A 67,309-nucleotide genomic window follows, 5' to 3' on the forward strand; every position below is an offset into this window, starting at 1 on the left:
GGGATTAGACATTGTTGTATACAAGTTGCGAGTTTACCAAATTTCCTCGCAACCCTCTGAAGTCATTCTTGGACTTGACCTGTGTTGCTGAAATTGTAGTAATAAAAGTGTCCAGTTTTTCAGTGATGTTACATGGAGGGAATGTCCATGGACGTCTCTGGACAACTGGACTTTAAAGAAGAGCAGCAATCACATTTGTAGCGTCCTATTAATGATTTCCAAATATAGCCAATGACGATTTGAACACAACCAATCGGTGCTTTCAAAAATATTTACAAAGCACCCTCAGGAGAGTGGTACTGTGTTATTTTAATGGTGAATCCACTGCAAGTTGTTTAATAGCAACAGCAAGTATTATGATTATGGGAGGATATATTACAGTAACTCTTGAGCAAGATTTTCATTTGTATTCTATTTCAGCTAAAAGACTGTAAATACATATTCAAATATTGTCTGTTAACTTACACTAGCATAAAATGCAATTAGTGTACATTTGTAACAAAAAATACAAAAAAAGACGCATAGAAATAATTAATTAAAAAAAGAATTTGACCATTTTAAATGAATATGCCAATGCATGCCTATGAAAAGAATTACCGTATTTTCCGCACCATAAGGCGCAACTAAAAGACTATGTTCCCAAAAGCCGGCAGTGCGCCTTTATGGATCATTATTGGTTAATCATTGAATGAGTTTCCCTTGAGCACACGTCCATCTAGTTGTTGTAGAATGCAACTATAGATTGGTACTAACACTACTATTGGCATTACCACTACTACTTCTACCACTATTATTGGTACTACCACTACTACTACTACTATTACGACTACTACTATTGCTACTACAGCTCTATCTAGTAGACAAAAATTCAACCCCCTACTACTACTATTACTATTGCTACTACCACTACTACTTCTACCACTTCTATTGGTACTACTACTACTATTGCTACGACCACTACTACTTCTACGACTACTATTGGTACTACTACTACTAGTAGTAGTATTGCTACTACCACTACTACTACAACTATTGCTACTACCACTACTACTACAACTATTGCTACTACCACTACTACTACAACTATTGCTACTACCACTACTACTACTATTGGTACTACCACTACTACCACTATTATTGGTACTACTACTATTGCTACTACCACTACTACTTCTACCACTATTATTGGTACTACTACTACTACTATTGCTACTACCACTACTACTTCTACCACTATTATTGGTACTACTACTATTGCTACTACCACTACTACTTCTACCACTACTGTTGGTACTACTACTAGCTACTACCACTACTACTTCTACCACTACTATTGGTACTACTACTACTATTGCTACTACCACTACTACTTCTACCACTACCATTGCTACTACCACTACTACTTCTACCACTACTATTGCTACTACCACTACTACTTCTACCACTACTATTGCTACTACTACTACCACTACTACTACCAAACCCACCACTACCGCCTCCACCCTCACCACCACCACTACTATTGCATCTTATAATTCGTTGCGCCTTATATATATGAAACAAATATGATTGAATGTGCGCCTTTAAGTGCAGAAAGTCCGGTACTTTAAAAGGTTCCGTAACGATCTTAGAATGACATAGAATAGTGTATTAACAAGACAAGTACACAATATAAAATCATTCATCTCCATACAGTCGACAGAGGTGGGAGGCAATCGTTGTTTTGCCGTCTCGACCCCGCCCACACACTATTTAAAGCCATCATGTCCGCAAAAAAAGCTCTAGAGAACTTGATCTTGGGTGGAAAGAACAAGGGCAGCCGCATCGCACCTGAGTCACCCTCGAACAAGGTAAGCTTTTCAATGGGATACTAAAGCATAACTTCCACTTTGAAGCAAGATCTGCACTTGTAAGCACTTTCCCCACCTTTATGACTAATTATTTTTCTCCCCCCCTCGCAGTGGTGCACTACCCCTACCAGCTTGGATAGTTCAACCAGTCATCAAGATTTTTTTTTGCACCCTCTGCCCCTCTTTTTCTCCCCTTTGGTCTGGGAATAAAACATCCGTGCACCGGCGCGGTGTTCCCCAGCACCTCCGGCCACCTCCAGCCACCTCCAGCGGCCGCAGAGGCAACCTTCGCCCGGAGATGCGCGCCCTTCATCTGCTGTCGGTCTATTGCGTCAGCCTGCTGTGCTTCCAGTTGATGTTGGCGCAGGAGCTCCTCAGGTGAGGACCGCCCGGATTCTCATTGGTGGAGAAATGCCACTTAAGGCTTCCACGTTCTAAGTCTTCAAACCGCATTGCATTTTGTCTATCGTGTGCTGATTCGCTTGTCAATTTGACATTCTGAATAAGAACCCTGCCAAATGCTATATATCCCTCGAATATCGCGGTTAATGTAGACCAGACATTGCCGCGAAGTAGGGTCACCCCTATAAAAAATACAAATATTTTTTTTTCAAGAGTGGCTGATTGTGAAATATTTTAGAATTTACCTTTTGGACGTGACTTTTTATATTTTTATATTACTTATTTATGTTTTTACTAGGAAAAGGCAGTGGAGTAGCAACACCAAATTCGTTATATGCAGCTGTGTATAATGACAATAAAGGCTTTTGGTTCATTTTGATTTGATTTCCGCTTATGATTTTTAGCGTGGATTTTCACATTTTTATGAACTTGATTTTTTTTTAAAATAAAATAAAATTTAAAATTCATAAAAATGTGAAAATCCATGCTATAACTCATAAGCGGAAGCCACTCTTGCTCATAGGACGCAAGTTAAAAAAAAAAATAATAATAGGAGAAAATATCGCAACATAGTGAATTCGCGATAAGAAGATTCCTTCTTAACATTAACCCCCACATTTTTCTCTCTCTCTCTCTCTCATCTATTCTATTTTCTTTTCTTTCTTTTTTGCATTTTAACTATCATGACCCAAGCGAGAGAAATTGAACCTGGTTTTTATCTAGTTATTGAGCAGATACTGTACTTTTCCAGTAGATAGAAAGGACGAGAAGGTCAAATGAAAAGACATTATGTTTGTTGAAATCTGTGCTAAAAAAATGTCACTGGTTGAGCTTTTTTCCAGAGGAAAATAAGAAAAAATATAAAAATAGAGCTACTGTATTTGAATTATGATACAGTACATCAAACCATCACTTCAACTAATGTGCATGTGTCTTCATGGGTTAATGCCAGCAAGTGCTTTTTGTGCTATTGTAAAAAATACACAAACGCCAAATAAATGTGTAGTCTGAAAACACCAGTGATGATAAAGAACGCTGAAAATTCAGAGTGTGATCCCCCTCTACTGGAACATTAGAGAATCCTTTCTTCTTCTGATGTTTCTTAATGAATTCATTAATTGCCATTGTCAGTGGTAGACGTCCAATCCTGAGCGTTCGTTCATTCGCATTGGACGTTTACTAAAAATGTATTTACATTTACCAGGATAAAATAAAATGATGGGCTCTTTAAATGTTATTTTGTCATCCTGAAAAGTGATGATTTTGCTTGAAAGTATCCCAAAATATATTTTTAAATTATTTTAAAAGCCATTATTTTGTCCGTTTGATGTCAAAATGCACCTGTTGGTCTTTGGAGAATCATAAAAAGTGTAATATTGCACGAAAATAGAAGCAAAAATCCAGCGGAAAAGAAAACTTGTCCAATGACAAGCTGTCCTGTCAGTCATCTCTAACAACTGTGAACATAATAGAGTCATTTATGTGACAAAAGTAGGAGTCCATTTATCATTCTCCATCCATTTCCCCCAAAAACCTGACACTGCAAATAGTAATAGTTCCCTCACCTCTTGAAAATGTCAATCTGGCTTTCATTAGGTTGACATATTGTCCAACTGAGGACGTTCTGTTCTATTCAAACTGACTGATAGTTAGGGATGGCTTCATCTTTTCTTTCTTTCTGCTTACTTTTTTCTTCTTTTTTTAACACAGCTGCTGAGCGCAGACATCTAGGCTTGTTACTAGGATGGGCACGACGTATAAATGTAAGCTTTAACGGTTCATTAAGAGAATTACCGTATTTACTTGTATATAAGCCGCTTTTTTCGGACAAAAAACGATGACTGAATCGAGGGTACGGCTTATATGCGCATAAAAACATGACTAGCAAAAAAACACGACTTGCAAAAAAACTGCTATTTGATGGCCATGACACAATGACGCGACACGATGACGCAACACGATGAGTGACACGATGATGCGATACAATGACATCACTTCCAAATGGCGCCCATGCATGCGCCGTGACGTCACGACGCAAGCGAATGCCGATACGCTCATTTATTTCAAAATAGAGAAAAGATAAACAGATAAAACGCTAAACAAAATTTACTTTGACCTCTATGAATTAAATTAAAGAATTTTTTTTTGCATAAAATGTGAAAAAACTCACTTGTGCCTGTCACTGCTCGCTCAGGGCGTCACCATCTCACCTAGGGCCGCCATCTTACCTAGGGCGCTGCGTCTTACCTAGTTAAACGTGCTCTGACTGGCCAGACGCGAGTGGCCATGATTTTGAAATAAAACAAAATTCCACTTAGATTTTTGTTGTTGTATTTCTTTTTCGAAAGTGACAACTATTGGAGTAATATGAACCATTGAAAGAATTTAGATATTTTGACATTAGAAGCAATATGGCTGCCACAACACCTTAAACTTCTGGGAAGAAAATTGTCATTTCTGTTATTAGAAAGCATCAGGTTCTCATCAAGATAGACTTATTTCTTTTTTCAAATTGAATAATTTGATATTTTGCATGTACAAAGACAGGCATATTAACTTCCTTATGATATTGACCCTAATAATGTGCTTTTGATTCATACAGTATCTCAGAAATACCACTTGTGATGATTTTTCTTAAGATTTTCCCTTCAAAGTAACACATTTGTACTCCCTATTAAAACCATGAACTTGGAGGTGCAAATTGAGAATCAGGTGGCGGCTTATACGTGAGAAATTGTAAAATTCAAAAATTTCATGGCAGCTTTCAGGGTGCGGCTTATATGCGCAGGCGGGTTATATGTGGGTAAATACGGTAGCAATGTCGCTTTACATAACATCAAGAAAAAGCTGCAAAAGTTAAATACAGCTTTAGTCAAGATCAGCTGTTGGAATTAAAATTCCTCAAGTTGGACACAAACGTGGAAATCGGGCATAGACAGAATGAAGTTTATTTCATCATTTGGACTAGTGGAAAGTTTGCCTGAGCTTGCGGGATACTCCTGACTAAATATTTACTCTAAGAACCGAACAAATGAATGACACGGTCTGGCCACTTGGAATTGTGTCGCAACCGACCCGGCACGTGCCTTTTCGTCCCTTTCGGTTTTATTTGCGTTGACGTTTCATGGAGCAAAAAAAAAAAGGCAAGAACACGACCGTTATGACCGGCGCCGTCGGGCCCGTCCAATTCTACAAGGTGGGAGAATTCCACTGCGGATTAACGGCTGAGACTTAAATCCAAAGATCCTTAAAGAGCAGATTTCCGCTCGACACAAAAAGGCAAGTCCAGATACAGTCTGATGCATGATGTAGACAAACAAACATAACTTTTGTTTTCACCCAAACATGACCTTGGGGGAGGTCTCGTTGCCCCAATTCCCGAAAGTCGAGGCTACGGTCCAAAAGACAGCTGGAAGTAGCTTGCCACCAAAAAAACATCTTGATTAAATAAGCATCATTCCTGAAATAATTTTTGGTTGACTTGATGAACAATTCTGGTTAATTTGAGAGAATGGAGCTACCGTATTTTCTCGCATATACGCCGCACCCTTAAAATTGCGTTAAAATTGTTGAATTTTACAATTTCTCGCATATAAGCCGCCCCCCCCCCCCCAGATTCTCAATTTTCCCCTTCATGTTCACAGTTTTAATAGGGAGTACAAATGTGTTACTTTAAAGGGCAAATCTAAAGAAAAATCATTGCACGTGGTTTTTCTGAGATACTGTATGAATAAAAACCCATTAGGGTCAATATCATAAGGAATTAATTTGTCCGGTAATGTTTGTTTTCCTACTACAAAACAGAAAATAACCAACAAATAGCAAATGTTAATTTGCTGACATCTACTGGTGAAAAAGCTTATAGCAACGCCATAACTCTTGTGAGCACATAAGCCGCATCCTTGATCCAGTCATCATTTTTTTGAGTTACAAATACCGTATTTACTCGCATAAAAGCCGCCTGCACGTATAAGTCGCACCCTTAAAATTCCCTTAAAATTGTTGAATTTTACAATTTCTCACGTCTTGTGCGCATATAAGCCGTACCCCTGATTCAGTCATCTTTTTTTGTTACAACTACGGCTTATATGCCAGAAAATACGGTAGGTCAGTCATTAACGGAAGTTGGCTCATTCCACTGCTCTTTCAAAATAAAGAGTAACCTTCGCCTTATTTCAGGCACTACCAACAAATTAACTACTGTGCCCGCCCCCCATACCCCCCTTGGTTGCTCGGGGATTACAAATTGATACATTTTTCAGCCATTAACGGTGACCTTTGTTAATATTCAGACGCTTGGGATCAAGTAGAACATCTTGTGCGCTAGCAAATGATGATGGAAGATTAGATCATCATATTGAGGAGGGGACATTTTTAATGACAACAGGATTTAACGCATATTCAAAATGATTGAATGAGTGCGTTCTCATTATTATTTGGAACGTGTATGAATTCAATTGCATTCTCATTTTATAGATTGTGACTAAAAAAGTACCTCTTCATGTCAGGCAAAGTATTGAATGAGTCCATTTATTTCAAAATACAAGCTGGTCAGATTGTTACAATGAGGCAATTTGATTTGACCTGCAATATAACAAAAAGAGGGACAATTTGACCTAGAATACAATGACAAAAGAGTTGAGATGTAGAAATGGGTCAATTCGACCCCAATATAATTAAAGGATTTGAAATTTAATTTGACCCTTAACACTATATACAACTGTAAGGTTAAACGTGACCAGTGGGTCAATGTGACCGTAACATTAAAAAAACTGTTGAAATTTACAGTCAATGTAGCTTGCTGTGATGTGTCCTGGAAAAATTGTGCTCCGAGGGCCACAATTATTTATTCAGGCTGTGCCATCGTTCCTAAAAGTGGCTTAAAAAAAAACCAGCACAGCTTCACGTTTCAGTGCAAAATCCGCAAACCACAGGCAGGAGAGTCGTGAGGACGTGATGCGTCTCACGTATTCCTCACTGGAATTTTGTCTTCTTCCCGCTACGATCAAGTGTGGAAATTTCCAGAATACGGGATGAATAAAGTTATCCAATCCAATCCAATCCCCTGCGTCATTTTCGGGTCATTTTCTATTTCTATACAGTCATACCTCTACTTACGAATGCCTCTAGGTACGAAAGTTTCAGGTTACTATTTTTTTTAATATGCAAATGACTGACTTGAGATACGAAAAAGATCCAAGTTACAAAATCCCTCAAAAAGTAAATGCATTTCCTTATCCATTATTTTATTTTGAATTCCCCTTAAGCGATTAAAACTGTACAAATGCAATGTGGCACATATTTTCACGCGCACACACATAGGGCACACATAAAAGTCTAAAATGTACTACAAAGTGGATGGCTTTCGCCCTGGTAGAACGGGCTGGGCTCTTGCCTGACGGACAATCACGGGCATTACATCAATAACAGCCGCGGAGGGAGATATTTCAGCAGCGAAGGGCACATTTTCATATGCTTTATTTATTTTAAGACATTAATAAATCATTTCCTTATCATTTTCTTTCATTTTTGTGTGTTTCCTCACATCTTTCATACAAAATTGGGACACTTTGACCCATTTTAAAGGGTCTAATTGGTAGTTTTGTGAGGGCCGTGGAACGAATGAGAGAATTTACATATAATGTACACCTCTACTTACGAAATTTTCAAGTTATGAAAAAAGTATTGGAACCAATTAATTTTCTAAGTAGAAGTACGACTGTATTTTTCCCCGACATCACCCACCGGTCGCTAGGCAACGTTGCATCGCTGCATTATCAGCTGCCACTGTACTGCACAAACAGAACAGTAAAAAAAAGGAGGAAGATGAGGAAAAAGCATTAAGTGTGTTTGTCAAACACTGAGCATATGGCCGGACCTTTTTTGTTGAACTTGTACGCCGCCATGTAGAACATTGGCTGATTAACCAGAAGAGCTCGGGTATTTTATTTCCCAGAAAATAATTTGTACAAGGTCTGCTGAATCTCTCATAATTGCAGGAAATTGACATCATTTTTTTTTGCACACACACAAAACAAAACAAAACACACATCCAATGAAAGCTTGGATAGTTATGGATTTTTCCTCACCTAACCTGATCCTATTTTTTGTTCTCCCCGCAGCTCGGAGCATCTCGACAAGCGCGCCGAGTCCAAAGCGGATCCTCGTTCGGTTCCGGGTGCCCGAAGCGACTCCGCCGTTTTGACAAAATGGCCGCTCAAACACCTCTTTCGCACTAAGAGGAGAGGAAGCAACCCCGCTATTGCCTGGGCGACACCCGTCGAGAACCCGTCGAGGCCCTCGAGAACCCGTCGCTACGCCCACCCCGGTCCTCGGGGGGGCCACCACTATCCCCACCATGCCCAGTTAATGCGAGTGGGTTGCGTGCTGGGAACCTGCCAAGTACAGAACCTCAGCCACAGGCTTTATCAGCTTATTGGCCAGAGCGGCAGACAAGACTCGTCCCCGATTAATCCCAGAAGCCCCCACAGTTACGGATGAGCCCTGCACCCCAAAACAAAATCGCTCTATTTTGCTATTGACCTTTGAAATCTACAGTAATCCCTCAAATATCGCGGTTAATGTAGACCAAACATGGCCGTGATCATTGAAAAAGAAGACAGGTTCCGCTTGCAACTTTCAGCGTATATTTTCACATTTTTATGAACTTTAACCTCCTAAGACCCACTCTTTGATATTTAGGCTAATTGGGACCTGATGAGTGTAAAAACAAAGAATGATCTTTTTACTTTATGTAGTTTCTGAGTGAAATGTAGTATGATGTAGTAGTCCAAAATTTAACATTGTAGTCTTGTGACAACCAAAAAATGTGAGGTCCTAGGAGGTAAATTTTTATTTATTTTTTAATAATTAATAGCAGAAAAAATCCAGAAGAAGTGAATTTGCGATAATCGAGGGAAGACTGTATTAATCTGGTATTACAATAGATCTTATCTGGAATACTGTTGTGCCTGTTAACCTTTTCAGTTCTATATTTGTTCAGTTTGAGCGAGAATGTTTTTCACAGCCGGAGAACCTAAGCAACCTCAGTCGGACTTTTTAATCCTGTTAGCGTAAGGACGATAGCTTGTCTCCAACTCTCTCCCGCGCTTGGCTGATCAAACGCTGCCGGGTTCGCGATGCGGTCTTTGCGTCGCGCTGGTGCCAGGTTCGCGTCAAATCACATTTGGACGAATTCGAAGACATAACCAAGTGCGCCGGGGAAGTATGGAAATTGATCCAGGAAACACTGGGCCGACAATGCAGATTTCTAATGAGGTTCAAGCTGGGAAAACATGGCTGTCGTATGGAAAAGCCTTTCAGCTTCTAAGTATTTGATTTATTTGCCATTCAGCTCAAGGTCAATGTCCTCAAATGTTCTACCTTGGGGATACTGGATGGAGATCTATTTATTGCTAACGAGCATTTTGGTGCTACTAGATTTTTTTCCTCACGGAAGAAAAATCAAGTAAAACTGAATGGATTTAATGGCAGTCAAGTCCCCGACGGTGGTAGTAGTGAGCACCAGTTGAAGACGGGTCGATAAATGTAAAAAAAAAATGGCATGAAAAAAATTCAAATACATCTAAAAAAGAATTAATTGCAAACATGGATTTGAACAAATCCGCACTAATACCACTTTTCTTTAAATAACTGGAACGAGAATCCGGTTACGTTTACAGTCGTAACCCGATTAGGTCCAATCTTAACTACTCTTAATCAATCAAAACAAAAGCTGTTTGTGAAGGAATGTAAAACCCAGGAAGCAAGAGTAAAAAAAAATGGAAAAAAGTACCATATTTACCCGCATGTAAGCCGCCCCGTGTATAAACCGCACCCTAAAAATGGCCTTAAAATCGTTGAATTTTACAATTACTCGCGTATAAGCCGCCCCCTGATTCACAATTTTCACCTCCATACTCATGGTTTTAATAGGAAGTACAAATGTGTTACTTTGAAGGGAAACTCTAAAGAAAAATCATTACAGGTGGTATTTCTGAGATACTGTATGAATCAAAAGCACATTATTAGGGTCAATATCATAAGGAATTAATTCACCCAGTAATGGTTGTTTTCTTACTACAAAACAGAAAATAACCACAAATAGTAAATGCTACTTAAAAAGAATATAGCAAGTCTTGAGCGCATATAAGTCGTACCCTTGATTCAGTCATCATTTTTTTTGTAACAATTATGGCTTATATGTGAGAAAATACGGTAAAATTCCATGCAAAATGTCAATATTCAGTGGATTTATGGACCCACGTTTCTGCGCTTGTGCTGAAATAGGATGTGGAAATAGCAAGGCCTTTCACGTGAGTCATAAGTTCTCGCCGCCAGTCGAGACTTTGGGCTTGACTCGGGTTTATTAAAGCTGACCTAATCTTTGTAGTCATATGCAAGTGCAGCAGGGGATTGGAGAGGTGCCTTCCACAGTCTCCCCTTTCAAAATAAAAAGCAGCAAAGCACATGTTGCCACACACTTTCACATCAGGTTTAAATTTGAATGTATTCTTTCACAAAAGATCTAGCGGAATTTCTACATCTCATCATTTGACTAGTCTTAAATCTAATCTGTTCAAAGGCTGGCTAAAGTCAAACGCGCCATTGAACCTATCCGTGATTGTCGTGAACTCATTAGCCGCCGTCGACGATGCAGGACGTGTCGCCATCAAAGGCACCGAAACGTGATAATTTGTTTTATGTTTGACTAGCATTGCGCTAGATTGTTTTGTTGTCGTTTTTGTGATTGCGTGCTTGTCCTTAGCATGAAAAGTGTTTTTTTTTCCCAAAATGTCACAGTTTTGAAACATGTCAGTGCACTCCATGCGCCGTCGTCTGTGAATGACGTGTAAATAGATGCCTCAAGTCGAGTTATTTAAATAAGAATGTATTTAAGTAATATTTATGTGTTGATATGCGTATATCGCCAAAGACTTTATTTTGCTCCTTATATCCTTTAAAAGCATAAAACTATAATATATGTATATAACTCAAATATATGTCAAATAAAGAGATGTCTCCTCCTGCAATTAGTTATTTTTCTTGTGTGACCATTGGAACCGTTTTATTATAATAACTATTATTTTTGTAATTTAGCTTGACTACTACATGGGTCATTACCAGGCATTAAGTGACCCAACTGGTGTCGTAACGGGCTGAACGTCAGCGAAAGGTTATGATAAGTAAAGGTTACATCACTTAGAGGAGTTAATGAGTTACAGTTGGTCAATAGTAGCACTACAGTTATATACCGCGATATATTTTATGTTGGGTTCTAGCATGTTATAGTCGAGGGGAATCTTGTTTTTACTTGGCTGTGGTGTCCTCTACTATGTTAAATAATCCAATCTATGTTCAGTGTCCATTCAACTAATGTATGTTAGATTAGATTAGATTACTTTATTCATCCCGCATTCGGGAAATTTCATGATGTAATCATAATTAACTCATCAGGGGCCATTGATGGTGACGGACATCCAAACCATTTGAAATGAAAGCGTGCGACAGCAATGGTCGCTAAAAGCCTTCCAATAAAGCCTTTATTGAGTCAAATTGAATTCAATGCTTTTATTGTCATTATACAAGTATGATGAGAATTAAAGCTTCACCATCAAGTACACAAATAATCATCTCATCTCTCATCTGATTTTCTGAACCGCTTTATCCTCATTAGGGTCGCGGGGGATGCTGGAGCCTACCCCAGCTGACTCCGGGCCAGAGTCAGGGGACACCCTAAATTGGTGGCCAGCCAATCGCAGGGTACGAGGAGCAATTTAGAGTGTCCAGTCGGGCCTGCCATGCATGTTTTTGGAATGTGGGAGGAAACCGGAGTACCCGGAGGAAACCCACGCAGGCCCGAGGAGAACAGGCAAACTCCACATAGATGGACATGACCTGGATTTGAACCCAGGTCCCCAGAGCTGTGAGGGCGACGCGCTAACCACTCATTTCACCGGGCCGCGACACACATTATCATATACATTTAATGATAATTATAATAATAACAACAGCAATAATGACAATAATAATAATAATAATAATAATAACAATGATAATAATAATAATAATGATAATAATAATAATAATGATAATAATAATAACAACAACAATAATAATAATAGTAATAATAATTAAAATAATAATGATAATAGTAATAATAATAATAATAATGATAAAAATAACAACGACAATAATACAATAAAAAATATAATTACAATAATAAAAATAATAGTAATAACAATAATAATAAAAACATTGATGATAATAATAATAATGATGACAATGACGACAATAATAATAATAATAATAATAATAATAATAATAATAATAAAAATAATAATAATGATAATAATAATAATAATCATAATAGGGCAGGAGTGGTTAGCGTGTCGGCCTCACAGCTCTGGGGTCCTGGTTTGAAATCCAGGTCATGTCCCACCTGTGTGGCGTTTGCATGTTCTCGTGGGTTTCCTCCAGGTACTACGGTTTCCTCCCACATTCCAATGATAGGCTGATTGAACACTCTAAATTGCTCCTAGGTATGGGTGTGTGTGCATGGTTTTCCGTCTCCTCGTGCCCTGCGATAGGCTGGCCACCGATTCAGGGTGTCCCCTGCCTCTGGCACGGAGTCAGCTGAGATAGGCTCCAGCACCCCCCGCGACCCTAATGAGGATAAAGCGGTTCAGAAAATTGAATTGAATGCTTTTATTGTTATTATACAAGTATAATGAGATGAGATAATAATAATAATAAATAAGTAGTAAATTGTAAACTGCTTTCAGACAGTAAAAAACTAGGTTTCTAATAGATTGGACGTTAGTTTGCATCCAGATTTCAAAAAGTACCTTTGATGTAAACTGCTTTGAGACATTAAAAAACGAGGTTTCCGCTAGATTAGACGTAGTTCTCATCCAAAGATTTCAAAAAGTACCTTTGATCTAAACTGCTTTCAGACAGTAAAACACGAGGTTTCCGCTAGATTAGACGTTAGTTCTCATCCAAAGATTTCAAAAAGTACTTTTGATTGAAAGATCACGGGAACGTCATAAAGACAACGTCAAAGCGCTTGTATCGCACATGACGTGCAGCATCATTACACAGTCGCCACTTAATCAAAGATAGTCGCATTTCATTGTTCACAAAGCGAAGGACGACTGCAACCACTGTTAGGTAAGTTTGCAGGACATGTAAATGTCAAAAAGTGGTGTATTGACGAAGCTTTAGCCAAACAAGCTAACGTTCCGTCGAGGTGTGGCGTTCACGTGAACGGCAGACATGACACTTTAAAGGCCGTTTTCAACCTTAAATGCTGTTTTCGACACACACTCAAGTAAGTATGAAAAATAAATCCGCATTCACGTCCAAATTTTTATTCCAATATGGCTAAATAATAAACCGTACATACAATCGTGAATAGTAATTACGGAGTGATGCTAGCACCTGTCTTCCTTCAACACACCATATACCCATGCTTTTTTTTATTACTTCACCGATTTGAACAGTAAATTCTATTTTTAGTCATAAAACGAAAAACAAAAAATAGATTGTTGTGGGAATCGGGATGTGACAAGACCAGACAGGACAAGAAAGGAATGTTTGTTTCTCTGTAAAGTGAAGCAGTGGACTCGTTGTTGGCACGTTCATCTTCCAGTCTGGTTTAAAGTATTACTTTTGCTAAATTTATGCATCTATTAAGTGAAACGGGAGACGTTTCTAATGGAATAACAAAAAAAATCGGTGTGTATCAACGTTTAGTCGAATGAAATGTCTCTCTCGCTTGTGTATATTAATGACTGTCTTCTTGCTCCAGAATGTTCCAGAAGGTAAAAAATGTGGGCACTTGCAGCATCCAAATGAAATCAACAAAACGCGAACCCCAAGAAGTTGCCCCCCGGGCAAATTTGTTCTCCCTCACCAATTTAAAGAAGGTGGACAACGCCGACAAGCCGCTTCTCGGCAAGCTCCCGCACCAGGATGCTGTCAACCTGGAATTTAAAGACCTCTCCTACACTGTCCAGCAAGGGGTGTGTTGTAAGGAAAAAGGTAGAGCAGCTTGTTTTATTAGAAGAGTAAAAAAAAAGTGATGATGATAGGTTTATAAGGTTTTTCTTCCCTTTTCCTCTTAAGGTTTCAAAACACTCCTCAACAATCTGTATGGACAATTCAACTGCAAAGAGCTCACTGCTATTATGGGACCTTCTGGCGCTGGCAAGTCCACCATGATGAACGTCCTGGCGGGATATAGGTAACAACTCAAACGGTTCTGCTAACGATCCTCGAATTGGCATTACAGTAATACCTTGAGATAGGAGCTTAATACGAGCTCGTATGTCGATTTACCCGTATCTCAAATTAACTTTTCCCATAGAAATGAACTAAATATAAATTAATTCGTTCCCATCCTCTGAAAAAAACAGGATATTGGAATGGAAACATTTTTTTATTATTTCTAATTCACCATCTACTAACAGAGTAACTAATAAATATCTAGTGGTTATGATGTTGAATACTAAGAAGAGACATTATTCAATGCGGAGTGCGGGAGGGGAGATAGACTTTTTGAAGGGCAATGCGTTCGTAACATAACATAAATAAATTTAAATGAACTTGGATTACGATACAGACACATTCAAAAATAAATTTAATCTAACCTTACACTAAACTTAATTCTAATTTTGTTTAAAATCAATTTTTATCTTTCTCTTTTTGCCCCGCCTCCACCCTGACTTTCAGCTGGAGTTTTTAAAAGGAACCTAGCGGGGGTTGTTTGCTTTTGTCTTCCCTTCAAAGTATTCCGAAAATGACGCACACAAATGTCCTCACAATCGGCTAACGCACGACCACTTGCCAACTTGTCCGGGTGCTCCTCTCATATTGGCGAGCCAGCTCCGTCACGCTTACACCACTCTCATCTTTTTCGATTATTTCGTGCTAAATATCGACTGTCATCATACGCCTTTTCTTCGCACTACCCTTCATTGCACCTGCTTGCTTTGGACCCATTGTTTTTCCCTTAATTCTGCAATGACAGAATTAACAACACACTACCCAGTGCTCGTACATATCTTTAGACGAGGTAGATGCGTCGAGAAAGACTGTGCGCTGTTATCGTAAGCAGCCTCTCGCGTCTCGGTCACCCGGCTGTCTCGTATGCGCGTATCTCAAAAATTGTCTCGTATCTCAAGGCAAATATTTGCTTGGAATTTTATTCGTATCTCAAATTCCTGGTATGTCGGGGCACTCGTGTGTCAATGTATTACTGTACAGGGAAACGGGCATGACGGGCCAAATCCTGGTAAACGGCAACCCGAGGGACTTGGTGAAATTCCAGAAGATGTCATGCTATATCATGCAAAGTGACGTCTTGATGCCTCACCTCTCAACAAAGGAGGCCATGATGGTGAGCTGATTTGATATGAAAGACAACAACACGTAAACTTTTTTCCCCACTATGACCTGATCTGTTTTGTGGATTTCAGGTGGCAGCCAATTTGAAACTAAATGAAACTTTGGAGGTCAAAAAGAAGATAGTAAGTTCTGCCCGCACGTTTTTCATTCTGATGTCAGCTCGCAAGGGACGGTAATGTGTTGGCAGGTGAACGAGGTATTGTCAGCTTTAGGCCTGACGAGCTGCGGCAAAACACGCACAAACAACCTTTCAGGTGGCCAGTCGAAAAGACTGGCCATTGGTCTCGAGCTGGTCAACAACCCACCTGTCATGTTCTTTGATGAGCCCATCAGGTATGACCTCACACTTGGCGTAATGGCGACCCATGCTCTTAAACCTGTTATTTGTACATTTGCCTCAAGTGACCCCAACTGGAAAATCATGGCCGACTTTTTTTTAGATAGTGTGTTCAATCAAAGTGAGAATCTTGAAACTATAAAACTGTTCATGAGCAAAAAGATTTATTCTTACCATAAAAACCTTATGAATCAGAACGTCTGCCTCCAAATTACCTACGATGTCTGAAAAGCCTCCTGCGAGACCCTTTTGTAAATTGTTCCAGTAAAAGGGAGCGGCAAATCTAAACCTTTATTCCAAGTTCAATTCTCACCCCTGGGACAGACTATAAAATATGTCCTGAAAGCAAATATAACGCAGCCTAAGGAGCGAAAGTCAAAAGGTAGAAAAGCAGTAGACCGAGAACTGCCTGGATGGATAAACTTGTTTAGTCTAACATCTAACACACTCACAAGATTGAGAGATTTCAACGTTAATGAAACATTATCTTGGACATGGCATGCACGTAAAAAGGTCACGATACGACGGATGAGTGGCACCGGTCCTTTTTTGGTTTATTTATTCTACACGAGAATGGATTGGATCCAGCAAAGAAAGTGAAGAGAATTTGAATCAATGATGATGACAAAATGTGATCATTTGGAGAAGGTTCTGCGTCTTAGCAAGCTTGTGGACAACTTTATATTTGTTTTCTCAGCGGTTTGGACAGCGCCACATCCATTCAAGTCATCTCGCTACTGAAGTCTCTGGCAAACGGAGGCCGGACGGTCATCTGCACGATTCATCAGCCCAGTGGCAACCTATTTCAGATGTTTGATAAGGTAAACTTGAACATTGCTGAGATTAGTCTGGACTAGAGTGTAAGATATTGAGCCCGAACCAGGCCCAACCCAACCTGAAATTTGGGTCAGGTCGGGCCTAAAATGTCAGTCATTACTTCGAGTTCGGGTCAGCCTGAGCTTCTCTCTCGCTGAAAAAAATATAGACAGTAGTACCTCGACATACGAGTGCCCCGACATACGAGCAATTTGAGATACGAGTAAAATTTTGAGCAAATATTTATCTTGAGATACGAGACAAATTTATTAATGTGTGGCCTCTCTCTCGCTTTATTTAAAAAATAAATAAATATTTATAAAAAATGTATCCTAAAACTGTGTGTGGATACTAAGCTAAGGAATACTTGTTATAAAATCATACCTGTCAACCTCTGCCGATAACTGCCCTTATAAATGATTATGATTCCCCTTACAAACCCCCCAAAAACGTTACAAACACCGTACGACTCGTACGGTGTTTGTAAGGTTTTTTGGGGGTTTGTAAGGGGAATCATAATCATTTATAAGGGCAGTTATCGGCAGAGATTGACAGGTATGTAAAATAAATCACTTGGAATTTTGGATAAAACAGAGCAGATGCTCTGCGCACGTCACGTGAAGGCCGCAAGAAGTTAAGGATAAACTAAAGACAGGAAAAAACTCAAACGAAAAACCCTGACCTCCTGACCTAGGATTCCCGGGTCCTCACAAAAAAAATGAAATTTCGGGTTTGCTTCGGGCTCGGGCCTGCAAATCAAGTTAATTCCTCGGGTTCGGTCCGGGTTGGGTCAGATTTTTTCGGCCCGATCTTACCTCTAGTCTGGACTCTTAGACTTGTGTTCTTTCTTTTCTTCCCGTCTAGCTCTTCATTCTCAGTCAAGGCCAATGTATCTACAGAGGTACCGTCCCGCACTTGATCCCTCACCTGACCACCCTCAACCTTCATTGCCCAAAGTATCACAATCCAGCGGATTTCAGTAAGCACTTTGATTCTGTCGTGACCAAAACGCTCGTCTCGTTACTGCCCCGATGTGTACCCGCAGTCATCGAATTGGCGACGGGAACGCACGGAGACATGCAGGCCGTCCTGTTTCAGGCCGCTCAAAGCAGCCCGTGCTGCGAGGAGAACAAGCGATGGGCCGAGGACGACCAGGGTTCTTCCAAGGATTTGGAATCTGTACGCCGTGCTTTGCGTCGTGCTGAATAAATGCGGCTCTGGAACCTAATGAGGCCATTGTGTCGTCTTTCTACAGGAGATTAAACCCCTCGAATCACGATACTTTGCCACGAGCATGTTCAAACAATTCTACATCCTCTTTAAAAGGAACCTGACATCGATATGCAGAGACACGGTGAATACAAAAAAAAACACACTCCCGACTGGGATTTGACAATTGACTTTGTTTCCCGTGTGTTGTCAAGATGCTGACCCACCTGAGGGTGATCTCCCACATTGTGATTGGGGTCCTGATCGGCCTGCTTTACCTCAACATCGGAAACGACGCCACCTTTGCCTTCAACAACACCGGCTACCTTTTCTTTTCCATGTTGTTCCTCATGTTCGCCGCCCTGATGCCCACCGTCCTCACATGTGGGAGAAATTCCAAATGCAACCGTTAGGTGTGAAGTGACTAACGACCAACATTTTGCTTTGCTTCCACAGTTCCTCTGGAAATGTCCGTCTTTATCAGAGAACACTTAAACTCCTGGTACAGCCTGCATGCCTACTATTTGGCCAAAACATGTGCGGACATACCATTTCAGGTAAGTTGACAGCATAGGTGTCCAACTCTGTTTGGTTCGTTCATTTGCCCGTCCCGGTCAAAATGTCTCGCCCCAGAAATGACACTTAAAGCCAGTTGAAGTGAATTGAACATCGAACAGATTTTTGGGCCGGGCCGGATCGAACCTCCCAGCGGGGGCCGCATTTTTGACATTTCCCTGATTCCCAATGTCATTTCCAGATGACCTGTCCAATTATGTACTGCAGCATTGCGTACTGGATGACAGGGCAGCCCCCGGACGCAGTTCGTTTCTTGCTCTTTGTCTCCTTCTCTACATCAGTGGCCCTAGTTGCTCAGTCACTGGGGCTCCTCATAGGGGCAGCCTCTCCATCACCGCAGGTAGCCCCGACCCCCCGTCATACCCTAGTCTTTCCTGTCCTCGCTCTCGGATGCGCCAATGACAAATGAGTTGACCTTTACCCTGCAGGTCGCCACCTTTGTCGGGCCGATTACGGCCATTCCCATCGTCCTGTTCTCTGGATTTTTCGTCAGTTTCCAGAACATTCCTTACTATCTTCAGTGGACCTCCTACGTCTCCTACGTCAGGTATGTGCAAGTTAGATACATTCGTACCTCTACTTGCAAAATTGATTGGTTCCAGAACTTTTTTTCGTACCTCTACTTACAAAATTGATTGGTTCCAGAACATTTGTCGTACCTCTTCTTACAAAATTAATCGGTTCCATTTCGTAAGTAGCAGTACTTTACATGTAAATTCTCACATTCGTTCCACGGTCCTCACACAACTGCCAACTAAACCAATCAAAATATGAAAGATGTGAGGAACACACAAAAATGAGAGAAGATTATAAGAAAATTATTTATTAATGTCTTAAAATGGCCAAAACTCCAGGTGAAAATGTGCCCTGCGCCACTGAAATAGTTCCGTCCGCATGAAACGTAATACCTGTGTTTGTCCGCCTGGCGGAAAGAGCCAGTTCTACCAAGGCCGAAAGCCGTCCACTTTGTAGTACATTTTAGATGTTTACCTGTGCCCCGTGTGTGTGTGTGAAAATATGTGCTGTGTTGCATTTGTACAGTTTTTAATCGCTTAATAAGGGTAATCGTGATCATTAATAAGGGGAGCATTTAGCCGAGATGGACAGGTATGTAAGAGAATCTTGAAACATGGATAGCGGTTGTTGTGAGACAGCCAATGAGAGCGCAGTAGAGGGTAGCGAGGGAGAATCAATGCATCCGTGACAATATTTTCAAAATAAAATAATGAATAAGGAAATGCATTTACTTTTGGGGGATTTCATAACTTGGATCTTTTTTGTATCTTGAGTCACTCAATTGCATATAAAATTTCGTAACCTGAAAATTTTGTACCTAGAGGCATTCGTAAGTAGAGGTACTTGGTTTTGCATACGTCTGCCTGTTTGCGAAATTAAAAAATCTTGTTCTTAGGTACGGCTTTGAAGGAGTGCTCCTCTCCATCTATGGGTTAGATCGTGAAAATCTGGAATGTAATGAGGAGCCGTGCACTTTTCAAGATCCCAAAAATATCCTGCAAATGTTGGACGTGGCCGATGCCAAGATCTACGTGGATTTCCTTGTCCTGGGAGTTTTTTTCATTGTCATCAGAGTGGCAACTTACCTAGTTCTGCGCTATAAAGTGACAGCAAACCGTTAATTAGGACTTAATGTGCGTCGATGGAGGTGTTACGGCAACCTTTGCAGATGGAATTTATTTTATCTGGAAATCTTAGCACATTTGTTCTGATATTAAGTGCATTTTTTTTGTGTGGTAATAAGTAACTCGCTTTTTTTTTAAATTTCATTAATGGCTTAGAGTTGTTATTTACTATTACAAGTGAGACATGAAACAGCCATTCAGTTGTATATTTGTTACTATTTTTTTGTGACGTGTGTTAAAAAACGTCAAACATTCAAGGACAGGTCTGTAGTGACAATGTTTGCAGGTTATTAAAAAAAGTTTCTTACTCAACATGTTTTGAAAATGTGCACATACTGTACTATGGAAGAGATAAATATTATGTGTATTTGTATCAGCAGATATACGGGTTGCCTTGTAAGTGATTACATTCTAGTGTTCCAAAAGAAACACGATCCATGACAACCCATGAAAATCAAACCTGAGAACAAGCATACGTGACACTAGACTGGCAGAATTGGGCATTTTGGTGTATGACAAAACGGCCGTCAATACAGAAATGCTTTTATTTCCAGTTGATTTGTGAGTTTTTAAAGTGACATCAAAAATATGAGCTCATCCTCCTACAGTAGCCCCTTTGTGATTGCGCACAGGTTGATTGGGTAACACTCTGCGCCCAGGGGTTTACTGAGTGCACGAGTCGAAATCTGCTCCCAACACACAAAGCCAATGTGACCTCTCCCACTTTTTGCCAGGTTGGATACACACGTAGGCTTCCTGCATGAATTCCTCCAGCCAGTTCTTACACTGGATTGGGCGCCCAAGTACAATGACGGCAAAATTCCTCCCTTAAGGGCTTTTGAAATGACAAACACCACCCAAATATTTCTACAACAATTACCTTTCATACCTTCAATTTTACATGCAGACTAGTGTGGATGTTGAAATGACACCAATACATCTAATGATAAAACAATGCTCAAATTTGATTATTTCTGAATGTTTACCGTGGTTGGTCAACCTAAAGTTGATGTTCTGTTGACATCCATTGAAAGTTCTTTCAACCTTGCGTGACATCACAGTGACGTCCGTCCGACGGTTTGAACGCAACATTGAATAAACAAATGTCAGATTCCAAGAGGTTTGGGAAACAGGATTCCAAAGTGGATGATAAAACCAAATGAAGCTCTCACAGGTTTGAAAGGACTTCCCCTAGTATTAACCAATACTAGTTCAGGCCATCTACAATGGAAAGTGATCATAGGGTGCGTTTCTTGTAGCGCCATTACACCCTCTCCTGGAGTCCTGGGTTAGTTCATCACCATCAATTGATAATTGTCTACAGCAGGGGTCGGGAACCTTTTTGAAAGAGAGAGCCATAAACAATTCTTATTTTCTAATGTTATTGCTAAAGAGCCATTTCCAGAATTTAAAAGTAAAAATGTATGAAAATGCGATTTTTTTTCTGTCATTTCACCACTTTTTAATCACAAAAAGTCTCTGATTTCTTTTGAGAACATTATGATGTTGCTAATCAATCAGTATTAATGAAATGAGTAATGAAAAACTACATTATGATTAAAGTGGTGTTAGAGCTAGTCTTAACGCCACAGTGTCGAAGTGACGCTCCTATTGGTGCGTTCAGGACTCGGCTCTCTCACTAGTGATTTTCATATTTTACCTCACAGGTTAGTGGAGAGCCATATGCACCCATGGAAAGAGCCACATATGGCTCCCGAGACGTAGGTTCCCTACCCCTGGTCTACAGGTTAAAGTGGCTGTGAATTTCAAGGTTCAAGGTAGATGTGTGGGTTTTTTCATGGTTTAATTTGTTGCTGCGGAATGATTAGCGTTTCGGCCTCACAGTGGGACACCTGGGTTCAAATCCTGGTCGGTCCACCTGTGTGGAGTTTGCATGTGGGTTTTCTCCGGGTACTCTGGTTTTCTACCACATTTCAAAAACATGCATGGTAGGCTGATTGGACACTCTAAATTGCCCCTAGGTATGAGTGTGAGTGTTGAAGACTATGACATATTTTAATCATATAATCTAATGAAGACTATGACACTATGACATATTTTAATCATATATTTTATTATCATTGTTAGACAAGATAAGACAGTTTTAGCCGTTGGAGTCAGATGCTAAAACTCACCGTCTAACAGTGTGAATGGTTGTTGGTCTCCCTGTGCCCTGCGATTGCCTGGCCAGTGTCCCCCGTCTCTGGCCCCAAGTCAGCTGGGATAGGCTCCAGCATCCCCCACGACCAATGTTCCCTCTAATTTTTTGTTTGTCTGGGCAGAAAGACAACTTCCCTGAGCACACTGAGTACCAGTGTGAGCAACATCATCATTGCTCGCTCTGGGCACACACCAGTATCACACCTGCCATAAGCAGGTGCATGTCTACTACACATAAATAAATATTTAAATGCTGATGTATTTGGTAAAAGAAATCGCCATGCGTACATGGGGTGAAGTTAAATTTAACAATTTTAGTCAAAGATTCCTGAATGCAACAGTGCTTCGGGGCTATACATACGTACAAAAGGTTAATGGTAAATCGTGCTGCTATCATGGAATGAATACATGCTCTAATTTTATAGGTCAATTAAAGGGAAGGTGAACTTTTCGGTTCTTGCTCGGTTCCCAGAATGACGTTGTTATTGAGTTGAAAACAGTTTCCACCCATAAAGAACTCAATTACCATTTTTATTTCCTGATATCAAATAGAATACTTTTGCTAGCTATCACACACAAGGTACTATCTATTGTATCAATGGAACTGAATCATTTTACTTCATTGTATGTCTATTTTTTACTCTTTGGCCTCATTAATGAGAACTTCCTGGAAGGATCTGGAATGAACCATTTCTCCCAGCGGTCTGTGTGAACAGCAGGGTACCCCCATGGTTTGAACGGTCCGTTCCAGTGCAGTAGCTGCGCCTTTTGCAGAAGGTTCTCCGGGTAGCCCGAATTGGGACTCCAACCTAAACAAATACCAAGTACTGTATTTACTTGCATATAAGCCGCCTGCACGTTTAAACCGCACCATTAAAATTGCCTTAAAATTGATTAATGTTACAATTTCTCGCGTATAAGCCGCCCCCTGATTCAAAATTTTCACCTCCATATTCATGGTTTTAATAGGGAGTACAAATGTGTTACTTTGAAGGATAAATCTTAAGAAAAAAAGTGGTATTTCTGAGATACTGTATGAATCAAAAGCACATTATTAGGGTCAATATAATTAGGAAGTTAATATGTTTGTCTTTGTAAATGTAAAATAACAAATTATTCAATTTGAAAAAAGAAATAAGTCTATGTTGATGAGAACCTGATACTTTCTAATGACAGAAATTACAATTTTCTTACCAGAAGTTTAAGAAGGCCAAATTGCTTCTAATGTTGAAATATCATATAAAAATATTATTTATTTTTTCGATGGTTCATATTACTGCAATAGTTGTCACTTTTGAACAAGAAATAAAAATAAATCAAAGCTGAATTTCGTTTTATTTCATAGTCACAAATGTACAAACATTTCCTTTCAAAAAGGAAGTGATGTAGGAACTGCGTTCGTAGCTGTATAGTGTTCACCAAGTCTCTGGGTGCAATAATAGCATGGGATACACATTACGCAGGTATCAAGGCTGTTATTTTAACGATCGACCGCACAAATTTCGATTAGCATTAACAACTATTGGGATGTGCTGACATGGTAAAAGATATGAACACATCAAGGCTACTCGCATATTCCAGAGCACGTTTAACTAGGTAAGACGGCGGCGCCCTAGGTAAGATGGCGGCGCCCTGAGCGAACAGTGACAGGCACATATTAGTTTTTTAACGTTTTATGCAAGATACGTTTTTTTTTTTTCGACATAGACGTTAAAATTTATTTTGTTTGGCGTTTTATCTGTTTATCTTTTCTCTATTTTGAAATAAATGACCGTATCGGCCACATTACCTTGCGTTATGGCGTCATGGCGTCATGGCGTTATGGTGTTATGGCGTTGCGTCGTTGTTGCTTTGCAGTTTCGTGCATTTCGTCTTTTTATGCGCATATAAGCCGTACCCTTGATTCAGTCATCTTTTTTTGCGGCGTATATGCGAGTAAATACGGTACTTGTGCCCCATCAGTTGAACTCCTGTGCGAATGACCTCACCTAGATGTCTGACGTTCCAAAGTGGGTCCAGCACGGTGTATTTGTCATGAAAAACAATTAGCATGGGTGGTGTAGCCACACCACCTGCCATGGCGCTGCTGTAGATGTTTAAGCTGGTTGAAAAGGAGAGAACATATTCAAATCCTTGTCAAAATACTTTATTTATAATATTTTAACCCTACTTGACATTGTCCTCCATGCACTTCTGGAGCTGTTTGGTGATCTTCTGCTTCTTCCATTCACGCATATCTGCTACAAACACGCCCGGGTTGAAGGAGCAGTCGTTGGGATTGATCCCGAGGTCCTTCACTTCCTGTTTCCTGTAGTCCAGGAAGCCCATGTAGGTGGTCTGTGGGGGTATACGATGACGGCTGATGTGATTTCAGGTGCAAGAAGTGATGCTAAATGATCCAGTTAGCCGTCGAGGATGCTCACCTGCATGCCGATGCTGCGCACCATGTCGTGAGTGGGCGGTAGGTCGCAGTCGGTGGCGAAAGCGACGGCATGTTGCGGCTTTAATTGGATGTCGAACAGATCTTGAATGTCACCTGATTCATGTTCAATAAAAAAAATCAATTTATGATTTTTTTAAAGGTTTTAAAGGCTCAATGTGCCTGAAAAGCAGTACAGGTACACTAACCCGAATACATACCCTGTACAATGACATCATCGTCCAAGTATACGACCCTCTCATGGCTCATCTCGAGTAGTGGTAGGTAAAATCGCACAAAGTTGAGCTGACAATCAATCGAGGCAAAATTTTACTCTTTGACCTCCCCATTTTTTTGGTCTTAATTGAACTCACAGGATGTAACAGATCCGGCCTTGAGGAATCTGGCTTCACTTTGCCCTTCAGAACCATCGGATTAAACTCCAAGATTTTATAATGAATGCTTTTTAGTTTAGTTTCTTCTACGTAACGTCTGAAATGAGTGAATGGGCAGAAAGAACCGTTGAAGAGAACAAACAATCCTACAAATGCTAAAATGAAAAATAATAATAACAACCTGGTTTGTGTCACTGCTTCCCTTAGCGTAACGATATAAAATAGCACATTAGCATCCGTGTTGCCTTGGACGCTGTTTATAGTCGCCATGGCGGCGCCCATGCGCTCTTCTGATGCACAAATGACGACAGGGATGACCCGGTCCATTTTTCTTGCAGGAATTCCGCCCAGTCTCTTCCATTGACCTTGAGAAGATGTCCAATTGTTTTTATGAGCTCTTGCGATGCCGTTGACGTACAATTACCGTATTTTCTCGCATATAAGCCGCATTTGTAACAAAAAAAATGATGACTGAATCAAGGGTGCGGCTTATATGCGCACAAGTCTTACGGCGTTGCTATACTCTTTTTCACCAATAGATGTCAGCAAATTAACATTTACTATTTGTTGGTTATTTTCTGTTTTGCAGTAAGAAAACTGCCATTACTGGATGAATTAATTCTTTATGATATTGACCCTAATAATGTGCTTTTGATTCATACAGTATCTCGGAAATAACGCATGCGATGATTTTTCTTAAGATTTTCCCTTCAATATAACGAATTTGTACTCCCTATTAAAAACATGAATTTGGAGGTGAAATTTGTGAATCAGTATGCGAGAAAATACAGTGGGTATAGATCATGAGCCTTTACCCAAATATTTGCGGTGATTGGCGGCTTTGAGTAACCTGCTGTGCAGGATCAGGTACAACATCAGCACCAGCAGGATCACCAGAATCTGATTGACTAACACAGCGATGACAACGCTTTGGGGTGAATATGAAAAATATTAAAAGTCTACATACCCCTCTTTTATTTTCATCTTTTTGTTCTAGATGTGAAGACCACTACATACAGTTGTGTTGATTGTAAAATGACAACAAAATGTGTTCTTACTTTTTCTCAGAAGAGCCATTGTTTATCTTTGCATTCTGGATCACGTGCAAATATCTGTAACAGATGTGAAAATTAATGATGGACGAGCAATATGATTATCAAGGATGTTGTTGAGACAAGAGCTAACCAACTTTGAATGTACAGTCGTACCTCTACTTACGAAATTAATTGTTTCCAAGACTTTTTTCGTAAGTTGAAAATTTACTTTATATGTAAATTATCTAATTAGTTCCACGGTCCTCACACAACTACCAACTAAACCCTTTAAAATTGGTCAGTGTACCAATTCTGTATCATAGATGTGAGGATTTTTTATTATTATAAGGAAATGATTTATTAACGTCTTAAAATAAATAAAGCATATGAAAATGTGTCCGAAAGCCGTCCACTTCGTAGTAAATTTTCGAAATTTTCAATTTACGGAAAACGTTCTGGAACCAATTAATTTCATAAGTAGAGGTATGACTGTATAATATTTCCTGATTTTCCCCTTTTTAAAACAATAATTGCATTTTTTTTAATCCATTCTTTTTTCTTTTTGTGTTTTTAGTTCAAAAAGCATTTTGTAAAATGTAAAAATAAATATATAAAAATATTTTCTGTTTTGCACTTTGGTATTGAACATAATTTAACAAATATTTTGTTTTCTTTTGAAATTAAAAACAAATGATTAAAAGACATTTTCCCTTACTAAGAAAAAAAAGCTTGAATAAGCATTGGTTTAGATCTATAAAAAAAGTGAACATTTAGGGCTTTTGATCCAGTTCTTTGAAAAAAAATCTAAATATTCTATCTAAAATGGTCCGGCCCACATGAAATCGAGTTGACGTTAATACAGCCCACGAACCAACCTGAGTTCGACACCCTTGTTCTAGTTGGTGTGCATAACTCCAGAAAGCCAGATGTTTTTTGCCCATTTTTTCTCCTTTAGAGAGAGCCACAACTTCCTTGCAACAGGAGAATAATAAAAAAACATTACATCTCATAATCCTACTTTATCACATTATGTTCAATTGGGGGCCACATGTTTCATTTAGTTTGGTTGTCAAATGTGTTCTCCTTTTTAAATTTGAAACTTTGACACACAGCTGGTCACGTTTTTTTGGTCATTGTTTTAAGCTGCGAAAAAAAACAACATCTGGAAATAGTTTTAAAACACTCCCTTCGGAAAGCTTCCAGGACCAGCCAAGAATCAACAATTATGCTTGGAAGATATTTGTGTATTGTTTCCCCTCTAATTTATACGAGAAGATCACTTTAAAAAAAACAACAACACTTACATATTCTTCATTATGAAAAGTATATCACTGAATTAAACATCATAGGTGTTCTTTGTTTATTTCTCCTGTCGATTTGTACAAAGTGTAACTACTACACTTTACCAAACACGTATACACAGTATGCATAAAGAAAATAAAAAAGCATACACAAAGTATGCAAAATATATGTGCACATGCAGATTAATTTATAAATCCAAACTACACATAAATTGAATTGTTTTCTTTAATATAACTGAAGTACATTATGTTCCCTGGATGACAGTAAACAACAGAATAATTCACATTGAATAATTAATGATAAAAAGGATTTTAATTTAAAAAATAAAAATAATAAGGGTACTTGCCAGGAGGAAAGTGGTTCTTCATGGTGCTCACAGTCCATGTTAAGAAACTAGACTGGTCAGTCCCACCAAACATCTCACTTTATCTTCCTCCCTTTCCCTCCCCCCTGATGGGACTGGTATCATTGGGTAAAATACAGATTATATACTTTATTTTGCCAGAAATAGGATTAACTGTCCCAATCCAATTGAAACATAGCTGATTTCTTCATGTATTTTTTGTTTAAAAATTTTAAATAATGCTCCACTTTCATGAAACTAAACAGGTTGCATCAATTTTAGAAGTGTTCGTTTATTCATATCACACGGATGACTAAAAAGAAAGTGATGAAGTGAAAAGGAAACAAAAAGTTCTTTGACTCGGTCCTATTGTCATAAGTACTACAATACCCACAATTCATCACTTCATGACTGTCTATATATTCTATACAAAACAGATCCCAAAAAAATGTGTGACGCTTGTCTGCAATTTATCACATAAAATCAAAAAAGTTTAACATATAATTAAAAAGTAAAGATTTATTTGCTAAATTGTGTGATTTAAAACATTTACACACGATTTTTAACCTGTCGTGCGCATTTTGGTTGACCAACATTTAATTCGCCTTCAGTGCAGTCTCCGTCACTATTCATAACAAAAAGTCTTCAAATTGTTTAAAAAAAACAGATTGTGTTCTTGTTTAAAAGATAGTTTCCATTTTGTTAGGATTCTACTTAAAAAGTTAAAATGTATTTGCTAAATTGTGTGATTTAAAACATTTACCCACTATATTTTAATTTACGCCGTGCGCATTTTGGTTGGCCAACATTTAATTCTCCGTCAGTGCAGATTGCCGTCACGATTCGTAACAAAAAGTCTTCAAATTGTTAAAAAAACAGATTGTGTTCTTGTTTAAAAGATAGTTCCCATTTTGTTGATATTATACTTCTAGCATGGACGAAGATCGTTTAAAAGTTCTGGTGAAACTGACCCAGGATGGACAATTCAACTCTGTGGAAAACAAGATGAAGACATACGGACTAATGGAAGCTGCCCGAGATAAACACTTCGGCCGCTCCGGCGACACCCTCGTACACTACGCCGCCCGACATGGACACTGGGACATTTTAGATTATCTCATCAAAGAAGTTGGGACCAATGTTGAGGTCTACAACAACGATTACAAGCGGCCGCTGCACGAAGCTGCTTCCATGAGCCACCTAGCATGTGTCCGCTATCTACTACAGAAGGGCGCCATGGTGGACAGCTTAAAGAAGGCAGATTGGTGACGATCTGAAATTAATTTACTCTTTACGATTTTAAATAATAATTATTAACCTTTTACACTGATACGGTACACTTGTTAGGAGCTGGTATATGAATCATGATGTGTCACTCCGGCACGTATGTTCCTTCGATAGCTCAGTTGGTAGAGCGGAGGACTGTAGAGGCACATTGCTGAAATCCTTAGGTCGCTGGTTCGAATCCGGCTCGAAGGAAGCTGACTTTTATTTTTCATTTACCAGCCCCTTCCGTTAAAAACTAATTGATTTATTATAAAAAAAATGATCTGAAACATTACCAGCCAATGAGTAAAAATGGTTTATAGTGTCCAGAATTTCCAGAGCAACGCAAATTCCATAAACTCACTTTTTTTTAAAGCAACCATTTCGGAAAAGTACGAAATTTTCAGGTTACGAAAAAAGTTCTGGAACCAATTAATTTTGTAAGTAGCGAGTAGCGGTACGACTGTATTTCAATTAATGTAAAAACAAGATAATAACACTGATTTAAATTGTCGTACGCTATTTTTTTTTACATTTTAGATCCATTTGGCGTGAATCCGATTCACTTTGGAAATCTCTAGAAATGGGACAAGGGTACTTCTGAAATGGGTTTGACGGGGGTTGGCAGCTCTGTGTTAGTACTGAGACATACTCATTTTTATGCTGGCTGTTGAGTTTGAAAACATTAAATCAACTTTTTGCACCCAGGACCCCTCTAATGATGGCTTGCACCAGGAGGAACCTGTCTGTGATCCGGGAGCTTCTGGACTACTCCGCCGACCCGTTCCTCAGAAACAAAGACGGCTGGAACGCCTTTCACATCGCATGCAGGGAGGGCGACCCCCTGGTGGTAGCCCACCTCCTCGATGTCGCTCCGGATGTGTGGAAAACTAAGAGTAAAACCGGCAGGACACCCCTGCATACGGCAGGTGAGCTGTTCTCGCACCTCTAATTCACAACATGTTATACACTGTATTGCTTATTTGTTTGTTATGTAGCTATGCATGGCTGTGAGGAAGTTGCCAACATCTTGCTTGAGAGGTAAACTGAGTGAGATTATCTTTTTTTTAATGTCCTGAAATAGGTCCAAAATAAAGCTGTCGATTTTCCAGATGCAGATACACATCAGATGAAAAAGACAGCTGCGGAATCACTCCTTTTATGGACGCTGTGAGAAACGGACACATCTCGTTGGCAAAGCGTCTTCTAGAAAAACACAAGGTACCATATTGTCTCGCTTATTAGCTGCCCCCGCGTATAAGCCGCAGCATTAAAATGTCCTTGAAATCGTTGAATTATACAATTTCTCACGTATAAGCCGCCCCCTTTCACAATTTTCACCTCCATATTCATGGTTTTAACAGGGAGTACTAATGTGTTAATTTGAAGGGAAAATTTTAAGAAAAATCATTGCAGATGGTATTTCTGGGATACTGTATGAATCAAAAGGACATTATTAGGATCAATATCATAAGGATGGCGGCATTATTGATGAAAATAATAATGATAAGAGTAATAATAATAACAATGATAACAATAACAATACAAATAATGATAATAATAACAATACAAATAATAATAATAATAATAACAACAATAATAATAACAATAACAAAAACATTTAAAAAAAAAGAATGATAATGGTAATAATAGTTATAACAATAACAATGATAATGATAATAATAATAACATTAACAATAATAATAGTAATAATAATAATGATAATAATAATAGTAAGAATAATAATACCAATAATAATAATAATAACAATAACAATACAAATAATGATAATAACAATAATAACAATACAAATAATAATAATAACAATAATCATAACAATAACAAAAAATAAAAAATAAAATAATAATGATAATGGTAATAATAGTTATAACAATAACAATGATAATGATAATAATAATAACAACAATAATAATAATAATAATAATAATAATAATAATAATAATAATGATAATATTAATAGTAAGAATAATAATACCAATAATAATAATAACAATAATAATAGTAATAGGGCGGCACGGTGGAGCAAGTGGTACGCGGGTCGGCCTCACAGCTCTGGGGTCCTGGGTTCAAATCCAGGTCATGTCCATCTGTGTGGAGTTTGCATGTTCTCCCTGGGCTTGCGTGGGTTTCCTCAGGGTACTCCGGTTTGAGTGTGAGTGTGCATGATTGTCCGTCTCCTTGTACCCTGCGATTGGCTGGACACTGCCTCTGGCCTGGAGACAGCTGGGATTGGCTCTGTGTAAATATTTCTCTGCAGGCATGTCCCACAGCTGTGGACACCATTGGGGTTCAGCCAGTGCACCAGGTGGCAGTCACCGGCCAGGAGGGGGCGTTGTGCTTCCTCGTCAGGGAGCTGCAGGTCAATGTGAACCAGAGAGCAACTGGATTGGAGCTCACCGCCTTGCATTATGCGGCCAAGGTAAGATTATGAGCCGTCAGATTCACAATAGAAGGTGAAAAGACCCACAAGCGACTCTAAAGCCACAGGTATAGATAGACAGTCCTTTTATTAATAAAATCATTGTGTTTTTAGGAAGGCCATGCTTCAACTATAAAGACACTGCTAGATTTAGGGGCTGATCTTCAAGCACGTGACAAAAAAGGAAGAACAGGTAAGACTTTATTAGATTTACAGTGGTACCTCGAGATACGAGCTTAATTTGTTCCGGGACTCGTAACTCAAATGAACGTTTCCCATAGATATGAACTAAAAACAAATTAATTCATTCCAACCCTCTGAAAAAACACCAAAAACAGGTTATTGGATTGGAAAAACATGTTTTTGTTCTAATTCGCCATCTATTAACAAAGTCACAAATAACTAGTGGTTTAATAGTACTAAAATGTGTTTAATAGTACTAAAATTAGATCGATTTCCACTTTTTGAATGGCAACGCCCTCGTAACATAACATAAACAAATTTAAATGAACTTGGATTACGATGCAGACACACTCAAAAATAAGTTGAATCTAACCTTACCCTAAACTTAATTCTTATTTTGTTTTAAATTTTGATACCTTTCTTCTCTCCTATGGTTGGCTCTATTCGCCCCGCCTCCACTCTTCGCCCAGTGCTCGTAGAGACATTACACAAGGGAGTTGCGACCAGAAATACAGTGCCCATGATGTTCTTATGAGCAGCCTATCGCGTCCGCTGTATGCTCATATGTCAAAATTTGTCTCGTATCACATGATAAATATTTGCTCGAAATTTTACTTGTATCTCAAATTGCTCGTATGTCAGGGCCCTCGTATGTTGAGGTACCACTGTATTATGTTTTGCTGTCACAACTATCTTTTTTTACAAGCTCTACACATGGCTTCCATTGGGCAACACGCAGAAGCCGCTAAGACGCTGCTGCGATTCGGGCTGGAAGACTACCCGGATGCATCTGGTACTACAGCACGGGCGCTCGCCCAAAAATCAGACGTCCTTCAAGTTTTTGACTGCAGTTAATATGGACAATGATTATTCTCTAAAATAGCTAAAATGTATTTCTGGGAAATGTTCAACACTTGACAGTTTTAATGCCTGAAACAAAAGAAGGGATTAAATTAATCAAAACAAAGGCAGTTGCAATATTAATAAAAATACGATACATAACAGCCTCATCTCATTTTCTGAACCGCATTATCCTCACTAGGGTTGCGGGGGGTGCTGGAGCCTATCCCAGCTGACTCCGGGTCAGAAGCGGGGGACACCCTGAATCGGTGGCCGGCCAATCGCAGGGCACAAGGAGACAAACAACCATTCATGCTCACACTCATACTAAGGGGCAATTTAGAGCGTCCAATCAGCCTCCCATGCATGTCTTTGGAATGTGGGAGGAATCCGGAGGGCCGAGGACAACCTGCAAACTCCACAAAGGTGGACCGACCTGGATTTGAACCCAGGACGCCCACTATGAGGCCGACGCGCTAACCACTTAGCTGCCAGACCGCCCCCAGCATGTGTTTTCAAAATAAGAAGCTTAGAATTTAGTCTACAGCGCGTCGGCCTCACAGCTCTGAGGTCCTGGGTTCAAATCCAGGTCACGCCCACCTGTGTGGAGTTTGCATGTCCTGTGTGGGTTTTCTCCGGGTACTCTGGTTTCCTCCCACATTCCCAAAAAACATGCATGGTAGACTGAGTGGACACTTTAAATTGCCCCTATGTGTGGGTGTGAGTGTGTTTGGTTGTCCGTCTCCTTGTGCCCTGCGATTGGCATGCCACCAATTCAGGGTGTCCCCCGCCTCTGGTCCGAAGTCAGCTGGGATAGTCTCCAGCACCCCGCATGACCCTAGTGAGGATAAAGCGGTTCAGAAAATGAAACGAGAGCAGTTAGTCTATTAAAACGCGGTTTTAAAAAACGGGATTTCAAGATAAACGCCATGAGTTGCGGCAAATTTTGGCATATTTGACTTTCCATAGAAGCAGACCACGCCCATACCCGGATGTAGTCTGAACCCTAACCCAGCTAGCCTTGCCACTGAGCCCGGCCCATTCCCACTTGAGCCCTGCAGGATCTCCATTTTCTTCCACCCCTGTCAAGCTCAAAACCCCGAAGAGCTACAAAAAATGAACGACGAATACGACGTAATTGTTCTCGGCACGGGACTGACGGTAAGATAAGGGATTCAACAAGTCCACATGCTTCCTTGAAAATGCGCTTTGCAACCTGTTAACTGCGCGATTAGCTCTTAGGCTAACAAGGCCTAATTACCAGCCGAGCTAAGTAACTAGTTTAGCACGAAAAGCTAACCTTACCGCTGTCAACACCGTCAAATAGAAACAGCTTACTAAAACTAACTCACTTAAAGTCCAGGCTTCTATCAAAGGACTGTGATGATCGATCGTGAAGTTACACAAGCGGTTATTTGACAATCGAATAATCGCAGCGGTAGGTCACTTACAGAAGATTAATAGTAGATTATTGGTGTGCTAACATTAGCATGTGTAATTTTACTCAACCGAGAGCTATAAAAACGCACATTTCCACTCGCGTAGTGTTAATGTATTTCGTTTTTTTAATCAATTAATTTACATTGCTTGCTGTTTTCACCGTAAACCTGCTGTCCCCGTAATTTTAGGGAATTGTACATTGATGACTGAAAATGTGTTCAAATTGAACGTGATTATGAAACTTCGAAAATTTTCAGGTTAATTACATTAACAACTTAAAATGATCACGTTAATTGCCCTCCACTTAATAAAGCCCGAACACTCCGTGCAATTTGGGGGGGGGGGGGGTCACTTGATATATATTTTTTAAATAGTTCAAATTTCAATATTGTTGTTTTACAACTGGCTGATTAAGTGTCACTATGTGGGGAATAGTATTTAAAAGGTACCAGATGCTTAATTCCAAGTAAACTGCAAAATGCAATTTTGTTTTTTTTAACGATGTATTCATTCCATGATAGCAGTTTGATTTACCATTAAATGGAATTTCTTGCTTTTGATGTCAATGTTAATGGTTGACACATGACACAGAGCTAATCCCGTGATAACCGTGGGACCGATACAGTCCGGACGGAGCGTATTTGAAAGTCCATATAATTTTGATTTAACTGGATAAGTAATGTTTTCAAACGCGGGATTTCAACATGTCATGATTGTATTCCCAATTTCACGGTTTGTACTGTTGGGGAGAAAATACATCAAGATATCATTAGAAATGGCAGTTAAATTGTGCTGCTTGGAGTCAGGAAATTCTCCTGCAGCAGTTTTAGCCTAACTAAGCGTGAACTACACGTCACGGAAAGGAAACGAAAAAAATGCCACGCTTCCTCTTTGAGGCAATGCATCAAGTTTAGCTGGCTTGAAAACAATTCCGACCCAGTGAGGGTGACAGAATGCAAATACATCTTAAACGACTTAGGTCATAGATCAAAACTAAGGTGGTGTCATGTGATTTTTTTATTTTTTTATTGCTGAGCAGAAGCTTGTCACCCAGTTTGTGGTCAACGTAATGTGTGGAAGGAACATTTCCTATGGTCATAGTGTTTAACGTTTCTGGCCTGAAAGCAGGATATTCAATGTAGTACTGCTTCATGCAGAATTCAAACGCATCGGGAATTTTGACTCTGTATTTTATTTCGACAGGAATGCATCTTATCAGGCATCATGTCGGTGAAGGGAAAGAAGGTGTTGCACATGGACCGCAACTCTTACTACGGAGCCGAGAGCGCTTCCATCACACCGTTGGATGATGTAGGTTATTTTATTTATTTATTTTAAATTTGGGGGAAACACCAAGGATGACATTGAACTACAGTCCTACCTCTACTTACAAAATAATTGGTTCCAGAACTTTTTTCGTACCTTGAAAATTTCGTAAGTAGATGTGTACTTTATATGTAAATTCTCTAATTCGTTCCACAGTCCTCACACAACTAACAATTAAACCCTTTAAAATTGGTCAAAGTGTCTCAATTTTGTATGAAAGATGTGAGGAATCACAAAAATGAGAGGGAATTATAAGGAAATGATTTATTACTGTCTTCAAATAAATACAGCATATGAATATGTGCCCTGCACCGCTGAAATAGTTCCCTCCGCGGCCGTTATTATGGGAGACGTAATACCCGTGTTAGTATGCCAGATGGCGGCAAGAGCCCGTTCTACCATTGAATTGAATGCTTTTATTGTGATTATGAGATAGAATGAGAGCGATGAAATGAGAGCCCCATAGAGGGTAGTGATTTTCTAAAGTGAGAATCGATGTATCCGCGACAATATTTTGAAAATAAAATAACGGACAAGGAAATGCATTTACTTTTTGAGGGATTTCGTGACTCGGATCTTTTTCGTATCTCAAGTCACTCATTTGCATATAAGAAAATTCGTAACCTGAAAATTTTGTACATAAAGGCATTCGTAAGTAGAGGTATGACTGCACTTTTGTTTGTGAATCCTTGCAGCTCTACGCACGGTTCAACCTTCCCGGAAAACCCCCGGAGTCGATGGGAAAAGGTCGCGACTGGAATGTGGATCTCGTTCCTAAATTCCTCATGGCCAATGGTAATACTTTTTTCTACTGCATATTTGATTGGACTGTCAAATACAAAATTGGCTAAAGTCAGTTTTATTTAGTTACTATAAGATAGCCTAAGTTGGTTGCAAAAAAAAAACAGTTCGACATATTCTCTGCTTTTCTCAGGTCAACTGGTCCGCATGCTGTTGATCACCCAGGTGACGCGCTACCTTGATTTCAAAGTGATCGAGGGCAGCTATGTTTACAAGGGGGGCAAAATCTACAAAGTTCCTTCCACGGAGTCTGAAGCTCTGAAGTCCAGTAAGTTCCCGCAGAATGACAAAGCTTCGACCGTTTTTACGGCTCCTGACTTCACCGGTTGTGTAAATCCGAAGGTCTGATGGGCATTTTTGAGAAACGGCGCTTTAAGAAATTCCTGGTCTTCATCGCCAACTTTGACGAAAACGACCCCAAAACCATGGAGGGCGTCAACCCCCACAAGACCACGATGAGGGAAATTTTTGAGAAGTTCAGCTTGGGCCAAGACGTCATCGACTTCACTGGCCACTCCCTCGCTCTCTACCGCACAGATGAGTCAGTAGTCTCTGCAATTACCATATTTTCTCGCATATACAAAAAAAATGATGACAATCAATGGTACGGCTTATGTGCACAAATCAAAATCAAATCAAAAGCCTTTATTGAAAGGAAACGAAAGTGGTGGTGCTACTTCAGTGCGTTTTCCCAGTAAAAAAAAACTAGTAATATAGAAGTATAAAAAGTCACATCCTGGCTAGGTAAATTCTAAAATATTGCACAATCTATGATATTGCACATTGTTATTGCACACCCCGAAGTTTTTGCTTAGAAGGGATTGTGTGTCGTGCTAACGCAAGTTCAGAGTCCTGATGGCTGTGGGAAAAAAACTGTCCTTAAGTCTATTTGTCCGTGCTTTGTGAGACCTGTAGCGTCTGCCAGAGGGCAGCAGCTGGAACAGGTTGTGACCAGGGTGGTATTGGTCCCTGACAATGTTCCTGGCTCTGCTGAGGTAGCAAGGGCTGGCAATGTCATCCAGTGAGGGCAGGTGATTTTTTTTCCTCCACATGTAAAACTTGAAAAGTTGTGACTGTCTGTATACATGTAATCCTCACATATATTCTGCTCTCCATGCCCAGATACCTGGAGATGCCCTGCCTCGAATCAATAAACAGGATAAAGCTTTACAGCGAGTCCTTGGCCAGATATGGCAAAAGCCCCTACCTCTACCCCCTTTACGGATTGGGAGAACTGCCTCAAGGCTTTGCCAGGTAGGAACTCTGAAGTAATGATGCTCTCAGGTTTTCATTTTGCCTGGGAATTGTTGACCGTTCCAGGCTGAGCGCCATCTACGGTGGGACGTATATGTTGAACAAGCCCATTGAGGAAATAGTGATGGAGAATGGGAAAGTTGTCGGGGTGAAGTCTGAAGGAGAGGTAAGAATGTGTCAACCCTCGATAGTTATTCTCGCTCCTGACTTACCGTATGTTCTCACATAAGCTGTATTTGTAACTTTTAGCTAGGTCTACAATGTCTTGTCTGTCTTGCTACTGCAACCAATAAATTTCCCGAATACGGGATGCATACCTGTCAACCTCTGCCGATAACTGCCCTTATAAATGATTATGATTCCCCTTACAAACCCCCAAAAAACCTTACAAACACCGTACGAGGCGTACGGTGTTTGTAAGGTTTTTTGGGGGTTTGTAAGGGGAATCATAATCATTTATAAGGGCAGTTATCGGCAGAGGTTGACAGGTATGGGGATGAAATAAAGTTCTAACTCAAAAAACTGATAACTGAATCAAGGGTACAGCTAATATGCGCACAGGACTTGCTATACTCTTTTTCACCAGTAGATGTTGGCAAATTAACATTTACTATTTGTTGGATATTTTCTGTTTTGCAGTGAGAAAACAACCATTACCGGATCAATTAATTTCTTATGATATTGACCTTTAATAATGTGCTTTTGATTCATACAGTATCTCAGAAATACTACATGCGATGATTTTTCTTAAGGTTTTCCCTTCAAAGTAACACATATGTACTTCCTTTTAAAACCATGAATATGGAGGTGAACATTGAGAATCAGGGGTTGACTTATACGCGAGAAATTGTAAAATGCAACGATTTTAAGGCAATTTTAGGGTTGCGGCTTATGCGCGGGGCGGCTTATATGCGAGCAAATACAGTACATATTTGCGTCCTGTAGATCGCCAGGTGCAAGCAGCTGATTTGCGACCCCAGCTACTTAATGTCTGCGACCGAGAAAGTGGGCCAAGTGATCCGGGCCATCTGTATCCTGAACCACCCCATCAGCAACACAAGCGACATCAACTCTTGCCAGATCATCATCCCGCAGAACCAAGTCAACAGGAAGCACGGTGCGTACCGAAGTGAAAGCAATGATGCTAACCGGTAGGCAAACAAGTGCTCACTCGTAGAGCGTCTTTGCTTCCAGATATCTACGTCTGCATGATCTCCTTTGCTCATAACGTGGCGGCGCAAGGCAAATACATCGCCATCGCTAGCACCACGGTGGAAACCAGCGACCCAGAGAGGGAGATCAAACCGGCCCTCGATCTACTGGAGCCCATCGAGCAAAAGTTTATCAGCATCAGCGACCAGTACGCTCCTAAAGACAAAGGTGGTGAAAGCCAGGTAGGCTAACTCATCAGAGGTATTCTTCTCCCGTTGGGAATGTATATGACTTTTAATTTTTTTTTTTTTTAATCTCCCATCCCACCCCGTATAGATCTTCATCTCGCGCTCATACGACGCCACCACCCACTTCGAGACGACCTGCGACGACATCAAGGATATTTACCGGAGGATGACCGGCTCGGACTTTGATTTTGCCGAGATGGAGCGCGGGAAGAAGGATATCTACGGCGACGCTGCCGAGTAGAAGCTGCTGCAGCACACTCCTCATTGCAAAGACAAGAACCTATTTTAAAAAAGAAATATTTACATATTTCTTTTTTTAATAGGTTCTTGTCTTTGCAATACACGTACACACACACATATATATACACATATATACATATATGTATATATATGTCCCAAGATTTTGAGGTGGTCCAGCGAGATATATACATATATACATATATACATATATGTGTATATATATATATTTATATGTCCCAAGATTTTGAGGTGGTCCAGCGAGAAAGTTGATCATGTAGCTTTCTGGAATAGTATTGCTGGATTAAGTGAGGGATAAATCTTTTTTTTTCTTTCTGCAAATCACTCTCAGACGGTGGCTGCAATTAAGAGTGGTTAGGAATTTACAGTTTCATTTAAAATAAAATAAAATTTAAAAAAAACAAGTCCAAAGATGCCAAATTAAGGTGGAGTACATCCGGTTGTTTGTTTGTTAGTAGGCAGGGGGATTGACTTTATTTTGTCTTATATTGTATCTTGTCTCTTCAGGTTGCTTTGGGACAAAAAGGATTTGTCGACATTGAATTTAGGGGTTATGTATTTGCTCCATGAATTTAGGAATTATGTATATGCCCCACTACAGCCACACAACCTTGAAGTTTTCTTAATAATTCGTGAGATGAAGTAGTGTTCCTGTTTTGTGTAAAATGAGGCAAGAACCGCTTAAGAAGGACCAAATGTGTACTGTGGCAGTATTTGAAATGAAAAGCCCTGTGATGTATCATCTTCTGTTTGTAAAGAGCAACTTGGGCTGCAGTAATTTATGTGCTGCAAAGTTTAAAAAAAAGTTTGTCAAGGAAGTGTGGTTTGTTTCTTTTCCCTATCCGTGCTGGTTAGCATAGACATCATTGTAACAAACGTTCAAATGACTTATTTTTTCCAAACAATAAATTACTGGGGCAAGATGAGTAATAATAATTCTAGTGTACAATTTTATTGTTACTCTGTTTTTAAATCCATATAGTATTGTAGACTAGTAACCAGTTAATATAGACCAGACATGGCTGTGATAATTGAAAAATCCGGAAGTAGGGTGAAGTAGTGATAATCAAGGGAAGACCTCGTTTCTTGTGTTGGGCTAATTCCCATGATGCAACGCGCCGCTCAGTTTATTAACAGCTTGGTAAACAACATGGCGGTAACACCGGCCCGACGGTCATCTTTGCACGATTTAGGTTCATTTATTTAATAGTTATACTTAAATAGGTAACATTTGTGGTCGTAAGCTATAGAAGAGAGCTATTTTTTGTGTGCTGCAAAAAAAAAATAGTGGAACATAAGCATTGAGCTCGTTTGCATTTCAACCTCGTTTCGTGAGCATTTCAACGAGATATACGTATAAAAACATTGACTCGTAGTACTTCACCGGGTTCATATATCTCTTTTGTGTGGTATATTTTAGGTTCGTGGGCCGACCGGACTCCCCTCCACGAAGCTGCATTTCAAGGTAGGGCGTTACAGCTGATACGGCTTATCGAAAGTGACGCGTCAGTCAATATTGTGACGGTTGACAACGTCACGCCGCTGCACGAAGCCTGCCTCAATGCTCACCCGCACTGTGCCCGGCTGCTGCTAGAAGCCGGTGCCCAGGTTGGCCCCCTTAAAAGAATATTTAACAATCATATATTATGTTATCATACCTGTCAACCTCTGCCGATAACTGCCCTTATAAATGATTATTGATTCCCCTTACAAACCCCCCAAAAACCTTACAAACACCGTACTGTTTGTAAGGTTTTTTGGGGGTTTGTAAGGGGAATCAATAATCATTTATAAGGGCAGTTATCGGCAGAGGTTGACAGGTATGTGTTATTGTGGCAGGGCATGCTTGGAAATCAGATCAGAAAGATGTACAAATGAGAAAATACAGTAATGCCTCGCCATACGAGCACCCCGACATAGGAGGGATTTGAGTTACGAGTAAAATTCCCAGTGAACATTCGCCTTGCGAGACCATTTTTGAGACACAAGCATACAAGACATTTTCGGAATAATTTGAAGGGAAGACAAAAGCAAACAACCCTCGATAGGCTCCTTTAAAAACTGGTGGGGCAAAAAGAGTCAACCTGGGAGAAGAAAGGTTAAAAAAATAAATAAAACTAAATTAGAATTAAGTTTAATGTAAGGTTAGATGACATTTATTTTTGAGTGTGTGTATCGTAATCCAAGTTCATTTAAATTTATGTTATGTTATGCACTTTGTACTGAATAATGTCTTTTTTTTTAGTATTCAACATCATACCCACGAGATAGTTATTAGTTACTCTGTTAGCAGATGGCGAATTAGAACAAATAAATGTTTTTCCATTCCAAAATCCAGTTTTTTTTCAGAGGGTGGGAACAAATTAATTTGTATTTAGTTCATTTCTATGGGAAAAGTTGATTTGACATACGAGTAAATCGACATACGAGCTCGGTCCCGGAACACATTAAGCTCATATCTCAAGGTATTACTGTATTTGCATTTTCTAGAAGAAAAAAAAACATATGGAAAGATACATTTCCAACAAAATTAGGACAAGTGCAAGCAAGTGGATGACTATAGTATTCTTTCAGGTAGATGTTCGGACCATCCACGGCAGCACTCCCCTGTGTCACGCCTGCTCTTCCGGTAGCTTGGAGTGCGTCAAGCTGCTGTTGAAATACGGCGCCAAAATCAACCCATCGCTCACGGCTTTGACCACGTCCCCCCTGCATGAGGCCTGCACCCAAGGCAAAAATGTCATACGTCTCCCCGATGTGGTTAACCAATGATAACGCTTTCTATCCTCCTCAGGGAATCCTGAGTTAGTGAGGCTACTGATAGCCAGCGGCGCCAATCTGGAGGCGTACGATGTTCACTTCGGCCCGCCCCTGCACATCGCTTGTGCTAAAGCACAGGTAGAATGCGTCAAGGAGCTACTGCTTGCAGGTCAGACCGCATACCGTATTTACCCGTATATAAGCCGCACCCTTAAAATTGCCTTAAAATCATCCAATTTTACAATTTCTCGCGCCCCCTGATTCACAATTTTCAGCTCCATTTTGATGGTTTTAATAGGAAAGTACAAATGTGTTACTTTGAAGGGAAAATCATATGCAAAATGATCACACGTGTTTTTTTAGATACTGTATGAATCAAAAGCACATATCATAAGGAATTAATTCATTCAGTGATGGTTGTTTTCTTACTGCAAAACAGAAAATAACCAACAATAGCATATAAGCCGCACCCTTGATTCAGTCATCATAGCCGCAACCTTAAAAATGCCTTAAAATCGTTGAATTTTACAATTTCTCGCGTATAAGCCGGCCCATGATTCACAATTTTCACCTCCATATTCACGGTTTTAAAGGGAAGTACAAATGTGTTACTTTGAAGGGAAAATCTTCAGAAAAAAAGTGGTATTTCTGAGATACTGTTTGAATCAAAAGCACATTATTCAGGTCAATATTAAAGGAAGTTAGTAATTCATCCAGTAATTGTTGTTTTCTCACTGCAAAACAGAAAATAACCAACAAATAGTAAATGTTACTTTGCCGACATCTACTGGTGAAAAATAGTATAGCAAGTCTTGTGCTAACCCGTACCTTTTTTTTTTTTAGTTACAAATATGGCTTATGCGTGAAAATACGGTAATAATGGACCGTGGGTCCCCTGGGGAGGTCTGCATACACAGACGTTCGACATTTTTGCAGGTGCCGATGTGAATTCGAGCAAATTTCACGTGACGGCTTTGCACCACGCAGCTAGGCTGGAAGCGCCGGACTTGATTGAACTGCTGGTGGAGTTTGGAGCCAATACGCGGCCGCTTGACAACTCGGGACTGAAACCCAGTGATTACTCTCAACCGGCCTCGCCGTCCTGCCTCTGTTTGAAGTCTTACGAAAGTGCGTCCAGCGGCGTCCAGGTGGGCTTATTTTTTGAAAGTGACGTTTTGGTGTTTTGCCCCAGGCAACCCGCTGAGCCTTCAGCAGCTTTGCAGAATCACCGTGAGGAGAGCGCTCGGTACCAGCGCCTCAACGGACATAGGTTTGCTGGACATATCGCATATCATTAAAAGCTATCTGCAGTTTCATTAAAAAAGGAGCGAAAATCAACCGTACTGGATTCTACATTTTATTGTAGTTATTGCAAATGTTAAACTCCAGTTGGACAATGATTCTCCAGCGCATAGCAGACGGTGACAGTCTTATCTAACATTGTGACTTCTTCGCCATCACACCTCAGCGCCAAGTCGGCGGGTACGTACGCTCTTAAGAGCTGATACTTCCGGTGCAAATTTCCCAGCACGCTTTCGACGTGCGCTCTCAGGTGTGCGCTGTTTCCAAAGTTCTTCTTAACGAAGGTCGACTCCTCGACTTGGGCGCAAAACAAGCCGCCGCTTCTATCGCCTTCGCAACCTCCCACCAAGACGACGTCGCCCGGCGACAATTTCGAAAGAAAGCCGCTGTTCTCCAACATGTTTTTGGTGGCTATGAACCCACTGCACGCCCGCGATACAAAACCCACGGATCCGTCTAGCGACAGGGCGATTAAATACGTGACGTGATCACTGGATACCTTGTGGCGTCCATTCGAAGGTGCGGGTTTTTGAGTCCGCACTCTTAAGCAGTCCACGATCACCACGACTTTGCTGCCGAACGCCTCGGCAAACTGGATCGGCGTTGTTTTTTGCAAAATGTTTCTGCTAGGCCACGTGATGCACGGCCTCAGGTTTGCGTAGAGAAAGGAAACCGTGTCCCGAAAGGTGCTGTTAGCCGTGCTGGCGGAGATGCTAAAAATGTGGGCGAGGTGTTGGACGGGCAAATCCAGACGGAGGCGCATAAATGTCAGCAGGAAAACTTGGAAAGGACTGAGCGTGCTCTCCTGGGCTGGCATGAGAGGTAATAAAAAACAGAAGAAAGCCATAAAAGAAGTCAAGTTTGACATCCCCGTGTAGTATTGCACTTTACCGTCATCGTCTTGGAAGAAGCTGTCGGGCATCTTGAACGCTTCGAATTCTCGCCTGAGCCGCAGGTTTTCCTCCACCAGGTGGCTGACTTCCGCCACCCGCTGGATACAAAAGCTGCATCCCATCTGGGGTTCTTGCACCGTGTCCACCTCAGTTTGTTCTTCTTCTTTCTTGACTACCTTTGTTCCGCCGCCATCGCCAATGCGTTCATTGTTCTCCGGCGGTTGTAGTTCTGTTCTGACCGCTTGAATCCTCATGACATTCTCCGTAACCTCGCGGAGCGTGGGTTCCTCCGCCGTCGATTCCCGGAGAGCCAATTTGCGTACTTTCGACGAACGCGGGTCGTTGTCGCGTTCCTTCGGGTCATTCTCCGCTTCGTACGCCGGGTTCGCTGCGATGGGACGAAAGGAAGCACATCAGCGCGTGGTCGATTCGAGGGTTACGTTACGTTCGTTAAAAGCGTGCCTCTGCGCTTTCGGCCTCTGAAGGCCTTGGTCGTCTCCTTGCAGCACGAGAGGGCTTCGTGCTGCTTCTTCCACCGTCGGATCATGGATTCGTTAATTCCCAGCTCGTGCGCCGCCGATCGATTGCCCTTCACCATCGCCAAGTCGATGGCCTGCAGCTTGAAGGCCGCGATGTAGGCGGTGCGGTGCGTCTTCGGCATGGCGATTCCAAAGCTTCAATCTGTGTGGATTTCATTTACAAATGTGAACAGCAAATATATCTATTATTATTATATATTGTCCTACCTATGTCTTAGCAGCAAACAAAGACAGACCAATCAATACGTCATCACGTGGAACAGCTGCATGTTCTGTAAAGGTACACAATGGAGATTTTCACTACAAGTGTATTGTAAAATGACGACCTATAAAATTATGCGGTCATGTTCAAGAACACGTCAAATTTAACCAGAATAAAACCAGCTGCCGTCACAATTTATTTTTAATCAAGTGTACGAAAACATTACCACTCTTTCATTGTTTCCGGCAGAGCCACGGAGTTCCTTCCCACAATCCTTTGCTACCGATACGCACGAGTGTAAACATTACAACGGCAGATGACGTAGTTTCCCCATTTGACATGGATTTCAGAACCTCTTTTCTGCCACATATGCATATAGTCATTTATTTTTATTCGTTTCCTCCCCTAAAAATAAAATGTAATTGATTTAATGTAGTATAGTAATGCTTACCTTTGTGAAAATGTCGACAGCAAACGGTTTATCTTATTTAAACCTGACGTATCTGCGTCGAACGGTGGTGGTTGAAGCCGACTGACTGACGACTCAGGGATTTCCCCCGCCTGCGATCTCTTCTAGGTATGACATTTTTAAAAATATTGACTCAAGTTTCTTCCTGAGGTTGTTGTGGGATCCGTTTGTGCAGCCGAGGATGCAACCAAAGGGAATCATAGTAATCTCCAATACGTCGTTCTTTTTTTGCTGTTTTTTCCTCTTCCGTTAACTTATTCTTTCGACTGGGAAATCAGACATTCTTTGTTTTTGCTCACTCTCGTCATCTATCGTCACTCTATGATATTGCTATCAATATCTATACTTGCGCATCCACTTTGTTAACATTCATCTTTTTAAAAAAAGTTTTTATTCTGATAAAGAGCTACAATTTTTCCTTTAACAATGTTTCCCCAGTGTTAAATTTTATTTGATAAGCTCCAAAGATGGTGGTTTTCATACATACATTTATCGTAGCCTGCATTATTTACGCCAACCAACAGGTGGTGATCGTGTACACAAATCGCCATGTCAAAAAACGAAGAAAACGCAGCACCTGTAATTTACTTCCGGCGTTTTGTTTACAAACAACCCATGTCAATTTGCGGAGTTTTTTTGCAGCTGCATTTCATTGAATGGAATTTGAAAACACAACGGTATTATTTTGGAGATAATGGTACGTATCAAATAAAACCGCAAATGTTTTTGGTTGAGCAAAATTGGATGTGCCAATGTAGTTAGCTAGTATGGTTAAGGCAGTATTGGGGTTACTGATTTGATTCAATTTGTTGTCCACTCTAGTCGAAAAGTCGGTCGGTAAATCACGTAGTCCAGGCTAACCCGCAGCAACTGCAACGCCATAATTCAAAATAGGTTTCATCCTTCAAGTAGCAAATGGACAAAAAAGTGATTTTTTTAAAATTAGTTTCACATTATATATATTTCATATCTGTCAACTTATACGTTTTTCCCGTATTTTATACGTTTTTTGATCATTTCAAATTCTGTACGCCGTATAACAGCTTTTGTACGGGATTTTTTTTTAAGTACGTTTTTTGTAAAACGGATCTCGTTTTACGCATTTCGGCTCTAATCCGGATCGTCTCGGTCACTGGTAGCAGACGAAAACGTCATCGTCAACTGCTAATATTGTCATGCTTTAAGCATGATATGCGCACACGCATTCCCCTTTCACACGAAACAGGAAATGATTAAATCATTTCCTGTTTCGTTATTTAAGCAGCCATGAGTCATAGCGCTTGGGTCCGAATACATTCACGGTCGCGTCACGACAACGCGGCGCGACCATAACACTTTACGTGCACCCTATGTGAGTAAATATGTGCCGCGTTGCATTTGTACGGTTTTCTATTGCTTAATACGGGGAATTCCAATCATGAATACGGGGAGGAATTGGCCCAGGTTGACAGGTATTTATATAGTAAGGCTTTTTTTCTTTAAAAAACGACATAGTATAGTAAGGCTTTTTTTTCTTAAAAAGCGACATAGTATAGTAAGGCTTTTTTCCTAGAAAACGACATAGTATAGTAAGGCTTTTTTTCTAAAAAACGACATAGTATAGTAAGGTTTTTTTCCTGAAAAACGACATAGTGTATATAGTATAGTAAGGCTTTTTTCTTAAAATACGACATAGTATATAGTAAGGCTTTTTAATTTGTAAAAAATGACCATGTATAGTAAGGCTTTTTTCTTTAAAAAAATGACCATGCATAGTAAGGCTTTTTTTTTTTTTTTTAAATGACCATGCAAAGTAAGGCTTTTTATATAAAAAAAAAAACGAACACACTGTTTTAGATCATCAAGACTACAAAAATGGCGACTATAGTACGTCATCTTCCATGGTCATTGAGTCGGGAGGACAAATCACCTCCTATGGGCGTGATTACGCCCATTGGTGACGCAGGTGCGTAAATTATGCGCCTGCGCAGCATCGCGCCCTTTGACGCTGCCATTTCCATGCCGTCGGTCGAACGACTAGCAACCAAACGAGGTAAGCCCTAGACTAGAGCAATTTACTGGCCTATGTGCATTTTTAACACCCTACCGGGAGATTTTTTTAGGAATCAATTGAGCCAAAACGCCAACAAATCTCTTAGTTTATTGCCAGGTCGAACACACAGTCGACATTTGAAGTATGGGCTCCTTGGCATGTCACTAGCTAGCTAACTTAGCATTAGCCTCACGACATTTGACTTCAAAAGTATTTTGTCAGCATTCTCTCCATTATTGAGTCGTGGGGGAAGACTTTTCATTTTATCAAACAAAGCCGAGATATCAACGGACAGTTTGCCAGGTGAAGGTGTGTGGAATGTCATGATAGTTTTCACTGCGATTGCTAAACGCCCTTTTCCAATTTGTAATTCTGTTTTAAACAAAAATCATTGATACCAAAATGGTCAAGCCGACTTTCCCCTAGTTTTTTACATCAGTCTGTATATTGAATCCCTTTGTCTGGAAAGGGGAAATTAGCACCGAGCACTCAATAACTTATTTTCGTTCTTTATCTTGATCATTTACTTGAAGATTTCTCTTTCCTGTAATAATTGTTTGCACTTCCCAAATAGCTTGGTTCAATCAAGATGAAGCTGTTCCCGTGTGTCCAGAACCATGCACACCCTTGAGGGGAGAGGAGACCGGGCCAAGGTATCAAGGTATCACTAATTACCAAAAAAACCCACCTAAACCTATCTGTTGAATCTCTAGTCTCTATACATGATAACTTTTGCTCTATTTTTTTGCATGCACCAGGTCCATGGTGATGTCCAGACCCTGGAGGACCAGGTGATCTTCCCAGGTTGCCCACTTAAAGATGATGCATCGTCTCTGAACTCTGCTCTGAGGTTAATATATTGTAGAGTATCCAAGTCAAAACATTCCAATCTCACATTATTTTATTGACTACAGTTGCAATTTACTAACCCCCCTCTTATTTTATAGGTGATGTCCCAATCCCTAAGGTGAGGAGGATCTCTTTTTTTTTTTTTTTTTTTCAATCAGAAATTGCAATAAAAGAGATTTGAGTGTCATTTGTCTTTGTTAAAACACTTGGAGAAAAAAGACCCCAGACCCTCAATGGTCTTTTTTCTTTTTTTTTTATTCTAAATGTGCAAATGTATTTCTTTGAATAAAAATTATAAAATGTCATGTTGCTTGCGTTCTATGAAGAAAAATACATGAGTATATTTCAAGAGTTTTATTTTTCCACAACATGTGGTTAGACAAGTTCACATAGGTCTTCCAGCATTTAAAGAGGAGGTGGTGTTTCCATCCATTGATGAATCTCTTCTTGGCACTGGAGGGAAAAAGAAGGTCAAAGCAAAATAGACTAAGTCCAACATTAAAAAAAAATAGACTGGGGGCCAGTTAGGTCAAACATTTATTTTTTGGTTACCAACATCAGCAGGACCCATCTCTCCTTTCAGATGTGGGAGATATACTGGATAGGGGTCCTCTGGAGTGTGGCACAGCCTTTGACACCAACATCTTGAGGACCCCTATCCAGTATGTTTTCCATATCTCCCACCACATCTGAAAGGAGAGGTGGGTCCTGCTGATGTTGGTAAAACCTAACTTAGTGGTGTTGTTTTTTGGTCAACAACATTAAGTTAGGTTTTACCAACATCAGCAGGACCCATCTCTCCTTTCAGATGTGGTGGGAGATATGGAAAACATACTGGATAGGGGTCCTCAAGATGTTGGTGCCACACTCCAAAGTCACCCTTCTTTAGCGTTGATTTGGTAAACTGGTGGACCTTGAAGAGAAGCAAAATAGAGTATTTTAAGTATACATGAAAATAATAAATCAAATAACCTGAAACAGGTCCTACGTCATACACAACTTCTTTGGTCTTGTAGATTTGGACAGCTTCCACCGTCTTCGTGGCTTTAAACCTCTGCAAAACACCAAAGCATGATTATGTCATTGCTTATTTAACCATTTTGATGCACAAATGACTCCCATTCAATCAAAAAAATTAAATACGTCTCACAAAGCTCTTAGACGGAGGAAAAATGGTTGTTTTAACGAGTCAAAAATGACCCCTGCGCTACGGTTGAATGAATGTCTCACTTAGGTTTTGTCAAAACCACATTTAAAAATCAAAAGGTCCAAGCCCTGAAGTCTTCCTTTAGGAAAGTGAAGGGCAAAGGTATATTCGTATTCTAGAAGTGTACTGTTTATTCCTTACACTTCCACTTGATGGCACTAGTGTGGGTGTGAGTTATCTACACAGGATCTTGCTATTAAAAATCAACACCAACCCAGTTAAAGTGTCTTCATTCAAAATTGGAGTGTATCATAATAATAATCGGACATAGGCCCTGTCGTTGTGATAATGACGACAGGGCCTATGTCCGATTATTATTATGATACACTCCAATTTTGAATGAAGACACTAACTGGGTTGGCGTTGATTTTTAATAGCAAGATCCTGTGTGGATAACTCACACCCACACGAGTGCCATCAAGTGGAGGTGTAAGGAATAAACAGTACACTTCTAGAATACGTATATACCTTTGCCCTTCCCTTTCCTAAAGGAAGACTTCAGGGCTAGCACCCAGTTAGTGTCTTCATTCAAAATTGGAGTGTATCATAATAATAATCGTACATAGGCCCTGTCGTCATTATCACAACACAAAAAGCCTACTTGTCACCACAAGTAGGCTTTTTGTGTTGTGATAATGACGACAGGGCCTATGTCCGATTATTATTATGATACACTCCAATTTTGAATGAAGACACTTTAACTGGGTGCTAAACAAGCTAATTTAGGAAAGCCGTGAACACTGGTCGCTGATATCTAAACATTACTGTGACAACAAAATTTCCCGAATACGGGATGAATAAAGTTATCAAATCCAATTATACGGGTAGAGGAATTAGAAGCTATTAAAAAAAGACTCACTTTGCCGACAAACTGCTCCTTTTTGGCCGTTATGGCCACATTCTTGATGTTTCCCAGCAGTCTGTCCTCGTTGAGGGACTGAAACACACAATGGAAGGGTTTCTTTTTAAACATTAAGAGCAATAGGTGACGCGATGTAGCCAACTTGCTAGCAAACATTTGTGTTTGCATCCACGTCGGGGCTACATCACGCCAATGAAGCACGTTCCCGTCAAAAAGCACTCTTGAAATGAGAACTGGGGCTACGAAATCCCCAAAAGACAAAGTACCGAACGCGCTGCATTGTCCTGGAAGAAGTTTGTCGGGTCTTTCTTCGGGAAATCGTCAATTCTGAGCAGCTCAGCAGTCCAACGCGCCCAGCCTCCGGCTCATCCGCCATTTAGAAAAATGGCGGCGTGGGGGCGGGTCTTTTGAATTCTGACCACAGCCACGCCTCGGCCACGCCTATTACACATAGACACAAAAAAAGAGATCGTTTTCATCATAGAGTGCATTAGTCAGGGGGCTGGGGCTGCAAATACTTTTAGGTTGGGCATTAATACTTCAAAACAAATTCATTGTTTTCATAATAACGTACTGTAAATACTTTTTGGTTGGGCTTTAATACTTTAAGATACAATATTGCACATTATGAACATTGCGGTGACATGCACTTCAGTGTTTGTTTTTGACTTCTAAGGTTACATACTTGGATATGCTTTTTCAATTGGGATTCATTTGGCTAAAGCAGGTGTGTCAAACATACGGCCCGCGGGCCGGAACCGGCCCCCAAGGAGGTTCGATCAGGCCCGCAGGATAATTTGAACGTGGAAAAAATGCATAAAAGACATGGAATTAATATTTTTAATTCGCTGCAATTCATGGATTATCCCCTAAGGGGCGCACTCTTTCCATCAGAGTAAAGACAAGCAGCATCACAGACAGACTGAAAACAGCAGCAACTCCATAAATTTTCAGTATGTATTGTATGTGTATGTATGTTTCATGTATGAAGTTTACAGATTTACAGGACAGGCGAACACTTTCTTCATTACACATTTAAAATCACTCTCCTTAGTTTGTAAGGTGCACGCAGGGATTACATTTAGATTTTATATGCGTATGTGTAAGTGGTTTAAAAATTCCTTTCTTTAAAAGTCTCATTTAATCTTAAAGTGCATTACTATATTTTCAGTACCAATTAAAGTTTTGTGCCTTTGTACAATCAGTGGGATCAGTTGCAATGCATATTTGTGAATAATAAAAGTCAATTGCACATTTGTCTAAGGAAATATGAGGTGTTTCATGAAATGTTTTGTAAAAGGATAGTTCATAAAATTTCAATATTTTCCTAATGTTCTTGTGCTTCTTTACACCAAAACAAAGGAAAGACATGATATTTTGGTTACTTATAGCAGAGCATGGTATAATTTTAATGGTCCGGCCCACTTGACATCTCCCTAGGCCGTATGTGGCCCACGATGCCAAATGAGTTTGACACCCCTGCGCTACACCCACACGCTAAAAACGCATTTTTAAAAAGGCAACGGAAGCAAAACTGAGTTCGGTTGTACTTTATTTAGCTATTTTACAACTTACTCACGTCACCATCCCCCATAAATCCATCAAAGTCCTCATTTTCTGTGTCCGAATTGAATAATTGTCCAAATGAGTCATCGAAAACGCTGAGTTTTATACGTTCGTCCAGGCGGCCACAATCCATTCGCAAATAGTAGCTAGCTGGTAGCTAGCGTAACTTTTCCAACGGTGCTTTCCATGCTTCGTCAAGCTGTATTGATGTCGATGTATACAGGCCACAATCCATTGGATGTATTGACAAAAGAACTATATATCCCAGCAGTCACTGCGCAGTACTTTGTCTACGGGACAATAGTGGAGTCGGGGGCTGCTTCCCGTAGTTGTGAGAGCTGTAGAGGATGGTGTACCCTAATCGACTGATTTATTTTATTTTATCGTGATAACAATTTCAGTATTGGTCCATATATAAAGCGCACTGGATTATAAGGCGCCCTGTCTATTTTGGAGAAAATTTAAGACTTTTATGTGCGCCTTATAGTCGTGAAAATACGGTGAAATAAATACCAGCTGTTTCTTTTTTCCCCCAAGTGAATGCAAACCACATTTCGCGCCGCCAGTGCCAGTCAATGAGTTCAAAAGCAAGGCGAAAACGTCGCCAATTGCACCCAATGACTGGTGTGCATGCCACACATTCACTAACCACACAACCGCTGTGTTTGTGTTGAAAGGCATCTTTACAAAGAGTTATTTGGTGACGAGCTGATGATGGTGGCGAGCGCTATTTTCAGGGATGTGAGTCATGGAAATGAGAGGAAAAGCCCATCACAAAGCATAACACAGGTGCAGGGAAGAGAACAGAGTCCAGTATTGTCTGGCTTTCACAATTTGTAGCATCCAATGTTCCACCTAATGGTCAAGTGTTGATGAATAAGCAACAAAGTGCTGCGCATTCGATTGGCTATGGAGGTTGAGGACATGTCTAATTATAAGACTAAATAGGATAATAAAGCTTCGTAGTATCAAGGAGACTGGAAAAATGTTCAAATAAGGGCATGTGACAAGGAGATGGGAGGTGTAAAATGATTTTTTTTAAACAAATTGGACGTTTTGAATGAAAAATAAAACCATGGATCATGAAATAAAGACATTTTCCCGTTTGCGGGTGAAATACATCATTCACGTTGACCAGAAATGCGCCTGCAGGCCATGTGTGCAAACGGGATTGAGTTAGACTAACATATTTTACTGTAAAGAGGATTTTTTTGGGGTCTGTGTAAACACAAACAAGCAAAAGTTAGCATTTTTTGAACTATTTACATATTGTAAGTATAATCTAAATCACTGGTGTCAAAGTGGCGGCCCGGGGGCCAAATATGGCCCGCCGCATCATTTTGTGTGGCCCGGGAAAGTCAATCATGAGTGCCGACTTTCTGTTTTAGGATCAAATTAAAATGAAGAGTATAGATGTATATTAAATATCCTGATTTTCCCCTTTTTAAATCAAGAATTGTATTTTTTTAATCCATTTTTTTCTGTGTTTTTAGTTCAAAAATCATTTTGTAAAATCTAAAAATATATTTAAAAAAAGCTAAAATAAACATTGTTTTAGATCTATAAAAACTGAATATTTGGGCCTTTTAATCCAGTTCTTTTAATCCATGATTTTGATTGTTCCTAATGAAGCTAAAATTGGCCAAATTGAATTGAATTCTGTGTTTTTATCTGTCGTTTAAAGCCAAATTGAGAGTCAAGAGTGCTTCCTAGGCATTCCAATCGGTGACTTTTTCCACAGGAGTGAGCGCTACAAATCTCAAAGGGCTCAAGTCGAAGCTCTTCAGGTCGAAGGAGCTGACAGGAAAGTGATTGGAAGCATATGAATGAAAGACCGGTGCCGTTTTTTTGTTTTTTTTTTAGGGTGTGTGTGTGTGTGGCCTGATTAAAAACATTTGAAAGAATCCTTCTTTGGACTGCTTCAGGTTGAAACCTTAAACCGTTTTGTTCCCAGGCTGCAGAATGTAATAAACTGAAAAACTGGGCTGGAACTGGGCTACTCTGACAAATATTGTCTTTGGATGGCGGCCAGATTATTGTGCTGGAGAGTGCGCCAAAGGCAAAAAGCTCATCCAAGTGCTCTGGAGTGGGCCTGAGTGTTGTTTTGGACGTGGAGGCGCCAGAGAATCGATTGGCCAGTGGCTCTCCTCAGAGGTTAGAAACCACTCAAGTTACCAAATCAGAATTCAAATGTAAACTGACCTTCAGTAGGATCAATACCATTGATCTAATTGCGGCGTTTACGGGCAGAGGAAGACAAAGCGTCTAAAGAGGGAAACAATTGTCAAATATCTTTTGTTAAGGTACTCGATTATTTGAAGTCAGGGTTTGTCACACACATGAAAGTGGGACTTTAACGCAGGAAGCACGCTCAAATCAAATGGGGAAATTTCCCTCTCGCCTCCTGGCGTGCGGCCCGCCAAAGTCAGGCCGCACGTCAACAAGTCGGCCGCAAAAAGCGGGCCGCTCACGAGACGAGGCCAGCAAAATTGGTCCGAGGCGGCCAATTTCACGGGACGCCTAGCGAGCCCGACGGTTGGCGTTCGGCGAGGCACGGAGGAGACGGAGCCATCCCGCGGTAAAGCCGATGGCGGAGGAACCCGTTGACCTTGACGTCCTTGGTCTTGGTTCCCTCCCTCAGCGCCGCATGGCCTTCACCACACGTCTACTGTACAACCACTTTTGATAACAAGCTTAAACATGTGAGAGTACCCAGTCATGTGAATGCTGTGTTGGAAACGGGGAAAGCCGAGTTACTCCAACCATATTTCACAGCCGCTGATAATCAACCACATTTCAAACACATCTATATATATATATATATATGTATATATGTATATGTATATATATATATGTGTGTGTGTATATGTGTGTATATATATGTGTATGTGTGTATATAGATGTATATATGTGTATATGTGTGTATATATATGTGTATTTGTGTGTATATATATGTGTATGTATATATATAGATGTATATATGTGTATATATGTGTGTGTGTATATACATGTGTGTATATACATACATAAATACATACATATATATACATACATACACATATTTCAATGTTTTTTTATTTTGAGGTAAATTTTGAATTTACTAGTGAAATTCAGTGTGGTAACTTGCTGTATTGTCTGTCTACAGACGTAGCGCCACCCTTTGGTAGTTAAAAGAGTTCAACAATATTTGAGTGAAAAGTAAGAAGCGAAACATTGATTTTGTGGTTGTTCTCTGCATGGTGTTTTACTTCCTCAATATTCCAACCTCAACGGCGGTTTCACAGCTTTATCGACAGGCGAATTCCACCGAGTCGAGGCCGCTCGCATGCGGCGCATGTGTTCACATGGCGCGCTCGTTTGTTTATGGAAATGACGGACCCGTTTTTCCACTGAAATGCTTTGCCGGGGAAATTAAAAGCGAGGAACTAAAAGAACAATGGATGAAATTTGGCCCAAAATATGCTGAAGACGTAAACAAAGGAACACAGATTTCGTCACAGGCTTCAGTTAAAAGGGTCGGAACGTTTTGTCTCTCCTTCGTCTGCGGGGTCAAAGTTCAAACTCCATCCCATTACAAGCGTCTGAAGCGAATGACTCACGGTCTGTGTGTCGTTTACGACACATTATTTCCAAAAGGGAAGTCGAAATGCACGGCGGCGGCAGACGACCGCAATGTATCTGGATTGTTCATCTACGTTAATTCGTCCTCCTCTGCACTTTTGAGCTATTAAACCTTGATGTGGAAAATATGAAGTCTACAAGTGGTGACATGAAGATAATATGTATAATTTTAGTACTATTAAAGACATTTTAGTAATATTAAACCACTAGTTATTTGTTACTTTGTTAATAGATGGCGAATTAGAACAAATCAAAATGTTTTTCCAATCCAATATCCTGTTTTTGGTGTTTTTTTTCAGAGGGTTGGAACGAATTAATTAGTTTTTAGTTCATTTCAATGGGAAACGTTCGTTTGAGTTACAAGAAAATCGACATACGAGCTCAGTCCCGGAACGAATTAAGCTCGTATCTCAAGGTACCACTGTATTAAAAATAAGGCAATCCAAAAAAATGGATTGAAAAATTACATCAAAAATCTGTAACCTCTTGATGGCTAAATTTGCCTTCAAGAAAAAGGGGTATAATTATAGGAAAATAATAATACACATCAAATGAAATAAAATAAGACGTAAAAATTGGACTGAGGGAAAAAGGCTTAGAAAATCCCATAATTCCCCACGAGTTGCTATTTTTGCAATGGACAAAAGACACGTGAAGGCCTGCCAGCGTGTGCTGTGCCGATCACATTTTCGCATCAAATTGGCAGCCATGACAGCCTGTTTGTTTATTTTTACACACGGCCGCACAAAAGTCACTTTGACATACCGTTAGGTATTCATGGATTTTATTTTTAGCCTGGCGACAACAAAATGCAGTTTGTACTCGATAAGATATCGGCCCTCAGAACGCATCGTGATGTCGTAGGATAATTTTTTTTAAAAGCAACAAGAAAGTATGATGTTCATGTTTTTTATTTTTTTGGGGGTGTAAACAAGGAATTCAAATGTGGCTGCAATAGTAACTCAAAAGTGTCAAAGGGGCCTATATTTGATATTTTTAGAAAAAGTACATTCATTAAAAGTCAAATATCACACCAGAATATTTGCTGTAATAAGAGGCTGGAAGAGTATTTCTCGCATATAAGCCGTATTTTGTAAATCTGGACCGATTTCATTCCCTTTGGACCCACAAATACTCTCCATAAAAATTCAAACTCATCGACTCTCATTCACACCCACTGAAAACCCACCAACAAAAATGGCCGATTTAATCTATGACAACTTTCAACTCAAAAACTTGACCATTGACTCTCATTGCTATTGAATAAGGACCCATAAAAATTCAAACTCATTGGCTCTCATTCACACCCACTGAAAACCCACCAACAAAATGCCTGATTTAAACCATGACAACTTTCAACTCAAAAACGTGACCATTGACTCTCATTGCTATTGAATAAGGACCCATAAAAATTCAAACTCATCGGCTCTCATTCACACCCACTGAAAACCCACCAACAAAAATGGCCGATTTAATCTATGACAACTTTCAACTCAAAAACGTGACTTTTTTGGCATTCATAGTGCAAGCAAAGGTCCTGACATGGAAATGCAACTACCGCTGGGGATATGAAACTGGCAGAGGTGTGGTTTTTCCAAGGGTGTGTGACATCAGCTGACAAGGCCAAAGCTATATTTAAACAAAAAAATCACGACAGGAGAAAAAAATGTCACCACACCCTCGGAAAATGTTTTTCAATTCCACCCGTCGTGCAGGACGTTCACGTTTGTCAGCACGTTCGGGGCGCTTGAATTTTTACGGGTATTTCCTCACCGACTTGTCTGGGAATGCTCGTTAAGAATAATTAGAGGATGATTATTTTTTGATGATGAGTGCGTCGGGGAAGTCGCTTTGGCTCGGTGACGGAGCGGCGTAATGTCGTTGGGTCAAGAATGTGGCAGTTTATCACTGGGGTGTTGCTACCGTGTGGCAATTCTACCCATTGCAGTTGAGAGTCCGATTCTGGTGTCTTCCTCAATACAAAATTTAGACAAGTGCAGATTTATTGGAGCTCAATTGAAACATTTCTCAGGTTAAATGTTAAAAAAGAACTATTGTTGTCTGACTATGACTTTGTTTTTAAATTGGAAAAAGGCACAAAATGGACTCCATTCCTGTCAATCACCAGGTGACAAAGTGGTGGCCCAGGGTCCAGATTGGGCCCCACACATCATTTCCTGCGGCCCACAAAAATCAATTAAATTCAGGTTTTATCAAAAAATTCAACATTTTTTACTCCTCAAATCCCTTATTCATTTTTTTCCAGTTACTTTTAATCCGCAAAAAGATTTTTTGATCAATAAAACAGAATATCAGATTTTTTTCCACATCATTTTAAAATATATATATATATATATATATATATATATATATATATATATATATATATATATATATATATATATGAATTTACAAAATGATGAATTTCAGCCAATGCAAACACACCTTCCCCACCATCGACAGCTATAGACATCAATTATCCACGTTAACCCCCAAGCCAGCAGTGACTTCATCGCTTTCCTATAACATATGTTGCACTTACTCACAACTGGGAAGAGGACCGCCCTGTACTTAGTTGACCCTAACTTTTTCAGTCAAAAAAAATGGGCCTGACGTCATTGCGTGCTGTGGTCTGAGGTCGCTCCGCTCGCTTCTAACTTCCTCCAGAAATTGCGTCGACGCACAGCGGGCTAAAAATGTGTTCTACTCCAACCACTGTTGGCTGAAAATAGCCTCCAGAAGGTTTTTTTTTTGTTTTTGTTTTTCACAGCTGATTTATCGTCCTTTGTTTACATTTTGCCGTGTTAGGAACTAGCGTCCGCTACATGAGCGACGAGGTACGTTTGCTCTATTCTTTAGGAACTAAAGGAAACATTTGCTGAATAGCTGGTCGGACCGGTTAGGTCACGGGTGTCAAACTCAGTTTGGTTCGAGGGCCATATTCATGCAAACTAGATCTCGTGTTTGTTTTTGGCCCAGAAGGTAAAAACTTAAATGGCGCTATTGACGCCAATGGCACTGAAAGATGAGCATGAAGTGAATTGGACATCTATTATTGTCAATAGCGGGCGATTTTGCGTCACTTTCGGGAAATTTTGGATCATTTTCTATGGATTTTCAGGGCCTTTTTGGGATGCTTCTTGTTCATATGTCAGTTCCTACTGATTTGGGGGGATTTACAGGTGACATCTGGTTGCTTTTAGGGCATTTATTAACTCATAGGCTGCCACGGAAGACACCGTTTTGACGTCAGGGGGCCAAAAAACAAAAATGACTGCAGATAAGAAATTGAGCAAATTGCAGTAGTAGTGCACATACACACTCAATCACAGAACTCACAAGATCCCCCCCACCACCCCACTATAAATTCCCTAAACATATCACACCCAAAATGAGCTGCAGTTTTTTGGGGGTCATTTTGTTTACTGGCTAGCACATAGCTAGAAAGCTAAACATGAATTCATTTTATTATTCTTTTTTCTTCCAGTTAGTCAGTGCGAATGGCGTATATACTACTTCTCGTTGGCAAGAGGCCGTGCGTTATCCTATTTTGAGGACATTGTGTGCATCATTTTGGGTAATTTTGAAGGAATACAAAAGCAAACAACCCTCGATAGGTTGCATCTGAAAGTCAGGGTGGAGGCGGGGCCAACCCGGGAGAAGAAAGGTATGAAAATGTCAAACATTTAGAATTAAGTCTAGTGTTAGGTTCGATAAAACTTATTTTTGAGTGTGTCTGCATCGTAATCCAAGTTCATTTAAATTTGTTTGTTATGTTACGAGCGTGCTGCCGTGCAAAAAGTCCCACCCCTCTCTCTCTGTCCATCTCTCTCTCCCCTTCAAAAATCCGTATCATTTTAGTACCATTAAACATATTTTAGTAATATTAAACCAAATGGCGAATTAGAACAAATCAAACATTTTTTCCAATCCAATATCCTGTTTTGATGATTTTTTTCAGAGGGTTGGAACGAATTCATTTGTTTTTAGTTCATTTCAATGGGAAACGTTTGTTTGAGTGACGAGAAAAATCGACATACGAGCTCAGTCCCGGAGCGAATCAAGCTCGTATCTCGAGGCACCACTGTATAACTGAGCACACTGACCAGTGTGAGCATCATCAGAAGTCCTCGCTATGGCCACACCAGTATCACAGCTGCCATCACCAAGTGTATGTTTACTACACATAAAGGATCTAAACATAACATTTCATTATTAATATCAATCTTAATCAATGGAACTAGAACAAATCTGGCTTACCTTATTTTTCACGTCTGTCCTTGAGGTCGTCTGGTTTCCATTTATTTCATATTTTACTACACATAAAGGATCTAAACATAACATTTCATTATTAATATCAATCTTAATCAATGGAACTAGAACAAATCTGGCTTACCTTATTTTTCACGTCTGTTCTTGAGGTCGTCTGGTTTCCATTTATTTCATATTTGCCCATTTGAAAACTCACGCACAACTTTACCTCACAACTTTGTTTCGCAGAACAGAACTTTCTGACTCGAAAAACAAAAGATATCCCTCGCTTTTAATGTTTATTCTTCTACTTGCACATAATCTAACTTAAATGATGCACAGTTCTTTTTAACGCTGGTTTGGGGAGTCGAAGTAGCACATTGGCGTTAGCCTAGTTAGCTAGCAATGTCAATGCTAGTGATTGGCTGTTGAGCGTCATTGCATCGCATCCAATGATTGGTTGTTGGGCGTGATTGCATCGCATCCAATGATTGGTTGTTGGGCGTGATTGCATCGCATCCAATGATTGGCTGTTGGGCGTGATTGCATCGCATCCAATGATTGGCTGGACACCTGCCACTCACTGCACTGTGTGCATTGTTTTGGTTGGAAGAACAATGAAATACTAAAAGTAAAATCGACATATTATGACATGGATACTATTTAATAGCACTATTATATTCTTTATGGACCTGAACCGTCTATATAAATAGTAATATAAACAATCAATTCCTTTGGATTAATTTTAAAAAACATTTAAAATGAGCTTGATGCAAATGCAATCCTTTATATTGCATTTCTTTTACTAGTCCTCATTAGAATTGAATCCAAGTTAATCATTCACATTTTACAACATGATACTGCTTATCACAGTATCATTATGAGTTTCGACCATAAACTGACATCATACTAACTTTCAGAGTCTATTTGTGTTTTCAGTTTCTTCTTTTTCAATGGGATAACAAGTAATCAATAAAGGAATTATTTCACATCAAGCTGCATTAATGATCTCTTTCAAAATGGCCCGAAACAACAAAAAAAGTGAGTGTTTCTCATGTGAGGCGCACTACGTGTGAGAAGCTCAGTGTACAAACACCGCGGGCGGTCGGCTCGGGGGATTTACCAGCTTTCGGAAAAAATAAATAAATAAAAACACTTGTGTGTGTGTGTGTGTATGAGGAGTAAAGAAAAAAAAACAAGGCGTGTCACCCTACTCTAAATCAGGCTTTTTGGTTGGGCCGCACAACATGGGCCCACGGGCTCCTTGGCTACATCACATGCTAGCTGACATTTTGCTCAAACGCCAACATTTGTTGACTTAAGGAGTCAAATCAAACCAGTCGATCGATAGCTCGGAACGGCAGTAAAGCTGACCTAGCCACAGATGTGCTGAAAACAAACAGTGAGAAAAAAAATAGCCGCTACCCCCGCGCCGATCAGACATATTGGAACGCTTTGCTTTGACCTGACTGCGACCCACGTGCGAACGCCGACGCTTCCTGTAGCCACACGTCCATCCTCGGGTCAAAACATGAGTCACGGGCCCCGAAGTCCTACTGACTCGGGGGGGGTCGTTCAATGATCGGCGCGTTCTGAAAAGTTAGCCTTTTTTAACGACTAATAAATATGTTAGCGACATGGTGTACCCTATCGACTGATTTATTTTATTTGATCGTGATAATAATTTTAGTATTGGTCCATATATAAAGCGCACTGGATTATAAGGCGCCCTGTCTATTTTGGAGAAAATTTAAGACTTTTATGTGCCCCTTATAGTCGTGAAAATATGGTACATGTCGCTGTAGCGAAAGCAAGATGGCGTGGAAAATCAGGCGTAATTAATAGCAGCTTGCTCGAGGATGTCGCGTTTCCACACGAATAAAAAGATTCTGAGGAAATATCCGCACCGTGCCTTCCTCCAAGTAGTGAGCTCATTCTTTTATAGGCCTTCTGGTGAATATCTATTCATAGACTTCAGCGTTGTTTATGGCCCTCGTTTGTTATCTGGAGCAAAAATTACAGCACATCAACTTGGTTAATGTGACTGCTTTTCCTGACACGGCCGGCCGGAAGGTAATAATAACAACAATAAACAAACATCAAGAGATGGGGGAGGGGGGAAGAAAAAACAGCATGTCATGATATTTGACACTAAAAACGGATTGACAACTGTATTTTCTCGCATATATGCCATATTTGTTGCTAAAAAAACGCTGTCTGAATCAAGGGTACGGCTTATATGCGCATAAATTAGACTTTACGTGCACCAATCTGCAAGGTGACCAAGAAAAAATGCCATAACGCAAGACAATGCGGCCGATACGGTCATTTATTTCAAAATAGAGAAAAGCTAAGCAGGTAAAACGCCAAACAACATGTATTTTGACGTCTATGAATGAAATTCAAGAAAAAAATAAACCGTGTCTTGCATAAAACATGAAAAAAAAACTCACTTACTTGTGCCTGCCATTGCTCGCTCAGGGTGCCGCCATTTTACCTAAGGATGACAAACTAGACTTTTTCTTAAGATTTTCTCTTCAAAGTAACACATTTGTACTTCCTATTAAAACCATGAACATGGAGGTGAAAATTGTGAATCAAGGGGGCGGCTTATACGAGAGAAATCGTAACATTCAACCATTTTAAGGGTGCGGCTTATATGCAGAGTTGGCTTATATGCGAGAAAATACAGTAATTGCAATTTTCTGGGCGGTGTTCGTCAGTGAGGTCAAAGGTCAAACACAGTGGAACTGAGGTATTACCCACATACGCACGCTGATAGCCACAGGAAAAAAAAGGCAGCTAATGAAACGAATTGCAGTGCCCGTGTGTTTTCTGAAAAGAACAGTGTGTACCGTCCTGATGTCCCGCCCCCTCGTCTGCGATTGGCCATGGTCTAAGTGGTGTGCTTTTGCCGGGCTCTCATTGGCCAAGCGGCATGGCATTTTTTTTCTTTCTCTCACATGCCTTCACTGAAACTTTTCTGCCTGCTCGGGCTTTTTTTCTCTTCTTTTTTTTTTCTTTTTAGGCCCATTTGTGCTCACTTACTATCGTGCAGTTGTTGCCAAGTGCATGTGAGGTTACACTAAAAAGGCAAATAAGCTCCCAGTCCATTTAGGATTGGAAATAAAGCATGGAAAACATTTGTAGGGCTCAGTTTGTAACCGTTTATTACTGTTTTAAAAACGATTAGATCATATTTCAAAAAAAAAAAAAAGATGCCGCTTTGGAAAAAAAGCCACATGTACACTCAAACGCAAAACATAAATAAATTAGTATCATTTTTCAGTGTTTTTCATAACAAAAGGCACACAGGTACACTTCGGTTAAAACCCTCACTGAGACAGTGCAAACTTTGTTTAACTGCCCTCAGTATAAAAATTAATCATAGTGCAATTGTATGTTCCACATGAATTTCACATATTTGCATAAGTAGCCCAGTGATTTTTTTTGTTTGTTTTTAAAGAACATCATTCATTATCTGCAATTCGACACAAGGCTAGTCAAATATCTTTTTTTTTTTTTAGTTCTTAGGATTATCGGAAAATACTGTGTAATTTGGTCAAATATTGCTCAGCTAAAAAAGGCGCACTTTGGCAAAACCCTGATTTTTTTTTCAATAAAAATGGTGAAATAAAAGGGGGCACAACAGAAGACCATGTAAACTTTTTGAGCTAAAAATGGAACCTTGCCAATGTAACAAGCTAAAAACACTAACAAGCCATCATGCAAACACAATATATTGAACTTTTCATACAACCCTGACTTGCTAAAATTTAAAAAGACGGAATACCTGAATAACAATACATTTATGACCACTTGCACGAGAAACATCGTTTTCTTTTAAGGTGGAAATTGCACCGCAACTCCCCCCTGTGTCAAAATTCACACATATTCAAAGACACAGGCATAAAAAAAAGCATTCTGCTTTTTTATGTGCTACATATTTAAAAAAAACATCTCTTAAAAATAGATAACACAAAATGGAGGGCCAGGAGGGATGATAATCAATTTGCACACTTGCTACATTGTCTGCTGCTTCTGAGGCAATTTCAGAATAAAAATAATATGAATAAGAGTGCCAAAACTTGATAGTGTATATATTTTTCAGTGCTTTTGCAGCCTCTTATTACCTTCCTTTTTGGGCCTGCTGAGGAATTTCTTCTTGATGCTACATCCTGTAAAAAAAAAAGCAGGGAAGTCCTTGAACGCACCATTTACAAAAACTTGCAATAATCATGTAATCATGCGATCAATTCATGTTTTTTTTTTAAAAAAATATCATGTAAGCTGCGTTTCCTGAGTTTGAAATGTAATAAAAAGCGATAATAAAGTCATTCTGACCTGGTTTATTACACCTCTGCTCCGGACCCCCTGGGCGGCTCGTTGTCGTCGTCTCCCCGGGAATGCGACCTCTTTTTCGGGCACTCGCTCGGCGAACCTGTCGGCAGATAGAAAGTCGTTTAGAAAGAGGAAGGGCGAGATGTAGAATCATTAAAATTAAATGAACAATTGCAGGAAATGCATAAAAGAATAACATTTCAAGGGTGGAGGTCTTTATTTTGATCTCATTTTTAATGGGGCGGGTAGGCGTTGTCGTCACCTGCAGCATCCGACGCTCTTTTCTTGGACGACTCTGTGTTTAGACTCCGTTGAGCCCCCTCGGAATAGCTCCTGCTCGGCTCCCCCAGCCTCTCATGCGACGGCCGGGAGTAAAACTCCGGTGCGTCCCGGGCTTGCGTCCACACAAAGTCGCCACCCGGGAGCGGCCTGTCCTCAACCGGGTCGAAGTTATATCGATCCTCGAAGGAGCGTACGTCCTCCCGAAGGGTGGCCGTTAAACGAGCGTCTATCTCCGCCTGGTCAGGTTTACCGAAAAGGTTCCTGCACACCGGGGGTCGGACGCGATCCTGCTGTCGCGGGTCGCCTCGTCCCAGCGGCGGACTCGCATTGGAAAGACGCACGTCTGACATTTTGTTGCACATATGTTGCGCACGCACACACACACGCACGCACGCACCGCACACACGCAAAAAACACGCTAATCCCAAATAGTATTCCTTAAATCAAAACAGGAAAGCGGGGCGCGTACTCCAGTGCGCCATGCAAAAAAAGTCCCGAAAAAATAATCCACATAAAAGATTTAAAGGGCTCTCCTGTCAAGCGGATAGAAAAAGCTGCAAACTCATCCACACGTAGGCAAAAGTCAGGTCCTAAGAGCCAACATGGCGTTAGAGTGAGAAGACAAGTTGACATGAAGGACTATTTAAACAGAGGAGGTCATTCATTGGTCCACACGCGAATTCGGACCCGCCCACTAAAGGAAAGGCTTTTAAAGGAGCACGAATATAGACAGTGTATATATATGCCGAGATCTCTTACGCCACAGTTAGAGCGTAACTGGTAGCCATCTTTGGACAGAGGCTGATTTTAGGCTTACCGTATTTTCACGACTATATGGCGCATCGTATTTTTTAGCCGAAGTGTCAGTAATGAGTGCCATTTCTGTATTTTAAACAAACAAAGGACGCACCGTTTTTTTAGACGCAGCCAGGCATGGCAAAACTATACCAGTTTAAACATGCACGCTACACCCTCGCGCTAAAAACATGTTTTTAAAAAGGCAAGGGAAGCCAAACTGAGTTCGGTTGTACTTTATTTAGCCATTTTATAATGTACATGTCATCATCACCCACAAATCCATCAAAGTCCTCATTTTCTGTGTCCGAATTGAACAAATCTCCAAATGAGTCATCGAAAACGCTGAGTTTTATACGTTCGTCCAGGCGGCCACAATCCATTCGCAAATAGTAGCTAGCATAACTATTCCAAGGCTGTCTTCCATGGTTCCTGACTGTGTTGATGCCAATCGCCAGGCCAGTATCCATTCGCAAATAGTAGCTAGCTAGTAGCTAGCATAACTATTCCAAGGCTGTCTTCCATGGTTCGCAACTGTGTTGATGCCGCTCGTCAGGCCATTATCCATTCGCAAATAGTAGCTAGCGTAAATATTCCAAGGCTGTCTTCCATGCTTCATAAGCTGTGTTGATGTCGATCGCCAGGCCACAATCCATTGGGTGTATTGACAAAAGAACTACATATCCCAGCAGTCACTGCGCAGTACTTTGTCTACGGGAAAATAGTAGAGTCGGTGTACCCTATCAACTGAGTAATTTTATTTTATCATGATAACAATTTTAATATTGGTCCATATATAAAGCGCACTGGATTATAAGGCGCCCTGTCTATTTTGGAGAATATTTCAGACTTTTATGTGCGCCTTATAGCCGTGAAAATACAGTAGTTTAAAAGAAAAAAAACACATTATACTATAATTCTGGCTGGTATTTGACTTTTTTTTTAAACCACTGGCTGCCGTTGACGTCGACACGCGTTAAATCCGTTTGAGTTGGGAGGGTTGCCAATTCCTTCGCTGCCACCCTTCCTATTAAAATGGATTGGATGTCGACTAGTATTAACTATTTAGAGGGTGCAGCTTGTTCAGACACAATTTTCCATTCGCTGCCAAACCTCACACTGCATATACATTTGGACATCTATTCAGGATAAACTAATTCATAGGACGCTGCCACTTGGCTAGCGAACATATCTTATTTGGACTAATTAGCTGGACTAGAGTTCCATTTTTAGATGCTGCCACTCACATAAACTCATTTAAAGTGTGTAATTGCAAAGTAGTTGCATCGTAAATCACCCACAGTGTGAAATAACCCAACGCATCTAGCCTCATAAATATAATATATCTATGGGATTTAGTGTCATTCTAGGATGGAGTGTCATAAAAAAGAAATCCAATTACAAGTGACACCACTGAATACATAGCGTTCCGTTTACAAGTTGACCTTTCCTTGATGATGTCACAGCGTCCACACAAAGCTTTAATGCTCAAGGCCACTGTAGTAGTACCCAACTTTGTTTGTTTACGGCCGGTTAATCATTTATCAGTCGTTGCAATCTCTTGCTCGGTCAAGAGTTTGCTTGTTTACAGTGAACGGATAAAGTTGGATCATGTTCTGGCGAGGGAGTACTATCACAAGGATCAGCTGACTGCAGACATGTCTACGAGGCGTGATTCAATTGCGGCCGCCCAATCAACAGCGTGATTGAATCATTGTCGATGACTGACGCGAATTAGAGCAGAGTGAAAAGAAAACATTTTCATTAGAAGACTATTTAAATTCCTGCCAGTTGTTACCATTCAAACTAACGGTTGAAACAAATAGCTTGTTGTGAGTACAACCAAAAAAACATGCATTTAAGCGGCCATTAGTCCATAGTTAATTGATTATCAAAGTAATTGTTAGCTATTCTGATCGATTCATCGTTGGGAGATATTGCCACGATTTGTCAAAAGTCTCTTAAAAGTAAATCTATAGTGTATTTATGTTTAATAATGAGGTAAAAGCAGTGGCGGGCCGTCAGGGCCTTCTCTGCTGGCCTAAGAAATATCTGAATCATATATTATATTTTGTCCATCAATACTTATTAAATAATTCCAAATGGTCTGTTAGCTTTCTTTCATTGCTTTCCCCCCTGGTTGCACTGCTTTTACTGCCGGTTCTGATATTTGAAAAGCTTGTGTTTGTATTTAATCACTAAATGCTGCTAGGAAGTGGATTTTACCCCATTTTAGT

General features: G+C 40.1%; 9 protein-coding genes, 3 long non-coding RNA genes and 1 other non-coding gene across 29 annotated transcripts in view; 7 read left to right on the forward strand and 6 right to left on the reverse strand.

Moving 5' to 3' along the window:
* The first annotated feature begins 1,769 nt into the window (after positions 1-1,769).
* Positions 1,770-11,284, forward strand: adm2a (adrenomedullin 2a). The gene is made up of 3 exons (XM_077594053.1): positions 1,770-1,850; positions 1,962-2,228; positions 8,375-11,284. Exons 2-3 carry the CDS (start codon positions 2,149-2,151, stop codon positions 8,751-8,753), a joined length of 459 nt encoding a protein of 152 aa, XP_077450179.1. The 5' UTR covers positions 1,770-1,850; positions 1,962-2,148; the 3' UTR covers positions 8,754-11,284.
* A 1,984-nt stretch (positions 11,285-13,268) lies between these two features.
* On the forward strand, positions 13,269-20,621 carry LOC144069020 (ATP-binding cassette sub-family G member 4-like). Of its 3 annotated transcripts, none has more exons than XM_077594050.1 (15): positions 13,269-13,424; positions 14,065-14,297; positions 14,382-14,499; positions 15,522-15,654; positions 15,734-15,784; positions 15,850-15,995; positions 16,697-16,820; positions 17,680-17,794; positions 17,861-17,994; positions 18,071-18,169; positions 18,240-18,408; positions 18,481-18,581; positions 18,782-18,940; positions 19,029-19,147; positions 20,012-20,621. In XM_077594050.1, the coding sequence occupies exons 2-15, from the start codon at positions 14,066-14,068 to the stop codon at positions 20,235-20,237; spliced, it is 1,926 nt and encodes a 641-aa protein (XP_077450176.1). In that variant the 5' UTR covers positions 13,269-13,424; position 14,065; the 3' UTR covers positions 20,238-20,621. The 3 variants fall into 3 exon arrangements, with proteins under 3 accessions (XP_077450176.1, XP_077450175.1, XP_077450177.1); XM_077594049.1 differs by lacking the exon at positions 13,269-13,424 and adding an exon at positions 13,435-13,584; XM_077594051.1 differs by lacking the exon at positions 13,269-13,424 and adding an exon at positions 13,622-13,991.
* Positions 20,622-22,915: 2,294 nt separating this feature from the next.
* On the reverse strand, positions 22,916-29,103 carry glt8d2 (glycosyltransferase 8 domain containing 2). 2 transcript variants are annotated; one of them, XM_077594410.1, is made up of 10 exons: positions 28,865-29,103; positions 26,273-26,326; positions 26,030-26,122; positions 25,396-25,579; positions 25,194-25,311; positions 25,041-25,125; positions 24,824-24,936; positions 24,571-24,737; positions 24,389-24,501; positions 22,916-23,209 (listed from the first exon to the last, which is right to left on the reverse strand). In XM_077594410.1, exons 2-10 carry the CDS (start codon positions 26,289-26,291, stop codon positions 23,031-23,033), a joined length of 1,071 nt encoding a protein of 356 aa, XP_077450536.1. In that variant the 5' UTR covers positions 26,292-26,326; positions 28,865-29,103; the 3' UTR covers positions 22,916-23,030. The 2 variants fall into 2 exon arrangements, with proteins under 2 accessions (XP_077450536.1, XP_077450535.1); XM_077594409.1 differs by lacking the exon at positions 28,865-29,103 and adding an exon at positions 27,897-28,085.
* On the forward strand, positions 28,708-32,786 carry ankrd16 (ankyrin repeat domain 16). Its single transcript, XM_077594408.1, has 7 exons — positions 28,708-29,158; positions 29,868-30,088; positions 30,158-30,200; positions 30,272-30,380; positions 31,438-31,599; positions 31,714-31,792; positions 32,489-32,786. The coding sequence occupies exons 1-7, from the start codon at positions 28,827-28,829 to the stop codon at positions 32,635-32,637; spliced, it is 1,095 nt and encodes a 364-aa protein (XP_077450534.1). The 5' UTR covers positions 28,708-28,826; the 3' UTR covers positions 32,638-32,786.
* On the forward strand, positions 29,285-29,372 carry trnay-gua (transfer RNA tyrosine (anticodon GUA)). The gene is given in 2 exon segments: positions 29,285-29,321; positions 29,337-29,372. It is a non-coding gene; the product is annotated as a tRNA-Tyr (tRNA).
* An 820-nt stretch (positions 32,787-33,606) lies between the features above and the next one.
* Positions 33,607-40,037, forward strand: gdi2 (GDP dissociation inhibitor 2). 2 transcript variants are annotated; one of them, XR_013298384.1, is made up of 11 exons: positions 33,607-33,783; positions 35,266-35,373; positions 36,084-36,183; positions 36,323-36,457; positions 36,532-36,730; positions 37,312-37,443; positions 37,510-37,609; positions 38,389-38,560; positions 38,638-38,837; positions 38,932-39,251; positions 39,333-40,037. XR_013298384.1 is itself a non-coding variant. In XM_077594190.1 (10 exons), the coding sequence occupies exons 1-10, from the start codon at positions 33,739-33,741 to the stop codon at positions 39,082-39,084; spliced, it is 1,344 nt and encodes a 447-aa protein (XP_077450316.1). In that variant the 5' UTR covers positions 33,607-33,738; the 3' UTR covers positions 39,085-40,037. The 2 variants fall into 2 exon arrangements, 1 of the variants encoding a protein (XP_077450316.1); XM_077594190.1 differs by having other exon boundaries at positions 38,932-40,037.
* Positions 40,038-40,185: 148 nt separating this feature from the next.
* Positions 40,186-43,199, forward strand: asb13a.1 (ankyrin repeat and SOCS box containing 13a, tandem duplicate 1). 4 transcript variants are annotated; one of them, XM_077593988.1, is made up of 7 exons: positions 40,186-40,294; positions 40,522-40,566; positions 40,654-40,709; positions 41,676-41,832; positions 41,896-42,030; positions 42,798-42,989; positions 43,054-43,199. In XM_077593988.1, the coding sequence occupies exons 1-7, from the start codon at positions 40,207-40,209 to the stop codon at positions 43,179-43,181; spliced, it is 801 nt and encodes a 266-aa protein (XP_077450114.1). In that variant the 5' UTR covers positions 40,186-40,206; the 3' UTR covers positions 43,182-43,199. The 4 variants fall into 4 exon arrangements, with proteins under 4 accessions (XP_077450114.1, XP_077450115.1, XP_077450113.1 ...); XM_077593989.1 differs by having other exon boundaries at positions 40,696-40,709; XM_077593987.1 differs by having other exon boundaries at positions 40,522-40,709.
* Positions 43,200-43,205: 6 nt separating this feature from the next.
* LOC144068979 (uncharacterized) lies at positions 43,206-45,550 on the reverse strand. 6 transcript variants are annotated; one of them, XM_077593986.1, is made up of 5 exons: positions 45,249-45,550; positions 44,803-44,867; positions 44,519-44,737; positions 44,055-44,444; positions 43,206-43,973 (listed from the first exon to the last, which is right to left on the reverse strand). In XM_077593986.1, the coding sequence occupies exons 3-5, from the start codon at positions 44,715-44,717 to the stop codon at positions 43,240-43,242; spliced, it is 1,323 nt and encodes a 440-aa protein (XP_077450112.1). In that variant the 5' UTR covers positions 44,718-44,737; positions 44,803-44,867; positions 45,249-45,550; the 3' UTR covers positions 43,206-43,239. The 6 variants fall into 6 exon arrangements, with proteins under 6 accessions (XP_077450112.1, XP_077450108.1, XP_077450106.1 ...); XM_077593982.1 differs by having other exon boundaries at positions 43,206-44,444; positions 44,832-44,867; positions 45,249-45,546; XM_077593980.1 differs by having other exon boundaries at positions 43,206-44,444; positions 45,249-45,545.
* LOC144068982 (uncharacterized) lies at positions 45,100-48,291 on the forward strand. Of its 2 annotated transcripts, none has more exons than XR_013298348.1 (5): positions 45,100-45,963; positions 47,103-47,298; positions 47,873-47,959; positions 48,057-48,148; positions 48,246-48,291. It is a non-coding gene; the product is annotated as an uncharacterized LOC144068982 (long non-coding RNA). The 2 variants fall into 2 exon arrangements; XR_013298349.1 differs by having other exon boundaries at positions 45,100-45,374.
* A 195-nt stretch (positions 48,292-48,486) lies between these two features.
* On the reverse strand, positions 48,487-48,847 carry LOC144068983 (uncharacterized). Its single transcript, XR_013298350.1, has 2 exons — positions 48,700-48,847; positions 48,487-48,600 (listed from the first exon to the last, which is right to left on the reverse strand). It is a non-coding gene; the product is annotated as an uncharacterized LOC144068983 (long non-coding RNA).
* Positions 48,848-48,964: 117 nt separating this feature from the next.
* LOC144068856 (uncharacterized) lies at positions 48,965-57,966 on the reverse strand. The gene is made up of 4 exons (XR_013298323.1): positions 57,946-57,966; positions 50,483-50,657; positions 50,214-50,291; positions 48,965-49,201 (listed from the first exon to the last, which is right to left on the reverse strand). It is a non-coding gene; the product is annotated as an uncharacterized LOC144068856 (long non-coding RNA).
* Positions 57,967-61,965: 3,999 nt separating this feature from the next.
* On the reverse strand, positions 61,966-65,635 carry LOC144068852 (cyclin-dependent kinase inhibitor 1B-like). Of its 4 annotated transcripts, none has more exons than XR_013298320.1 (4): positions 64,258-65,635; positions 63,999-64,095; positions 63,788-63,832; positions 61,966-62,151 (listed from the first exon to the last, which is right to left on the reverse strand). XR_013298320.1 is itself a non-coding variant. In XM_077593741.1 (3 exons), the coding sequence occupies exons 1-2, from the start codon at positions 64,637-64,639 to the stop codon at positions 64,007-64,009; spliced, it is 471 nt and encodes a 156-aa protein (XP_077449867.1). In that variant the 5' UTR covers positions 64,640-65,633; the 3' UTR covers positions 62,808-63,832; positions 63,999-64,006. The 4 variants fall into 4 exon arrangements, 1 of the variants encoding a protein (XP_077449867.1); XR_013298321.1 differs by having other exon boundaries at positions 61,966-62,165; XR_013298322.1 differs by lacking the exon at positions 61,966-62,151 and adding an exon at positions 62,808-63,695.
* Positions 65,636-65,689: 54 nt separating this feature from the next.
* Positions 65,690-67,309, reverse strand: part of cdpf1 (cysteine rich DPF motif domain containing 1) — a 3,216-nt gene continuing 1,596 nt past the window's right edge. Inside the window, exon 4 of the mRNA XM_077593742.1 lies at positions 65,690-65,783. The gene's annotated coding sequence lies outside the window, so the exon portion shown is untranslated. The remainder of the gene's footprint in view (positions 65,784-67,309) is intronic.

The sequence above is a fragment of the Stigmatopora argus genome, chromosome 23 (genome assembly GCF_051989625.1).
Source record: "Stigmatopora argus isolate UIUO_Sarg chromosome 23, RoL_Sarg_1.0, whole genome shotgun sequence".
Taxonomy (NCBI): Eukaryota; Metazoa; Chordata; class Actinopteri; order Syngnathiformes; family Syngnathidae; genus Stigmatopora; species Stigmatopora argus.

Coding starts and splice junctions, on each gene's coding strand:
- adm2a (XM_077594053.1), top strand. CDS start 2,149: ATGCGCGCCCTTCATCTGCTGTCGGTCTATTGCGTCAGCCTGCTGTGC. Junction 2,229..8,374: donor TTGGCGCAGGAGCTCCTCAG/GTGAGGACCGCC, acceptor TTCTCCCCGCAG/CTCGGAGCATCTCGACAAGC.
- LOC144069020 (XM_077594050.1), top strand. CDS start 14,066: ATGTTCCAGAAGGTAAAAAATGTGGGCACTTGCAGCATCCAAATGAAA. Junction 16,821..17,679: donor TATTTCAGATGTTTGATAAG/GTAAACTTGAAC, acceptor CTTCCCGTCTAG/CTCTTCATTCTCAGTCAAGG. Junction 18,170..18,239: donor CATCGATATGCAGAGACACG/GTGAATACAAAA, acceptor TGTGTTGTCAAG/ATGCTGACCCACCTGAGGGT.
- glt8d2 (XM_077594410.1), bottom strand. Junction 24,937..25,040: donor CGATGATGTCATTGTACAGG/GTATGTATTCGG, acceptor AACATGAATCAG/GTGACATTCAAGATCTGTTC. Junction 24,502..24,570: donor TGCATGGAGGACAATGTCAA/GTAGGGTTAAAA, acceptor CTTTTCAACCAG/CTTAAACATCTACAGCAGCG.
- ankrd16 (XM_077594408.1), top strand. CDS start 28,827: ATGGACGAAGATCGTTTAAAAGTTCTGGTGAAACTGACCCAGGATGGA. Junction 30,201..30,271: donor GCCAACATCTTGCTTGAGAG/GTAAACTGAGTG, acceptor TCGATTTTCCAG/ATGCAGATACACATCAGATG. Junction 31,793..32,488: donor TGACAAAAAAGGAAGAACAG/GTAAGACTTTAT, acceptor TTTTTTTACAAG/CTCTACACATGGCTTCCATT.
- gdi2 (XM_077594190.1), top strand. CDS start 33,739: ATGAACGACGAATACGACGTAATTGTTCTCGGCACGGGACTGACG. Junction 35,374..36,083: donor CCATCACACCGTTGGATGAT/GTAGGTTATTTT, acceptor GAATCCTTGCAG/CTCTACGCACGGTTCAACCT. Junction 37,444..37,509: donor CTGCCTCAAGGCTTTGCCAG/GTAGGAACTCTG, acceptor TGACCGTTCCAG/GCTGAGCGCCATCTACGGTG.
- asb13a.1 (XM_077593987.1), top strand. CDS start 40,207: ATGATGCAACGCGCCGCTCAGTTTATTAACAGCTTGGTAAACAACATG. Junction 40,295..40,521: donor GTCATCTTTGCACGATTTAG/GTTCATTTATTT, acceptor GGTATATTTTAG/GTTCGTGGGCCGACCGGACT. Junction 42,031..42,797: donor CAAGGAGCTACTGCTTGCAG/GTCAGACCGCAT, acceptor ACATTTTTGCAG/GTGCCGATGTGAATTCGAGC.
- LOC144068979 (XM_077593982.1), bottom strand. CDS start 44,717: ATGCCGAAGACGCACCGCACCGCCTACATCGCGGCCTTCAAGCTGCAG. Junction 44,445..44,518: donor CAGAGGCCGAAAGCGCAGAG/GCACGCTTTTAA, acceptor GTCCCATCGCAG/CGAACCCGGCGTACGAAGCG.
- LOC144068852 (XM_077593741.1), bottom strand. CDS start 64,639: ATGTGCAACAAAATGTCAGACGTGCGTCTTTCCAATGCGAGTCCGCCG. Junction 64,096..64,257: donor AAGAGCGTCGGATGCTGCAG/GTGACGACAACG, acceptor ATCTGCCGACAG/GTTCGCCGAGCGAGTGCCCG.